This window comes from Bubalus kerabau, unplaced genomic scaffold (genome assembly GCF_029407905.1).
Source record: "Bubalus kerabau isolate K-KA32 ecotype Philippines breed swamp buffalo unplaced genomic scaffold, PCC_UOA_SB_1v2 scaffold_50, whole genome shotgun sequence".
Taxonomy (NCBI): Eukaryota; Metazoa; Chordata; class Mammalia; order Artiodactyla; family Bovidae; genus Bubalus; species Bubalus kerabau.
Genome location: NW_026577904.1, coordinates 1,560,008 through 1,628,534, shown reverse-complemented (window position 1 = coordinate 1,628,534; position 68,527 = coordinate 1,560,008). Strand labels below are relative to the sequence as shown.

Below are 68,527 nucleotides of genomic sequence, written 5' to 3'. Positions count from 1 at the left end.
CACGACTGAGTGACCAAGCATGCGCTCCCTTCAGCACGGCAGTGATGTCCCTATGTCAACAGCTGATTGGGTCAGTCTGCCTCAGGGCACTACCTTCCCAAGACTGGAGACCCTCATTTTTCTTTCCCCCAGCACTTAATGCATTGTTTCTTCCTTTAGAAACTCAGATTTCTTTCTCTGAGACGTAATACAGAGTGTGCTGAATTATGGCTCTTTCAAACTGGAGCTTGGTCTATGTTTTCTTCTTTAATTCCTGGGGAATAATTGGGGGAAAAAATTGTTTAATTCCTAATGTAATTTTCACCTCCATTTAATAGAATTGACATTTGAAATTTTTGCACTGAAAAAATTGTTATACAGTTATTTTAACTTGATTTCGAGAAGACTAGAATTCAGTTGGATTGAAAATTATGGGTAAAATTGTGGAATAAAGGATGTATTCATCAGGAATTAAATCCCTAACATAGTTTATTTTCGATACTATAGATTCTACAAGAGAAAAAAATCCTGCTTTACCTTCTACAGAAATGATGTATGGTGAGGGATCATTTTTGTGGCTCACAACTTTGGAGCCTGTGGAGCCAGAATGGAGAAATGAAGTGAACGTGCTTTGATGTCTAAATTCCATTGATAATTTAAGCAAAAATAACAGTAGAGTGAGCTGTGGAAATAGCAGTAGAAGAGAGTGGATGTTTCAAGAAAAATATTCACACAATTGTTTAACACTGAACTGGTCAAACAGAATTGTGAACCATTTTCTTCTAAGGAAAAAAAAAAAAGGATGTTTACGTTCTTGATTTTTCTTTTTATCTGAGTCCAACTATGGAGAATCTAAAGTAAGACTGGGTGGGCCTCCCAATAATTCTTCTTCAGAGAAGCCTTCAGTGAGAAATTACAAAAACCAATACCAGGGAAAGGAAGCTGTTTTAGTGAGAATGTGGATAGCTGGGGAGAAGGGGAGAAAAATATAAAACAATAAAGTCAAAAAGGGAAATCTCTCCAAAAATCTAACTTCTTTTTCTTTTGCTAGCTATTTGACTAGCATCAAATGACTCAACTCTAATAAATTTAAGGCAGTAGTTTTTAATCAGGAATAAGCATCAGAGTTACTCACAGAGCCGTTTCATAACACAGTTGTCACCCTAGGCTTTCTAGAACAGAAACCCTACAAGTAGGACCTGGGCAGAGGTCTTTTTTAAAAAGTCCCAAGTTACTCTGAGGGACACCTCAGCTTGGAAACTCCTTTTCTCATGTAGTCCACCTTTCCCCCAGGTCTCACCACTCTGTGCTTACAAACAGAGCCACAGTAACAACTCGCATCGTCCTCCGCATGCACTTGAGGGCTTCATCCACACATCTCCATAGTCCCCAAAAGCGTAGCGCAAGAGAGCACTCCTCCGAGATTTTTCTGCCTGTCATCCCCTGCTTCAGTCCTGGCTAGGAGAGCCACTTGAGAGGGGTACTTAACACTGGCTCCCTACTCGCTGTGCTGATTCCTGTTCTGGTACTCACAAAGTAAAACCCCTTAATCCCAAACGGTTTTGGTTCTCTCAGAACAAGGCTGTGTTATGCCTCGATGTGGTGAAAGGATGCTCCTTCACGGTGCAGAGGCACCATCTCCTAAAAGACGGAGACCTAATCACAAAACCAGAGAACTCGTCCCCTCCCCTGAAAGCTCACCACTATATTAATAAAGAACTATTTACAGCAGTTTCTTTTACAACTAAGTCATGTTCAGATATCAAGAAAAATTACACAGCATAGCAAATGGCAAAAAACCCCACAGTTTGAAGAGATAGGACAAGTATCAAAACCAAATATGGCAGGGATATTGGAATTATCAGACCAGAAACGTAAAACACCGATGAGTAATGTGTTAAGGGCTGTAATGAATAAAGTAGACAGCATTGAAGAACAGATGAGCAATCCTCAAAAAGCAAAACCAAGAAAAGGAAGACTGAACAAAACAGAACAGAGTATCCAAGGACTTAGGGACAACTACAAAAAGTGTAATGTATGCACTATAGGAAGGAGAGGAAAGAAAGGAACAGAAGACATATTTGGAATAATAATGACTAGACACTTGCCCAGGTTAATGTAAATGTGCCAAGACAGATTTAGGAAGCTCAGAGAAAAGCAGGACAAATACCAAAAACAAAAATGCTATACATTTGCAAGTTATGAAAAACCATAGATGAAGAAAAAATCCTGAAAAAAGCCGGGGGGAGCACCTCATTTATAGAGAAATAATGATAAGAATCACAGCTGACTTCTTAGAACCCATGCAAGAAAGAGAATGGAGCAGAATATTTAGTGCTGAGAGAAAATGATGTTATTCTCTCAGCTCCCTCCTGCTACATCACCATGGCCCCTAAGCCACATAGTAGGTGCCTCAGTGCCCGTGGGAACAGGTCCATCTTGCAGCCCATGTCTCCATCAGGGCTCCGACTAACTCCGTGTGAGCCTTTAATAGAAGAAACAGCCTTCTGTCCACTCACGTCCCTCTCCATTTCTCTCTTCAGACACCCTCCTCTCTGAAGACACTTTCCTTCTATGTGAACTACTGCACCAAAAACAGCCTCTTTGAACTTTCAGCTGCAACTTTTCGTCAGACACATACCAAAATTCCAAATCCCAGTTTAGGTTGAGATGAGATCCCCATTACACCAGTAATTCTTCTACAACAGTATCCTTTCTCTCAGGTTACCTAAAATCTAGCCAAGTCCAAGGCTAGATTTCTTGGTTATGCAAGTTGATGAATCTCTGCGGTTACCCAGAAAATGCAGTTAACATCTGCATTTTAAACCCAAGGGCCAAGTGCCTTTGGGATTGACCTACTGATAAGGGCAGGGGAAAAGACTGAGAGGACACTGGGTAGAAAATGTATTCTCAGATCTCCAGTCTTAAAAACTGTTTGAAAAAGTTTTTTAAAAAATAATACAAATGACCTTATTTACAAAACAGAAGTAGACTCACAGACATAGGAAACAAACTTATGATTACCAAAAGGGAAAGCCAGGCATAGATAAATTAGGATTTGGGATAAACAGATGCTACTATATATAAAAGAGATAAACAAATGTCTACTGTATGGCTCAGGGAACTATATTCAATATCTTGTTATAACCTATAATGAAACAGAATCTGAAAAAAGTCTGTATGTATTTTTGAATCACTTTGCTATATACCCAAAACAGTGTAAATCAACTACAATTAAGAAATAAATTATAGAAATGGAAAAATTTATTAAAAAAAAAAAAAAGAACAAAAGGTTCCCTGAATCAGTTCCTGATCTTCTGGCCTCCTGCATCCCTTCTCTGCTCCCTGCTTTACCTGCACTTCCCAAATCTTGCCTTTCATCTTTCCTGGTGTCTCCACTGTCCAGCCAGTTGCTCAAGCTGAAAACAAGGCACCAAATCTGGCTCTTCCTTCTCCTTTCTCTCACCTCCCATGACAAATCTGTCGTCAAGTCTCATTAGTTCTATACTCTGAATTTCTATTGATTCTGTTGTCTCTTTTTCTCCATCCCACCATCTCTAATCCAAACTTGACTTCATGAGACTAATGCAATAAACCCCAGCTGATGTTCCTCAAGTTTACTTCTGTACCCTGAAATGTTTTCTGTGGTACAAATGGAGTAATTTCTTTAAATGTCTGCTTCCCTCCCTATTACAAATCTTAATATCTCCCTAAATCCTTTGAATGTCAGATTCTTATATAGAGGACAATGATTTCTACCCTGATGATTATAATATGTTGAGACAATGTAAAGTATATGGATAGAGAACATGTATATAAAAAGCCTCATACGTTACTTGGCATGTGTCAGAGTTATTATTTTTGCTTTTTAATGTAGTCGAGGACTTTAGACTGAATAGAAAAACAGAAGTCATTTTTAGCCCTAAACATCTATGATTGTATGTTATTAAAAGGAGCTGGAATGTACCTAAATTTTAAATTTGATGGCATACTCTTGAGATTTTCTATTGGTAATAAAATACTGAACCTGATGGACACTGATATGACTCATACTAGGCCACGTCCAAGCTTATAAAAATCACTCTGTCTACAGATTACACTTCCCCAGCCCCAGCTCTGTCATCCTTTTTCTGCTAGGTCATAGGTTGCTGAAGGATTGCCTGGGCTAGGGAGTCAAAAGAAAAGAGTCAGAGCTTCAAATAAGTCAAGTCTTAAACCGAAATAAGAGACTTAATATAAGCACTACTCATCTTTGTCTCAAATGGGCAGGGGTTAGCGGGGACAAGTTTCCAAAAGTGAAAGTGAGGGGTCATATTTTTCAAGTTAACCCTGAAGAAGGGGACAGGAACAATCAGAGAGGGGCATAACAGATGGCCTTCTGAGAATAATTATACTTTATAACTTAATTGAACTAAGTTGAATTTAACCCCTGCCCTGGCTCCCTGGTTGTCCTCCACAGGAATCCAGACACTGGAGAATGAGAAACTTGTAGTATTTCCTCTTGTTCCTAGAACTATTTTATGTCTTCTGAACCTGTATGTATTAATATATGGTAGCTGGTGATGGGTTGGCTTGTACGTGTTGAGTAACTACTGGGCAAAGGAGATGGATAAAGAATACAGAATACAGAAGGAAAATGGTGTTTCTTAGCATATATATATATATATATATACACATACACACACACATATACACACACAGTATCTTCTTCCAAATGCATAAGTCTATATTCTACTGTTGCCCAGATTTTCTTTTACAGATTCTAAATTCCTGCTTCATCATCCCATTCTTGAAAGGGATCTCTTGGATCAGTGACCCATCATGTACTCAGTCATTTCAGGAATTTCCACAGATTTGGGAATCACAGCGTGTCCTTTTCAGTCTGTTATAGATACACATATATCTCTCAATGAATGAAGCATGAGTTTATTTGCTTAAGACAAATAAATAAATGAATAACTAAAGTTTGAGAACTCCCTACTAAGTTGGTTCTTACAGCTTGGATCTCAGAGGCTTCATCTGTAAGTTGTGGGTAGAATGCCTACCTTGTTGGCTGTTACAAGAAACTGAGAGTTATAAATGAAAAACCTTATACTCTGTTTGGCACAGAGTAGACAGTTATCTTTTCCCTTAATAAGGCTCCATGATATCCCAAATTTGGAAATTAAAATTGCACACAAATCCCAAGAATTAACATCATAAGAATTTTTCAAATAATTCATAGCTCATCATCACAGTATACATGTTTAAAAATGTCAAATAATTGATGACATCCATTAGACTCCCAAGGACATATTTGGCTTTCTGTTGGGAATTCCAATACTTGAAAACCTTGGGGGAAAGTCTTCTGTAATAGGGTATGTCAAATACAAGCTCTGTTTTTGCTTATTTATACTAAATAGCCTCTAACCTCCAGTCCACTATGCTGTACAAGATTTATTTACAAAGTCTTCAGCCAGGGCTAGAGTTCCATGAGTTCTGAGTATACATGAACTTCCCTCTTGCAAATTATTTTGGGTCATGCTTCTCTGATGTGACTCTGATTTCCGTATGTTTGTTCGCTTATGTTTAAAAACTACATAGTTATGGACAATTTTCGTCCAGTGAGAGCTATTTTTTCAAGAGTATACTATTTAGAACAAAAAATAAATTTATTGAATACATTCCCACTTGGGTTATAAATTAAATTCTGTAGACAGTGACAGGATCCTTACATCTTAAGCAAACAGGAAGTTATATCATTTTTAAAATGTTTAGTGAATTCTGTTGACCCATATTTTGAAAAGCATACAAATTTCGCTCTGTGGAATAGTATGAATCTGCCTGGAGAATCCCAGGGACAGCGGAGCCTGGTGGGCTGCCATCTATGGGGTCGCACAGAGTCAGACACGACTGAAGTGACTTAGCAGCAGCACCCAAACTCACACTTACCTAAATTTTTTAAATGTAGAAAAATTCAGATCCCTTTTGCTAAGTAAATTACATACTATTTTTCAAGATACTTGTCATATGACTGCTTTAGTTGGTTGACCTTGTGTTCTCACCAAGATACAATATTGTTTGAAAAGAAATTGTTTTTATATGAGGAATGGGGAAGGGAATTATAAAAATACAAAAATCCTCATCCACATCTTCAGTATTTAATCAGGATTTTTCAGCACATTAACAAAACTGAAAAGCAAGGTAAGCATATTTGAAAGTGACGTTCATTCTTATAACTCATTTTGATGCTATTCATTATAGAGTACTTATAAAATTCTTTCCTAAATGATATATTCATAAATGAAACTTCATGCAGTGAAAAAGCTACCTTCTACAGAAATCCAACTCAATTAGATTTAGTGATAAGCTGAGATACTGGCTTATCTGAAACTTAGGTGTGTGTAATGATAATATAATCATAAGCACCTGTAGAACACTCTGAAGTGCCTTTACATATATTATCATTTATCATTTCATCACAAATAGTTACAGAAAGATTGGGGGGGGGTGGTGGTCAAAATGTAGGAAAAAAAACTAAACCTAAACTTATATCTCAAACATCTTTTATTAGTATTTTACTGATAAGGAAATAGAGCATTTAACCAGAAGAAATAAATACAGGCTTTGAACAAATAGTTCAGAAAAATGGTTTTTCATTTAAATATAAAAATGCATATACCATGACTACTGTCAATCCTATAAAATTTACTCTTTTGAATATATAACTATTAATACATTATAACTTAAATGGGTTCAATAAGGGTACTGACCAGACACAGCAAAACTTAGGGACTAGAGCCTGACATGTTAAAGCTAGGTTAGGAGTTCAACAAAGAAGGAGCCAAAATCCAGAAAAGAAATAAATGGTGCAAATAGTCATTGTTCTTAAGAATTACAAAGGAGTTATAGTTGGGGAAACCAAATATGTATAATAGAACCACAGTCTAGCTGGTAACAAGAGGCTGATCCAAGGGGGCAGCAAACAGATCCAACTGCAATGGAAAGTCCTGGGATTACTGGATGTGGAGTTGTAGTGTGAACTGTATGCCCTCATGGGTCAGCTGGTCCTCAGGTACAGAAGGTGGGCCTTTCTTAAAGGTGTGTGTTCTAGTCTTGTTAGTCTTAACTGTGTGGTTATGAAACAGTAGGAATAGTGATGCAGTTGCTGATTTCTTATTGATTTGGAATATTATTCAAACCAAATATTTAGCATTCAGTTTCTATAATTAACATTTATAAGTTATTATAGAAATGAGAATGATTATTAAATATATACAAAATTCCTAATAAGATTACTTTTAGGTCATTTTGAAGAGGTTGACGCTTAAATCCTTCATCCTGATCAATAAGAGAAGAAAAGTATTTCATAAAAGCTTTAGGCCTAGCACTTTGACATGATAGACACCAAAAATTATTTGTTAATTGAGCATGAATTATTTCTAATTTGTTGAAATTTGAGGTGAGTCCTTTAATAGTCTTATCCTAGCCCTTTTAGGAAGTAAAAACCAATACTGCAATTCAATATGATTTTTTTGGTGTTGTTTTCCTTTTTACCTTTGTGATTATATAATTCCAGCAAACCCATTTGCAGGATTCTGAATTTTTATTTTAATTATATATATAGGGTCTTTTTTGACTGAAAACTGTACTTAATTGTCCCCCCCCCCTTTTGTTTTCACAGAGGATGTTTCTGCCTAATGTTAGTTTTGATCTCTAATACAAACATCGTTCTGGAAAATGTTCTGAGATATTTTTGTGTCTCATGAGGTTAAGGGAAGGAAGTCTATTAGAGGATGCTGCTTGATGCAGGAAAAGTAAGACAACAGCTCAAAGATAAGTTTCCAAAATGCATACCTCCACTGACTCAATGTAAAATTGATTCATAAAATCAAACTCTAAAACTGTTGGTAAGAAAAGAAACTAAAGAGCAGGCAAAGGAACAGAATTATGCCAAGGACTCAAGGGAAATTTCAGGAATAAAAAATAATATCTAGGAGCCTAAATAAAGGGTCAAAAGCTGTACTTTATCGCATTTTGTCATAATGTGTGCCTTGAATTAAATATTTGAAATAGCATTTTATTCAGAGACAAGAATATAAATTAAAGAGTGAAATTAAAATGTCTGCAACTAATACTAATGTAGAAAACTCATTTCTTCTCCTCTTCTCCTGATCCCTACTTTACAGTAGAAGGTTGATCTTCACTATTAATTAGTTCAAGGAGAGAAATCACATATCACCCCCAAAAGTTGACCTGACCAGGTCAGGGAACAGTTCTCCTGGGAATCATACAGCATTTTTAAGTCTCTTCATAACGGCATCAGTGGTGTCTTGGTTTGCTTCTTTCAGCTCCTGTTTTTCTATGCCCTCGAAACTAGTGCAAGCAGAGAGGGGTTTTTTGTTGTGTTTTTTTTGTTTGTTTTGTTTTGTTTTTTTTCCTCCCTAGTCCCAGTGTGGCCCTGGAATGGCTGCTATAGAAGGAAGAGACTGGGGGACACAGTGATGTTGATTCAGTTTAAGTCTGATAATCAAGGCTGGATTTATGAGAGGACTGGGGGAGATAGATTTCTGTACCTAGAACAATATGTTTTTGCACACTTAGATGCTGCACGGGAAATTTAATGGTAACTGTGTGTTTATTTGTATGTGACTAGGTATTTTCCAGTATCCTGAGAGACCTTGCTGAAAAACACACACACTCAGAGGGGAGGCAAAAAAGAACAACTGAGCTGTAATAAAGCTTAGCTTCATCTTCAAACTAGAGAAATGGCATCATCATCAGTTTAAAAAGAACTCTTCACAGTCACACTGCCAGAAACCTCACCCAGGCCAGAGGTCTTCATCATGGCAGCCTTGAAGATAACCAGGAAAAGCCTCTTAGAACTTTGGCTGCTTAGTCCCAAGTGTCAGCAGTGACAGTGATGTTAATCAATCGTTATCTGTTCCCCCTCTTTGCTTCACCTACACCTGCCACAACGCCCACATATACACCCACATGTATTCATGAATAGGAACTATTTCTCTACAATCCTTAACACCTTCTGTATTGAGGTGAGTGGTCCCATATTTGTCTTCCTTCTGCTCTTTCCTCAAACCAAAGTGTCAAAATATGAGCATTTATACACAGAAACACATGGCAGTTTCCTAAATATTCATTTGGCTGACAGTCCAGCAAATTCCAGTACTCTGAGGATTAACTAGTCACTTTATTTCTTTCGGAGAGCTCTGCTATAACCGAAGCCCAGCATTTTGTTTATCTTCCAGGGAACATGCTCAAATGCACTCATCATGACAAAGTACCTGCTGTGGAAATGCTTTTTAAAATTGTGAGACATGAAGGCGTTTTTGGAGGAAGAAGGGTCATTATCTAATTTTTAAGATTTTTGATACCTTGTAAGAATCTTAGAGAGTTTGAACAACTTACTAATAGCTTTAGTGTTTCCAGCCGATCTTTAATGTATAAAGTTAAGCGGATGCATCTTTATGTTAAATGAAATATTTGAAGCCTATAAATACAAACCAGTTTCATTTCATTGTTTTGACCACCTCCTCCTGCAGTAACATTTTCTGAAGCACTGCTGACAAAGAGTAAACAGAAAAATTTGCATTTCAGAGCCCTTTATTTCCCCAATCATGCGCTGGCTGGCGTGGATTCTAATGAATAATGCGAAAACTCAGTGGCAGGAAGCCAAAAAGAGAATAAAGAGAAGCAAAGATGGAGATAACAAACTATGCCACAAACTATCCTATTAATCCTAGAATGACTGGGAATTGATTATTAGCGAGCTCATTTTTTGTTTGTTTCGGCTCTTGACTAGAGAAGGCTGGCTTTGCAGAGCGTCATAAAGCATGACGAACAGAGGCTTTCTCAAAGGCTCAAGTCCCTATTTTTTCACTAAATGGATGTTAACACTAGGACTATACAAGTCATATATCATTAAGAAAAGAAATTAAGATTTTAGAGTCTTCTCTAAATATATTTTCATAAAAGTAAATTGGAAATAAAGAACACAGGGACTTTATCACTTATCTCAATAGCTAGATTTTTGGCATTTGTATTTAAACAAGTAACTCTAATATGATATAAATGCTATATTCAAAATATGTGCTATGGAAGACAATATATTACATCAATAACAATTAAGATATATATTCTTAGCCTTTTTTGACCCACATTTTATTCAGTTATCAGCATTCGACAAATATTTGTTGAACATGTATGCCAAATGTTTCCATTTAACAATGCCAACTGTTATCACCTATTCTCTTTTAAAACAAAGATTATTAAATGAATGGGGATTGATGGAGAGAGCTGATGATTTATTTGTCTCGGGAACATGAGAGGGAGAAGGAATTTAGAGACCTGGCTGGACCAGAGGTATGCTGGTAAATGTTTAACAACTGGCTCTCCAGGGTTTTAAAATCAAAGAGGCCCCATTTGTTTGTTCATTAACGTGGTGGTAAATAACACCTGGCTTCCCAGTAGTAAAGAACCTGCCTGACAGTGCAGGAGGCATAAGAGACATGGGTCTGATTCCTGGGTTGGGAAGATCCCCTGGAGAAGGGATCTCCTGGAGAAGGGAACCCACTCCAATATTCTTGCCTGGAGAATCCATGGACAGAGGAGCCTGGTGGGCTACAGTCCATGGGTCACAAAGAGCCGGACACGACTGAAGCAACTTAGCATGCACACAAAGAACACCATCGTGTCTGATCTCGGTCTACCAACCTGACATCATCGAATGTGGAATTGGGAAAAGACGAACACAATCCATTTTCCTGATCTGTGATGAGCCCACTCTAGTACATCATTGTTAATACTCAACAATGACTTTCTGGGGTCACCCTGAGAGCCTATCTGTGACTACATAACAGGCAAAACCGGGAGGTTAAATAGCTTTGCAGAGTGACTCATAAATGCCCATAGATATATTTATATATGCCTGCATTGTCTTTATATCTCTTCCTTTAGAGCATCTAATCTCTCATGCTGTCTTTCTTTAGCCCTCTGGTAAACTGAGCAACTGACCTCTGCTACCACAAAGAGAAAAACAGCATCTGCTATGGGAAGCTGGCAGTAACTTTAAGCTCCCTTTGCAATATGTTTCACGATTTTGTCACATAATATTAAAAATATGTGTCCCTGAGGATGAGATTTAATAAAATCAGTGATGTTTCTGCTTCATCAAGGAAATTCTTAAATAAAACTTGCAGTTTCCAATGAGAATATGTTAAGATAAAGAATTCAGTGACTCTAAGTCTTAATTAGAGCTAAATTTCCAGAAGTTTACCCACTATTGCTTTTGTACCATCATCGCAAATATCAAGCCAATTTAAAGGGTCAATAACATCTTAGTTTTGTTATGAAAATAATTTTTACCTTGCAGACCTCAAAAAAGCATCTCTGAGCCTCCTAGGGTTCCATGGACAACACTTTGAGAGCTACCACTCTAACCTAGAGTCACGAATGTCTCTTGGCTTGGTTGTCGCAGTAAGCTCCACATGTCCATTCTGGCTACCTTGTGATCCATTCAGCAACAAACAGTCAAAGTGGACTTGTAATAAAGCAAACCTAATCATGTCACTTCCTACTCAAAACCCTCTTAGGACTTCCCGTTACTCTTAGAATTGAATGAAAACCCTTTTTATGGCTGACAGAGCCCTCTGTTATTTTGTCCTTGTCTGCCTCTGCAGCCTCATCTCCCTCTGTCCTCCTCTTCAATCTGTTTACAGCAGCTACGCTAGCTTCTTTCTGTTCTTAACCACAGTAGATTCATTCTTGCTACCGGTCTTTGCATGTGCTCTTCTTTGTAATGTTTTCTCTGTATTCCACTGACCTGATTAACTGGACTCATTTTGTAGCTATCGACTTAAATCTCACCCTAAGGATTTCCTTATCAGTCTCCTGTTAGATTAGATCCCCTCTCATGTATTCTTACCTTCTTGTGATTGTATAATTACGGTTGTACTTGTTTTTGAGATCTGTCTTCTCTGAGAGACCATAACTGTTCTCATGGAAGAGACTATGTCTGTCATCATCTCCATAACAGATTAAGGGCTTTGAATGTTGTCTGACTTGATTGAAGATTGTCACCTAGTGTGAAAAAGAGGGAACTGGAAGATGATCTGCCTGTAAGTGTCAGTCTACACCTTTGACAGTGTATAACACCGATTCTTTGGACCTTAAATGAGGAGCAACAACCTTGAGAAGACTTTTATTATTTTTAAAAAATGCTAACTGGAGGTGCAGAGAGCATGGGCCCCATTCCCCCCAGGAATTAAATTGGAGCCAGACCAGCATGGTTGTATTCACAACTGAAACTCCACTAGTGAATATTTTGTTATAGGGATAATTTTGTCATACCTAAATTTCTCTCTTTTTTTAAGGATCTTTCCAAGGAGATTTCTACTTTCTTCATTCAAAGAGACTTCAAACAACCTATAGACATGTTCCAGCAAAGATCTGAACTCTGGCAATAAGCATAGTTCAAATGTGGCCTTCCGCTACACACTACCCAGTCATTTTATTATCTCATCCATCCCTCCATGTTAGTAAAAATATTGAAATATATACTAGCTCTGAATCAAGTGTATAACTTACTGACGTTCTGGAAAAATTATCATCCTCCCAAGCTCAACACCACAGTACCACTAGAAAATATTAAATATCTCCTTCTATTAAAGAAAATATGTATCAGAAATTAATTCCAGGAGGCTCAAAGTTCTTCTTTGAGGTATGCTCAGTGTGGCCTCACATGTCTTATGCCAGGTGTATGACCAGCAAGTGACTGTAAACAGCAGCCTAAGAAGGGAAAGTAAAAGTTATAATTTTTAATTATTTTTTTCTTGGTTCAAAATAAGCCACCAAAATAAGACTTGCCAAAATACTCTTGCGTATATTCTCCATTGATTATTCTCAAAATGAAATTGATGCATGTTGCACAATGCAATATATAGACAATTCATATTGTCAGAATTGCTTGGTGATGAAAAGTGAAAGTTTTGGTTAAATGGCTAAATATTTTATTTAAAATATCTCAGCTGCATTTAGAAGCATGTGAGACATTGTTTCCATTTTCTATTTCCTGCAGTATTCCTCCCAAAGCTAGAGTTTGTTTTAAAAAGATAAAGATTAAACACTGCAGTGAATTATGTCCCCACTCATGTGCAAACACCTTTTTCTTTTTGCTTGTCTTTGTGAATATTTTAAATCTAATATTTATTACATTTTGTTTGAAAAAGAGACAGGTTAAAATGCAGCTTGAAAAAGAAAAGATGGTAACTGTTAAGAGATCTAATTACAATGAACCTACATTAACTAGGTCAGCGAGAGGTTAGGAATGACTTTGTTTGTAATGGAAATAGGAACTTTTCTGGAACATTTAAATAGCTGATATTGTGTCATTGCCTTGGATGTAATTAGTCATTTTGTTAGACTCAGTTTGAGAACGGAATCCTAGGTTGAAAAGTTCAAAGTACAAGGGTAGTACCTAGAGAAGAGCTGGTAGTTGTACTGGGAAACCTAGACATCAAGAGACCCCTCAAAGGCTGATTGCTGAAAGGAAGAAAGCAGCAGGAATCCCCATCCTCTAAGTGTGGAAGCATCAAGGGAAAATTCCATCCTCTGCAGCAGTTGGATAACATTGCTACTAAATGGTTTGGGGTTTACCTATATCCTTTCATATTTGTTTTTCCTAATGCCTTTTTCTGTCTGCACTATTTGATTTTAGGTTGTTCACCCAACTGACAGGTCACATAATCCTCCATAGTTCTATTGTATCTCCTTCAAGGACATTTTTGCTCACAAAAGCTGTAAGACTAAATAACTATGGTGTATTATATACAAATTTCTTGATCTCAGAAAAGCTGATGGCAGAATTTATATGTTATCCTGCTTCTTGCCTTTAATTTCCTTCTTGCTTCCGTTAGGTATACTTTCGCCATGGTTAGTGCCTTCTCCAGCGCTAGAGCAAGAGGGAGGCAAGACTTCAGATTCATGCCAGTTAAGTCATTGGATAAACACTGAGAAGACAAGAGTTGGACACGACTTAGCAACTGAACAAAAACACAATAATTGACTCAGATTATACATTCTTTCTCTAGAATAGCAATGTCTGGGAGAACCTTCTGTGATGATGGAAATATCTGTACTGTTCGATGCAGTTACCACTGGTGCAACTAATGTTTTAATTTAATTCTTTTAAATTTAAATAGCCACATGTAGCGCATAGCCACTGTATTAGCACAGCTCTCAAATATGCTTTTCTAGTTATCATGCTCAGCTATACAATATCATTTTGTTAATTCCAAAATTACCAATTTAGGAACCATGATTTTTTTAGTTGAACTAACCTATCGCTGACTTTATGAGCTATAAAGAAAATGGCTGATAATCAGATTAACAATGTGAAAAATATTATAGATCAAACGTTTCACTTCTATAGGGACATAATGAATTAATATAGATAATAAATTTGTTAGATGATGAATCACTTTTATTATTCATTGATGTGAAACAGGTCTAAATGGACCTTCACTTGAAAACACTCTTGTGATGGTTAATTTTAGGTGTCGATTTGACTGGGCTCAGGGAATGCCAGGCAAAACTTATTTGGTGGTGTGGCTGTGTGGGTATTTCCAGAAGAGGTTACCAGTTGAATTAGTCGACTAAGAAGAGATCCACCCTCACCGGTGCAGGTGGGAATCTTCCAATCAGTTGAGGGCCAGAATGGAACAAAAAGCTAACGGTAAGGCACTTCTCTCTCTTCTGGAGCTGGGACATCCATTTCTCCTACCCTTGGAGGTCAGAGCTCCTGGTTCTTGGACCTTATGACTCTGGGACTTAACACCATCAACTCCCCTGGTTCTCAGACCTTTGGGCTCAAACAGTTATACAACCAGCTTTCCTGTCTCTCCATAACTGCATGAACTGATTCCTACAATAAATCTCCTCTTATATGTCTGTATGTATTCTGTTGGTCTTGTTTGTCTGGAGAACCCTGACTAATACAACTCTTTAATTGTTAGTTATTCCTTTATCTGAACTATACTAGACACTGGACTAGTGCTGGAGATTTTTTAAATGATTTGCCTTCAAGAAGCTTTCTGTCCTAGAAATTAAATATGTATCTTTGACATTATAGTTTAATATTACTATAAATATTATATATTTACCACTTTGAAGATATTTAAGAACATTAAATCACCTAAGGTCCTCCAAAAAAGTTCATTTTTAGAGATGTATTTTTAAAATGTATTTTTATCTCATGTATTTCATATGTTTCACATAAATCTGAGCTTTCCCCAGATTAGGACAAAGTCATGGTTTTTATATTTTATTTAATTGTATTTACATTGATTATTATTTATATGAGTCATGGTTTCTTTAGTATAATGTATTAGCATATAGTATAGTTTATGTGTAGGTATAATATATATATATATATCTCAATATTTAAGGTTTGGCTATATTTTTAGGTAATAATAAATTGAAAATTTTATAATATTTAAACCATGACTTAGTTTTATATATAGTATATAGCATTAATGTATTAGTGTAAGTACTACATTTCTCATAAGTACTATAAGTTTAGCTATAATTATATAAGAATAACCATAAGTATATATATATTAATATAAAGATAAGTACTAATAATTTCTTATTTTAATTTCTTGCATGATTATTTTAACACCTAATATGTCTATCATTAGTAAAAATGGTGAATCAGTTTGCACTTGATGAAAGGGGCTTAATATATTAGCTTTTCCAGGAATATTGAGTATGGGTTATAGAGCCAGACTGCCAAATTGTTCAGTTCCTTGCTCTCTCAACATACTAAATGTAACCTTGAACAAGTCATTAAATTTATCTGTGCTTCAACTTCCTCACTGGAAAATTAGAAAATAATATCTGCCTCTTCATAGAGTCATTGTGAGAATTACCTTAAAAGAGTCATTAAAAAAAAGTGCTTTACATAATCCCTGACACATGATAGTGTTCAGTAAAACTTTATTTTTATTATAAATTTTTTTTCTTACTACTACTCCTACTATTTGGAATATTGCAGGACATAGAGACTCTGTATCATATTTTTAGAGGAGATATTTGAGGAAGGGGAGCCTGTCACTGCTCATATATTATCATAGTATACCAGGTACTAAACCAGAGTTTAAATACTGGAAGATTTTTACCCTTGGTATCTACATTTGTAGACAAAAATCTTCAAGTATTTTTATTTCCTTATAGAATGTTAATTTACTTATATTTTTCCTCTCAGTCCAAGGTTAGAAAGTCCACACCATTTTGTAAGTTTGTACTTTAATTTAAAGAATATATATTTAACATGGAGTCATTGCAGAAGATTACCCTATGTTGGAAAAAACTTTATTTTTTTCTGAAGGACATGTGTATATGAAATTTGAAAATATAGGCTTTACACTGTATGCCTCTAGAGACAAGGAATGGATATATTAAAAATGGGAAAAAAAAAAACTTCTAAGGAAACTTTTAAAAATATATACTGCACTGCTGCTGCTAAGTCGCTTCAGTCGTGTCCGACTCTGTGCGACCCCATAGACGGCAGCCCACCAGGCCCCACCGTCCCTGGGATTCTCCAGGCAAGAACACTAGAGTGGGTTGCCATTTCCTCCTCCAATGCATGAAAGGGAAAAGTGAAAGTGAAGTCGCCCAGTCGCCACCGACTCTTAGCGACCCCATGGACTGCCGCCTACCAGGCTCCTCCAACCATGGGATTTTCCAGGCAAGAGTACTGGAGTGGGGTGCCATATACTGCACTAGTAAGGATATAATATTTGAGAAAGGCTATGATTCAAAAGCATGATCAGAAAATTTCAAATAGAGCATTGAATTAGATCTCTAAATACCACCATGCACTCAGTAAATAGATGGGGCTGGCAGTGCAAATCAAATTGGGAAAACTGAACATCTCAGTAATGCTGCCAGTTTCTCAAGCCTCAAAGGTTTACATCTTTGAATTCTTGCCTAAGTCAGTATTATAGTATATGGAATGTTCCGTGAGTTTAATTTAAGCTCTGCATTTAAAGGTATGTAATTGTAATTCCACTCCTCAACTATAAACTTATAGGGGATTTGAAGGAAATAACTGGCTACAAACGGGAGAGTTAAATAGGAAAATGTGGGCAGTAAGTATGTTTTGAACCCCTATTTCTCTCTTAGGATTAGATTTGAGGCCATTAGCTGCTATAACAAATAAACACACAAATGTGCACTAGCTCAACTACAGTAAAGATTTATTTCCCACTCAAGTTCAAAAATTGAAGTTCTTAGTTCGTGGATGGTCTGAGCAAACTTCAGAGACCCAGGCTTCTCCAGTTTTAGTTCAGTTCAGTTCAGTTCAGTCGCTCAGTCGTGTCCGACTCTTTGCGACCCTATTAATCGCAGCACGCCAGGCCTCCCCGTCCATCACCAACTCTGGAGTTCACTCAAACTCATGTCCATCAAGTCGGTGATGCCATCCACCCATTTCTCCAGTTTAGGATGTGTTCTTTTCAGCATGTTGTTTCCAGTATGGCAGACTAGGCCTCAGTCAATCAAAAGGGAAAGGAATAAATATCATCAGTGGAAAGGTTTCCTAGACAAGACCTGGAAATAGAACAGGTGACTAATAGTCATATTCCACTGGCTGGAACTCAGTTACATGGCCACATCTCACTTCAAAGGAAGCGGGAAAAGAGTCCAGGGTATGCCCAGGATGACAGGCCACAGCCACACTCCTCTGTGTAGACTCATCTCTGAGGACTGTAGTTTCCTCTCCTCAGTCTCTAGTGCTCTCCCAGCTGCCTCCATCACCTCTTCAACTGCTGGAGGAAAGCAGTCTATTTAATTCACAGTTATGTGTCAGCCCTGGGTGTGAATTTTAAAAGCAGAAGACTGAAGAATGATTACTCATTCCATAAGAAGACAAGTAGACAATTTTGTTGTTCTCTTGGTTGTGATTTTGTGGGTTGGGTTGGTTGGTTGGTTGGTAAAACAGGTTCAAAAAATACTTTGAGCAAGGTCCTTAATCCACACACACAAAAAGGCAAGTTCTAAAAACCAGTAAGATTTTTGGAAAATGGGAGAGAAAGTGCAAATTAAATAATAGTACAAATAGCATCTGTTTAATTCTGGCTTTTTCTTAATATCTTTAGCTATCCACAATGCAAAGTTTTGGCAGATTGGTGTCTGTACTGGTGTTAAGTAAAAGATGTATCTCATCAAGTCAGCAACAGAGACCATGTGTTAATTCCTATACTTAGTTTGCGTTTTTAAAATAGAAATCGTTAAGTACAAGGTGTTCCAAAACTGAAATCTTGACTCTTTCAGAAACTTGCTCCACCCACATACTGTCCCTTCTCTGTTGATGCAACTCTATCCTAAGAGTTGCACAAGACCAAAATTTAGAGTCATTTTTAACATCTTTCTCTCATACCTCTTATCCAAACTTCTCTCTTCTCTTATCCAAGAAATCCTATTGATTCCATGTTCAAAACACCCAGAATATGAACACTTCTCCTCATCTTCACTTATGGATTGAATCCCCATCCTCTTTCATCTTGATTACTGAAATAGCCTCTTAACTAATTTCAGTGTTTTTATTTTTGCCTACCCATCCCCACCTGTACCTCCATACCATACTATACACACACAGAGACTACTCTCAACCCATGGGGTTGGGGAAGAAGCAAAAGTTGAAACAGTGAAATTCGTCTGGGAGCTACCGTAGTAATCCAGGTAAGAGGCAGCGAATGTTCCTACCACTTTCTCCATCAGTCCGCTTCAGCCATAATGACCTTATTGCTATTTCTGAACAAGCTATCCTCTCACGTTTCCCTCTCATGTCACTTCTCAACCAGGCCTTTCCTGAGCGTCCTATGTCCATCCTCCTGCTCAGAATTTTCAAAGCCTCTTGAAATGAGTGTTCACTTTCTCTTTTCTTAATTGAGGTGTAATTGAAATAGGAAATTGTATTAGTTTCAGGTACACAACATAGTGATTTGTTATTTGTATATACTGCAAAATGATCACTGTAAGAAGTCTAGTTAACGTCCATTACTACACAGAGCTACCAAAACAATGCTTTTCTTGTGACGAGTGCTTTTGGGGAACACATGTATACCTGTGGCGGATTCATTTTGATTTATGGCAAAACCAATACAATATTGTAAAGTTAAAACATAAAATAAAATTTAAAAAAAGGACCTACTGTCATAGCAACTGTCAAATATGCAATACATGATTTTTTATTATAGTCACCATGCGGTACATTACATCCATGTGATTTATTTGTAACTGAAAATCTGTACTTGTGCCTTTTACCCCTTTACACATTTTGCTGAGCTCCACCCCCCACCTCTGGTAAACACAAATCTGTTCTCTGGATCTATGAGCTTGTTTTCTCTTTAAGATTCCACATGTAAAATCATATGGTATTCCTCTTTCTCTGTTAGACTTATTTCACTTAGCGTCATGCCCTCAAGGTCCATCCACGTAGTGGCAGTGGCAAATGGAAAGATTTCATTTTTTATGACCGAATAATATCGCATTGTATTTATTTATGATACCGTACTTTATTCATTTATCTGTCAGTTAGTTTTAAGTTGTTTCCATGACTTGGCTATTGTAAATAATGCTGCAATGAGCATGGGGATGCATGTATGTTTTTGAATTAGTGGTTTTTTTGTTTTTTCTTTAGGCAAGTACCTAGAAGTGGAATTGCTAGATCACATGGACTTCTGTTATTAAGACTGGAAGGCCTCCTCCCCCCCATACTGTTTTGCATAGTGGCTGCACTAACTTACATTCCCAGCAGTAGTCCATAAGGGTTCTTTTTCTCTGTATCCTCACCAACATGTGCTGTGTTCATGTCTGGTGGTTTCTTCATCTTTGTCACAAGCATTCTTGCCGCATAACTACTTAGCCACAAGGCAGTCTTGCCATAAAAGATAAGTAACAAAAAATAAAAGGACATCAAAAAGAATGTAAACAGGAAACATCAGAAAGGAATAGATTATTGCAAAATACAAAATACTTGAATACCTTTAAAATATGTGTAGACTCATGGCAATACTTCTCAAAACAAATTTATTGGCTTGTACCAAAACACTTGTCTTCCAGGTCTATTTTCGTAGTATTTTATATCTGGTTTTTTGGTTTTTGTTTTGTTTTGTTTTGTTTTTTGGCTTGTTGATCCTTCTCCTTGTTCAGAACCATACATTTTCTTTTTTCACTAAAATGTCTTCCTTCATTTAGATAGACTTTCCAAATATTAGGATGCCTATTTATAACTGAGCTTTGTACTGTGTTGTGTAAACCTTCCACACTATTGGTTTTTCTTGGAATATTATTGTCACATGTCCATTGAGCGGCATTCCAAAGTTCTGTGGGAAATGGGTATTTGGCCTCTTTCTCCTCCAATGTACTGTATTTCAAAAACAAAAAACAAAAACAACTTTTGGTGCAAAGTCATCATCATCTGTCACACGTTTTATACATCAAACCAAACTATCAACCGTTCATTTTATTTTTACAGAAAAATTGCCATATAGCCAATTAGTTTTGCTGCAAAAATGTGGCAAAATGCTTGTGGCAAAGATGCTTAGGGCAAAAGTACCTAGAAATGTTATTTTTTGACTTTTTAAATAATAGCCATTCTAATAGGTATAAGGTGATATCTCATTATGGTTTTGGTATGCTTTTCCCTGATGATTGATGGTCTGAATTTGGCAATAAGGAGTTCATGATCTGAGCCACAGTCAGCTCCCGGTCTTGTTTTTGCTGACTGTATAGAGCTTCTCCATCTTTGGCTGCAAAGAATATGATCAATCTGATTTCGGTGTTGACCATCTGGTGATGTCCATGTGTAGAGTCTTCTCTTGTGTTGTTGGAAGAGGGTGTTTGCTATGACCAGTGCGTTCTCTTGGCAAAACTCTATTAGCCTTTGCCCTGCTTCATTCTGTATTCCAAGGCCAAATTTGCCTGTTACTCCAGGTGTTTCTTGACTTCCTACTTTTGCCTTCCAGTCCCCTATAATGAAAAGGACATCTTTTTTGGGTGTTACTTCTAAAAGATCTTGTAGGTCTTCATAGAACCATTCAACTTCAGCTTCTTCAGTGTTACTGGTTGGGGCACAGACTTGGATTACTGTGATATTGAATGGTTTGCCTTGGAAATGAACAGAGATCATTCTGTCATTTTTGAGATTGCATCCAATTACTGAATTTCAGACTCCTTTGTTGACCATGATGGCTACTCCATTTTTTCTGAGGGATTCCTGCCCGCAGTAGTAGATATAATGGTCATCTGAGTTAAAATCACCCATTCCAGTTCATTTTAGTTCGCTGATTCCTAGAATGTCGACGTTCATTCTTGCCATCTCCTGTTTGACCACTTCCAATTTGCCTTGATTCATGGACCTGACATTCCGGGTTTCTACGCAATATTGCTCATTACAGCATCGGACCTTGCTTCTATCACTAGCCACATCCACAACTGGGTATTGTTTTTGCTTTGGCTCCATCCCTTCATTCTTTCTGGAGTTATGTCTCCACTGATCTCCAGTAGCATACTGGGCACCTACCGACCTGGGGAGTTCCTCTTTCAGCATCCTATCATTTTGCCTTTTCATACGGTTCATGGGGTTCTCAAGGCAAGAATACTGAAGTGGTTTGCCATTCCCTTCTCCAGTGGACCACATTCTGTCAGACCTCTCCACCATGACCCGCCTGACTCTAAATAGAAGTTTCATTTTCAGGATAATGTCTAGAGAGAGGGTTACTCTAGGAATCTCTCTCACTGTGATGGTAAGTCTTTCTCAGAGGCCCCTTGCGAACCTCTTTTCAGTTAGCTGGGTCACATGTCATCTCTAGCACCCATCACTTGGTCTAGAGGGGCAATTAGCTTTAGGTGCACTAGACCCGCCCGCCAGAGCAACCTGGAGTGATGAGGTCAAGTTCTCCTGAGACCTACAAGAGGTATGGGGAAGAGACGATACCTTGAATAAAGTCTAGGTATTGTTGGAAGGAAGGGAGAAACCAATGCTTGTACGCAGCAGAAATGTCTGTTTCAAATGGTGATTGTTGTTCATATATAAAATACAGCTCTCCAAAAATCAAAAGCAAGTGAAAAATTTGAGGGAGCACTCTTCTATATATACAGAATTGTTGTTCTGTAGCTTCATAATCTTTCAGTCAGGAGATTTTTGCAGTCCTGTCTTTCAGTTTCATGGTGTGCTTTCAACCTTTTTTCAAAAAGGACTTATATACCAACTTGGTCATTTTGTGGCTGCTGTTTTTTAAACTGGGCTTCCCAGGAGGCTCAGTGGTAAAGAATAAGGCTGTAACTTTGGAATGGTAGCAAACATTTTATTTGCCTTCTGTATTTGTTACTGTGCATTTCAGATTATGTTTTTTTCTAACGTTTTATTCAACCAAACTTTAACGAGCACTATCCTTACCTGGGCTTCCCCAGTGGCACAGTGGCAAGGAATCTACCTGCAAGTCTGGAGCCGCAGGAAACATGGGTTTGATCCCTGGGTCAGGAGGATCCCCTGGAGGAAGGCATGGCAACCACTCCAGTATTCTTGCCTGGAGAATCCCATGGACAGAGGAGCCTGGTGGGCTACAGTCCATGGGGTCAAAAATAGTTGGACATGACTGAAGTGACTTAGCACACACACACTCATCCTTACTCAAGGTACTTTTTACACATCTTTCATACATTACTGACATATATATATAGTTCAGGGATTTGGTGGTGAGAGAGTTTAAGGAGGATATGCTGGGGTATTGGATAATAGGGTTTGCTTGGAGTGAGGGATTAATTAGAACAAAATAGGACCTATGCGAACTCTCATTACATCTTACAATTATATAACATCTTGGCTGTGCTCCTAGATTAGCTGCATTCAAGCATCCAGCAATACTCTTGCTTCACTTGCCACTTGATTTAAATGTGACCGTAATTGATGCTTATAAACCAATAATATGGCTAGAGACCCGTCTCTTATAACCAGCTAGAAAAAATTCCTGAGCCTTATCACTTCATCTATAAAATAGAAAGACAATCTGCCTTACTGAAGGAGGGAAGATTTAAATGCAATGAACTATGTAAGATCATGAGACAATGCCTGACATAAAATAGGCCCAGGAGTCTCAGTGCAGGAGACCCGGGTTCCATCCCTGAGTTGGGAAGATTCCCTGGAGTAGGAAATGGCAACCCACTCCAGTATTCCTGCCTGGAGAATTCCATGGACAGAGGAGCCTGATGGGCTACAGTCCATGGGGTCACAAAGAGTTGAACACGACTGAGCGATTGAGCATGCGTGCACACAGACCATAAGGGTTTAGCGACTTCTAGAAAATGCCCATTGACGGAGTCTCCTAATTAAAGAAGTTAACCATCAAAGGGATTGAAACATGTAGGTACAAATCCTTTTATTGTATAGTATTATAAGATTATTTGTTTGTTTTAGTGAAGAGCAAAGAATAAAGAATGTAGTAATTGGTACAGTTTAGTTTCTTCACCCCCAACCCTCCCCTCCCTGCTAAGTTGCTGCTAAGTCGCTTCAGTCATGTCCGATTCTGTGCGACCCCATAGACGGCAGCCCACCAGGCTCCCCCGTCCCTGGGATTCTTCAGGCAAGAACACTGGAGTGGGTTGCCTTTGGTATAGTTTAGTTTCTTCATTCCCAGCCCTCCCCTCCCTATCCCACCATCAATTTACCAAGAACCCCAGGGACCAGACAATTCCATTCTGGTGGGTCCTTGCCAACAATGGAGTAGAGGTTGGAGCCATGTGGACATGAGCCAAGGAATTCTAGCAGCTTCTAAAAGTTGGAAGAGGCAAGAAATGGATTCTCTTCCAAAATGAACCAATCCTGCAGACACATCAGTTTTAGTCCCACTGATTTTAGCCCTGTGAGACTTAATTCAGCCCTCTGACTTCCAGAAGTATAAAAGAATAGATTTGTGTTAAGCCACTCACCACAGCCATAGGGAACTAATAAAAGTGATTTTCCTAGTTACATGAATATAGTGAGGGGGCACCTAGGAGGATAGATTCCTTTTGACACTCACTCCTTACTGTTGCTGCTTAAAAACCCATACGAGAAATGTGCATGAAGAACCTTGGAGCCTTAGAGAGATTGGGACCAGGACAGAAATCTGGAGTTAGAGTGACCTGTCAGGATAGACTAGGGTGGTTCTGACCAAGACATGGTAACAGAGAAGAGCAATGACTCATCCCTGAACAACCAAAAAAGAAAAAAATGTTTCATGTAGTCCAATTAGAATACCCATTCTGTTTAACAACCCTAACTGACAAGTGAGAAGCAACATATTTAGTCATCTGGTATGAGTCGTTTATCTATTAGCAACTCTATGGGAAAATACACAGACTATTAGGTTGAACTATATGAAATTGACAATTTTTCCAGGTATTTTACCTATAAAAATGGTAATGTCATATGGTACAACATAAAGTCTGTAAATGGTTGCATTTCGAGCCCCAGCCACACTCATCTAGAGCTCGACATGGAACACCTGGTAATTCTCCAAAACACCCTTCTCGCCTTACACCACCCTAACCTGACCCTCGGTAAGATTTTGGTGTGTTGGCTATCTTCTATTTGCTTGTCCAGACCCATCCTCCACCATTCTCACCAGCACCCTGCTCTGTAGTCTTGGAAGGCTGACCTACGTGGACTGCCCTGGCCACTTGGCTTCAGGTGGGTTAGATAAGCAGAAGATCGAAGGGCATGGGACAATGAGATGAGAGTGTGTATTCACCCTCCTTCTCCTCCACTGGGTCATCTTTGGCTATCTGCAGCTCTCCCTAAATGCTACCAACTTTTGTCAGATACCCTGTACAAACAGCTCCGTTGATGTCTGGTAACTTCTCCCTTTCCTTCAGTCCAGGGAAAGGTAATGGCTCTCTACTGTTACTAGTTTGGAAGTTCTATACAATCCTTATTTTTGTTTTCTTTAAACACTCCCACACTTTTACAAATAATCCTGACAAGACCTCACAGTATAACACAGTGGCAAAGAGTGCATACCCTCTAGCTGCACTGTGTGGCTTCAGTCACTAGCTCTGCCACTTACTGTGAGCCCTTTGCCCATTAATATAATCTCTGCATGCCCCAGTGTCTTCATCTGTAAAATGGCGATGATAGCAGCTCACGGCTGATAGGGTTATTAGGAGGATTGAGTGAATTATTATTTGTATATTATTCCAGAGTGCCTGGAATATAGAAAGTGCGACATAAAACTGTTAAATAAAATAACACAGTACCAGAAAATGACCAATTTCCACAGAAAGCAAAAGAATGAGTAAGACTCAATGAATCCAGAAAACCTTAAGGACAGTCTTAAACACCTAGTCTCTTCTAAAGTATTCTAAAACATTTCATTAAGGGTAACATGCTAATTACCTGATATAAGTATGTACATGTGCTGTTTTGTTAATTTGTGGCTTTCTAAAGCATAATTTTGAACCTCCTTACATAGACTGTAGCTTTCTCCTCTGCTCTTTAATAAATCTTGAGATGTGTATATATATATATCAAGTCTGGTTTATAAGCCAAGATCCTGACAAGAAACAGATAACACTCTCAAACTAGGTGATTCAGGAGAATTTAGTTAGGGGACTTTACTTTGAAAGGTGGACAAGATTTTCAAAAGCCCATAACAAAAGATAGTACAGTGCATGATGGCGGGGAGTCATTCCCTCCTGCAGGCTGTAAAGCGAGAGTGGTTCTATGGAGAGGCTGTCTTGAAGAGTCTTTGGCAGAGGGACAGAGTCTATCAGGGCTCACCCAGCTAGGAGGTTACCAGGTGTTTGGTTGTTTATTGCTGTGAAACGATAATCACATACTGTGCTCACAGTTTTGTGGGTCACTAGTTCTGGCAGGGCACAGCAGGGATGTAAGATTATTCTTGCTTCACAAAATCCTGGAGCCTCGGCTGGGGTGATTGGAGCAGCTGGAGCTGTCTGAGCCAGCACAACAGGGGTCATATATATCTGGGGCCTCAGTAAAGCCGTTGGCTGGCTCCTTTGGTTCTTCTTCACGAGATATCTGCTGGGACTGCCATGTCCTCCAAGACCTTGTCCTCACTCACATATCTGCCTCAGAGGGCTGGAACGGCTAGCGGGTGGCCAGCATCACTCTCTCCATGCTCTCTCCCTGTGGGTCCTTCCAGCAGGGAAGTCTCAGTGTAATTGACCTCTTACTTACAAGACAGCTCAGAACTCCAAGAGTGAGTTCTCCAAGAGACTGAAGCAGCGGGGTCTGTAAGTCTGCTTGTGATGATCTAGCCTCAGAAGCCTCAAAATGTCACTTCTACTGCATTCAGTTGTTCAAGCAAGTTACTTAGGCCAGTCCTGATTACAGGGGAGATAGGAATTAGACTTCACCCTTCAACAGCAAAAAGAAAAAAAAAAAAAAAAATGGCATCATGTTTAGTTTACCATAGCAGGTTTCTTAAAGATTCTGAGCTCATTTTCCTCCTGGCCTGCCATCTCTTGCTGATCCTCCCTATTAACCAAGACAACCAAAGGCCAGAGGGCAAAGGAACTTGTTATTTTTAATCCTGCTAAAATTTAATAAAATGAGAAACTTTACAAATCTATATTATTATACTTTTATAATCACATATTATATATTATATTGGTTAATATGTTTTTATATTCATATTTTTAAATTGAACAATAGTTGATTTACAATGTATTCATTTCAGGTGTACAGTAAAAAGTGATTCAGTTCATATATATACACATATATATTCTTTTTCAGATTCTTTTGCCTTATAGGTTATTACAAAATATTGAATATAGTTCCCTGTGCCATACAGTAGGACCTTGTTGGTTATTTATGCTATATACAGCAGTGTATCTGTACTAATCCCAAACTCTTAATTTATCTCTCCCTCCCCATTTCCCCTTTGGAAACTATGAATTTGTTTTCTATGTCTGTCAGTCTCTCTTTTGTAAATAAGTTCAGTTTTATCACTTTTTTAGACTCCAGATATATATGACATCATATGATATTTGTCTTTCTCTGTCTGACTGACTTCACTTAGTATGAAAATCTCTAGGTCCATCCATGTTGCTGCCAATTTCATTCTTTTTATGGCTGAGTAGTATTCCATTGTATAAGTATACCACATCTTCTTTATCCATTCCAATGTCAATGGATATTTGGGTTGCTTCCATGTATTGGCTATTGTAAGGAGTGCTGCAGTGAACATTGGAGTGTATGCATCTTTTTGAATTATAGTTTTCTCTGGATTTATGTCCAGGAGTGGAATTGCAGGATCATATGATCAGCCCTGGGATTTCTTTGGAAGGAATGATGCTCAAGCTGAAACTCCAGTACTTTGGCCACCTCGTGCAAAGAGTTGACTCATTGGAAAAGGCTCTGCTGCTGGAAGGGATTGGGGGCAGGAGGAGAAGGGGACAACAGAGGATGAGATGGCTGGATGGCATCACTGACTCGATGGACGTGAGTCTGAGTGAACTCCGGGAGTTGGTGATGGACAGGGAGGCCTGGCGTGCTGCGATTCATGGGGTTGTGAAGAGTCGGACACGACTGAGCGACTGAACTGAACTGAATTGATGGTAACTTTATTTTTAGTTTTTTCAGGAAATTCCATACTGTCCTTCATACTGGCTGCACCAATTTACATTCCTACCAACAGTGTAGGAGGGTTCCTTTTTCTCCACACTGTCTCCAGTATTTATTATTTGTAGACTTTTTGATGACGGTCATTCTGACCAGTGTGAGGTAATATACCTCATTGTAGGTCTGATTTGCGTTTCTCTAACAATTAGCAATGTTGAGCATATTTTCATGTGCCTGTTGCCCATCTGTATGTCTTATTTGGAGAAATGTCTATATAGATCTTCTGCCCATTTTTTATTGTGTTGTCCTTTTTTTTATATATTGAGCCATTTATATATGTTTGATATTAATCCTTTATTGATTATATTGTTTGCAAATATTTTCTCCCATTCTTTAGGTTATCTTTTCATTTTGTTCATGGTTTCATTTACTGTGCAAAAGCTTTTAAGTTAAATTAGGTCCCATTTGTTTATTTTTGTTTTTATTTCCATTCCTCTAGGAGATGGTTCCCAAAAGGTATTGTTGAAATTTATGTCAGTGTCCTGCCTGAGTTTTCCGGAGTTTTATAGTATCCGGTCTTATATTTAGATCTTTGATCCACTTTGAATTTAACTTTGTACATGGTGTTAGAGAATGTTCTGATTTCGTTCTTTGACACGTAGCTGTCCAGTTTTCCCAGCATCACTTATTGAAGAGCTGTCTTTTCTCCACTGTATATATTCTTGCCTCCAAAGGAACTTGTTTATACAGTCCTTATAAGCCAGCCCTCTGGGGAACAGAAGAGCCAGAGGAACAAACAGAAGATACCCAGTGCCTCTCCTAATCTTCAAATATTTATTTTAGGACTTCCAAACACTGTGCTATGGTTATACAGGAGAACATAGGAATCACCAAGAGGAGGGAACCATATAAGCCCTTCATTACCTACATCTGTATTTCCTATTGTTGTACCTTTCATTCTTAATCTGCATTCATACCCAACAGTGTTCTTTGGTTTGGGCTAGAATTTCATCACCTACACATCCTCAATTTCTGGTAGTCTATTTCCCACCTACAGGAAAAAATAGACTTACTTCCATTTGGAATCCCACCATTGGGATATCTTGACAGATTATCCTTACACAGGGCCACTGGCCACATGTTAGTCTGTTGTGCTTGCATACTGAAACTCGGGGTACAGCGCACTTGCACCCCCAGGAGTCCAGCAACGTCAGGCACCATGTCCTCTGCCACCATGAAGCTCTGTTTAAAAAAATGATGGAGGGTAGGGAATGGTAGAGTATCAGGTGAAGGCCCTGGAAACCATACCCTACATCCTTTTCTTTTTGGTTTGTCTCCAGAATCAAATAGTTAATACCTTTTTCAGCAAAGGCTAGTAAAGTAGCATTTTCCTTCTATACCTTCCAGAATTTTTTGCTGTCCAGTAATTTTAAAACATCTCACAGTTTCATTTTAAACTGTTTCTTCACAGTTTTCCTGATTCTCCAAATCGGAGTCTTTTTACTCTAGAATTATCCACCTAATTCTAGTGACAGGTGACATAGGCACATTCATATCTTGACAGGATGTCTGACCTTTCTTGTCCTCGGATTAGGTGATTCTGAAGAATGGGTGGTAGGGATATTCTTATAAGTCATTCCTACATCAGGGCAGCTAGCAAAAACTCAACAATAAAAAGGAAAGGACAGAAAAAGAAAAACAAACATAATATCGATTATATGTAGAATCTAGAAAGATGATACAGAAGAACTTATTCGCAAAGCAGAAATAGAGACACAGATGTAGAGAACAAATGTATGGACACCAGGCTTGGGGGGTGAGAGGGTGGGATGAGCTGGGATCGCCATATCACACTACTATGTATAAAACAGATAAATAATGAATGAGGACCTACTGTATAGCACAGGGAACTCGACTCAGTACTCGGTGGTGACCTAGATGGGAAGGAAATCCCCAAAAGAGGGGATATATGTATACAAATAGCTGACTCACTCTGCCGTACAGCAGAGACTAACACAATATTGTAAAGCAGCTCTTTGTTGCTGTTGTTTAGTTGCTCAGTCATGTCCAACTCCTTGCGACCCTGCCGTGGGCTGCAGCACGCCAGACTTCCCTGTCCTTCACTATTTCCCAGAGTTTGCTCAACTAACTATACTCCAATACAAATTAATTGTTTAAAAAATGAACTGACTTTGAACCACATAAAGATATCCCCCTTAAACCAGACTAAATGTATTCCTAACTCAACTTCCTCTTAGCTGAATCCCCCAAATGCCTTCAGTCACTCCAGTGATCTTACTGAAGAGTCTGAGGAGGAAATGTTGGGTGGAAACAGTCATTCGCTCAATGTCAGCAGTTAAGTAGTTGCAACAATGTGACCACATTGCTAGGACTCACTCAGACTCAGAAGGTGTCCTGTAAGTGAACGATGCGGTATGCTTCCGTAACTTTGAGGTGAAACCACCTCTGCCCTTTCGGCAGATGAATTTTCCTCAGGAGGAGCCCAGTGCTCTTCTCTGCCTCTGTACCTAGATCAGGGACATCCTGACTCAGCTTGCCACAGTCTCCACCAACCCCCGCCACCCCTGGCTGCCTCCCAGGGCTAAATCTCAGGTGATTCAGATATACATTTTAGTTCATCTCTTTCAGAAGTTCCAAGTTCCTTATGCAAATTAATCTAACTCCATCCTAGGAATCTTTCTTTGCTCAAGGGGTCCCAGGTTCCCCCTTTAGGGGAAACCTTCCTATACCACTTGTACATAACTACAGGCAATACTCCATGCGATTTTTAGCAGATCTGATTCAAAGAAACTGTCTGCCCTCTTTCTCACAGGTTGGAAGTGCTCACTTAATTTTTAATTTTCCCCCTCAAAGGATACCTACAGGTACTGTCTGCCTCAAGAGGCACCCTGTTATTTTTTATCATCAACTACAATAAAAAAATACATGAACATATATCTAACAATCACATACTATATGACATTTTAGGTTATGATGTGGAACATACACAATTTACTGTTCTCAAGGATCTTGTAATCTGGTATTCAATACTTTACTTAAAATTAAAGACCCAGTATGTGCCAGATAGTATTGTGGGACCTGATGACCCAGTGGTGAATGAAGCAAACTCAACCTTATGAAGCTTACAGACATCAGGAATAAAAAAAAAAAAAAAAAGTAGTAAATATAGAATATAATGTCCAGAGTAGACAAACGCCTCAAGAAAGTCACAGCTCTGTTTGGCAGCTCTGATTGTGTGTCTTATTTGCTTACTCAGAAGACCCTTCTGAGATGATCCTTTAAGAAGATCCTTAAAGATCCACATTAAGTGAGAGGTTGAGGTAGATTCAGTGCAACTATTTGGATTTTTCCAAGGCAGAGAGGGCAGGTGTGAGAGCAAACATTTGAAAGTTTTTTATAAAATCTTAATAGCAATAAAAATTGTTAATGAGTCACAAGAACAGTAAATAAGACGTCAGAAACATTATTCATTCATTCGTTCATTCTATAAATGATTACTGAGCCCTATTATGTTCCCTGGAGGAGGAAATGGCAACCCACTCCAGTGTTCTTCCAGGATAATCCCATGGACAGAGGAGCCTGGCTACAGTTCATGGGGTCACAAAGAGTCAGACACAACTGAACAACTGAGCACATGATGTTCCTAGGGATACAAATATGAACACAGGGTCCTGGAGGGTGTAACTAAGATTGGTATAACTAAGACACAGTACCTGTAAATAAATTTCAAATAAAGGGTAAAAATACAGTGCAATGGCTGAGCAGGTGTTATGAGATTACTTATGAGGTATACATAAATAAACCTTGTGTGGGAAGTGGGGCCCTTAGAGGGCCTGAGAGTGTTGAGCTTCCTGGAGCACTAAATGTCTAAAATAAATCCAGAGGAAATAGTAGGAATTAGCCAGAAGCAAAAGAGAACAAATTTCAGCCTCATGCAAAATCCTAGGAACATGAGAATATGCTACATTTAAAGAAATGAGGCATTGAGTTTCTGCAGTAAACCAACTTCAGATCACAAATAGCTTTCTATGTCCTACTGAGAAGATTATCCTCTACCAGAGGATAATGGGGAGACACTGACATGTTTTAAGAGGGAAGTGACTCCATCAGGCTAACACTTCAGAAAGATCACTCTGCCTGTAGCATGGAGAAGGCATGGCTTCAAGGATTGAAGACAGGAAGTGGGTTGGAGAAAAAGATTTAAGAGTCATGATGAAAGATCAGTCTTGAGGACTCCATGATTGCTTGGAAAAAGAGAAAATTACAAATGAATTATTTACACAAAAAAGGTGACTTCAGAGAATGGATTTGGAGTCAGTTTTGAAGGATGTGCTGGATCTGAATTGATGGGTTGAGAGTTTAATAGAAAGGAGAGGTCTAGAAATCCCTTCATGGAGTTATTCTCTAGGTGAGAACTGTTTAACTGTGTGCTGGGCACTCTGACTACTATGGTGTATTTATTATATCACTTAATAGAACAAGTCTATGTGAACCATTGTTACTCTTGTTACAAATAAAGGAACTGAGGTGTTGGGCAGTCACATAGCTGACAAACAGGATAATCAGATCAGATCAGTTGCTCAGTTGTGTCCTACTCTTTGCGACCCCATGAATTGCAGCACGCCAGACCTCCCTGTCTGTCCATCACCAACTCCCGGAGTTCACGGAGACTCACATCCATTGAGTCAGTGATGCCATCCAGCCATCTCATCCTCTGTCGTCCCCTTCTCCTCTTGCCCCCAATCCCTCCCAGCATCAGAGTCTTTTCCAATGAGTCAACTCTTTGCATGAGGTGGCCAAAGTACTGGAGTTTCAGCTTGAGCATCATTCCTTCCAAAGAAATCCCAGGGCTGATCTCCTTCAGATGGCCTGGTTGGATCTCCTTGCAGTCCAAGGGACTCTCAAGAGTCTTCTCCAACACTTCTAATCTAGACTATAAAAATCAGTCTCATAACCTTGTAACCATTTTACAAAAAAAAAAAAAAAAAAACCCTCATATTTCCCAACGGACCATAGGTGAAGTAACTTTGGGCTCTTTAAAATATACCCAAAAAAATAAAAAAATCACTCTCAGCATGAAATCTACAAACCAAAATATTGTCACTACTGAAGAGATGCAAAAAGTCAAATGCAGACTCTGAAAGCAATTCAAAGAGAAATTTCCCAAAATGTTTCAAGCAATGGCAACACAGTTTATAAAAACATAAGGCTTTCCAAGGTAACTATGGCAAAGAGACAATAACTTACATTGATCAATTCTAGAGTTTTAAGACATTATAGAAATGTTTTTTCACGTTCTCAGACTAGTATTGCACAATACTTCCAATATATGCACCACCTCAGTGATTCCACTGACGGAGAAGAATGAAAACAAATGAACTGAAGGAATCAGGCAGGGCCTGTTCCATAGAGCAGTTCCTTCTTTCAACTGATTTATTGATTACTGTTCTTGGAAGTGCCATTATTTAAAGACAACGTTTTATGTAAGCATAGCTGGAATTTTATCCTGGAACTTCCAGACTAGAATGTTGTACATTACCTACTTTCAACATATTGTTCATTTCCCTATAAGAAGTGAATGGGAAAATTGAGTCACTGTGAAAAGAATGAACTTCTGGCTTCATCTCCATACAGCCTTTGTTTATTTAAAACATGTATTATTTTCAAGGCATGTAGCAAAATTGAATGAAGAATTTTGCATAAGTGTCCCTAATACTTTGGGTCTTTTTTGAGTTTTAGTTGATTTTATTAAATTATAAAATGTTGACTTTTGTTTTCAGAGTTGAGTCAAACAAGTTATCCAAAAGCTACTCTTAAGAGATGAAAATTATCTCTGGTCATGAGGTTCTTTTTTTTTTTTTTTTTTTCTGTGGCATTATAATTATATCACACTTTCCTTACGTATTTGGAAAAGGGCAGGCTTCATAATTGGAGAAGGAAATGGCAACCCACTCCAGTGTTCTTGCCTGGAGAATGCCAGGGACGGGGGAGCCTGGTGGGCTGCCGTCTATGGGGTCGCACAGAGTCGGACACGACCGAAGTGACTTAGCAGCAGCAGCAGCAGGTTTCATAATGATGTCTATGCAGTCATCTGAGATGTTTTAAATGAGACTGAGCATCACCTAAAACAAATTTTAGTCTGTAACTTACAAAGAAAAGACAAATGATTCTCTAGGCTGGAATCAAGATCAACAAAACTATATCTCTTGATTTACATTTAAACATACACATTTTTGTTCCTTTAACCTTTAAAGAGTCTATTTTTAAATGACCTACTTTTAAACTGGTTTTTAGTTAAGTGTGTCACACCCAGATGCAGTTGACTTTTAAAAGTGTTTCACTCCTTGCTATTTCTTTCTAAACTAATTATTTTATTTTTAGCCATTCTGACTAGCACAAGATATTTTCTCTAGAGAATGAAATCTTTTCTTTAACAGGAAAGTGGATGAAAGGAGCATAGGTTTGTTCTGGGTATAGGTGTTTTAGGTTATTTCATGTTTCTGTGAATGGTGCCTATTATACTGATCAATTAAAACACCACCGTTCTTCTGTTTAATATCTTCTGCAGATGCAGGTGAAAGGGTAGTGAGAAGCCTCAGGAGTTCCTGAGGTTGATCTGCCCTGAGACAGGACTTCAAAGCGTTACCAACAGATGGTTGTCCACCTCATTTGTAAAAGTTGCTAGGGGGAAATTCCACAGTTGTTTTTCATCCTGAATCCATCTGTGCTGCATCCCTTTGTCAGGAACGTGTGTCTAGTATCTGTCCAGAATCTCTCCTGTTTGAATGTAAGTCCATTTCCTTTCATTGTGACCTTCCTTGATGGGAAGAACAGCTGCTCGCCATGCACTGTGTAATGTCTCTTCACACAGATCAGCCTTTATATATCAAATAGAATTCTTGGCTGCTTCAAGAGACTTAGGTAAAAAACCCTATGTTTGATTTGGAGGGAAAATGCTGTGTACTGATTGAAATCATTGCACTGCACCATAACACGGTCTTATTATTCATAGGTTGGTTCTGTCTTTGAAATTCATAATTATGGTTTGATTTAAATTTATGCAGTTAAAATATTAAGCTGATCCCTACCATGTGACACCTTGAAATATGTACTCCAATGCTCTCTGTAGAGAACTGCTAGATCACATGAGCCTAGTGCTGCTAAAAATAAAGGATGATCTTGTGACGAGTGATAAGACTTCCACAGACCACTAAAAGAAATAAACCTTTCCCAAAGATCAGTTGCTGACATATTTACATATATCCAATAAGCAAAAGTACTGCCATAGGCAGTATCAAAGTTGAGTGAAAATTTAAAGCTATTTAAAATTTTAAATCTTCCCAATTCTGGGTTGGGAAGATCCTCTGGAGAAGGAAATGGCAACACACTCCAGTACTCTTGCCTGGAAACTCCCATGGACGGAGGAGCATGGTAGGCTACGGTCCATGGGGTCGCCAAGTGTCGGACATGACTGAGAGACTTCACTTCACTTCAAAATTCTAAAAGATGATGCTGTTAAGTGTGGCATTCAATATCTCAACAAATTTGAAGACTCAGCAGTGGCCACAGGACTGGAAAAAATAAGTTTTCATTCCAATCCCAATGGAACGCCTCTCCATTCCAAAAGAAGGGCAATGCCAAAGAATGTTCAAACTACCATATAATTACACTCATCTCACATGCTAGCAAGCTTATACTCAAAATCCTTCAAGCTAGGCTTCAGCAGTACATGAATCGAGAATCTCAAAATGTACAAGATGGATTTAGAAAAGGCCGAGGAACCAGAGATAAAATTCTCAACATTCATTGCATCATGGAGAAACCAAGGGAATTCCAGGAAAAACATGTATTTCTGCTTCATTGACTACACCAAAGCCTTTGACTGTGTGGATCACAGAAAACTGTGGAAAATTCCTAAAGAGATGGGAATACCAGACCACCTTACCTGCCTCCTGAGAAACTTGTATGCAGGTGAAGAAGCAACAGTTGGAACCAGACATGGACTGGTTCAAAATTAGGAAACGAGTATGACAAGACTGTATATTGTCACCCTGCTTATTTAACTTATATGCAGTTAAATAAGCATCATCCAACTGCCAGGCTTGATGAATCACAAGCTGGAATCAAGATGGCTGGGAGAAGTATCAACAGCTTCAGATATGCAGATGATACCACCCTTATGACAGAAAGTGAAGAGGAACTAAAGAGCCTCTTGACAATGGTGAAAGAGGAGAGTGAAAAAGCTGCCTTAAAACTCAACATTCAAAAAACTAAGACCATGGAATCCAGTTCCATCACTTCATAAAAGGGGGAAACAAAAGGGGAAAAGTGGAAGCAATGACAGATTTTATTTTATTGGGCTCCAAAATCAATGTGGATAGTGACTGCAGCCGTGAAATTAAAAGACACTTGCTCCTTGGAAGGAAAGCTATGACAAACCTAGACAACATTTTACAAAGCAGAGACATCACTTTGCTGACAAAGGTCCGTATAGTCAAAACTGTTTTTTCCAGTAGTCATGCACAGATGTGAGAGTTGGACCATAAAGAAGGCTGAGTGCCAAAGAATTGATGCATTGGAATTGTGGTGCTGGAGAAGACTCTTGAGAGTCCTATGGACTGCAAGGAAATCAAACCAATCAAACCAAGGAAATCAATCCTAAAGGAAATCAGTCCTGAATCTTCAATGGAAGTACTGACGCTGAAGCTGAAGCTCCAATACTTTGGCAACCTGATGCAAAAAGCTGACTCCTTGGAAAAGACCCTGATGCTGGGAAAGACTGAAGGCAAAAGGAGAAGGGGGCAGCAGAGGATGAGATGATTAGATAGCATCACTGACGCAATGGACAGGAATTTGAACAAAGTCTGGGAGAGAGTGGAGGACAGAAGAGCCTGGTGTGCTGCAGTCCACAGTCACAAAGACTTAATGACTGAACAAAAACAACTGCCAAATACTCTTTAAAAAGCCCACATTTCTGTTTAAATTGACCCAACAAATAGCTACTGAACACATGTTATGTCCCAATCACTATACCTTATTCTACAATATTATTCTAGGTGGATTCTTGAGGTAGCCTCCATGATCCCTTCATCCTCTATTTACACCCTGGTATGGTCAAGGGCAAAACCTTAATTTGTTTCTTTCTACTAAAAAAAAAAAAGTACAACCTAAAAGTTGAGAATTATATTTTATTCATTGGCCTTACTAAGGACTATAGCTAGGATGAAAAGTGAAAATGTTAGTCACTCAGTTGTCCCCAACTCTTTATGACCCCATGGACTGTAGTCCACCAGGCTCCTCTGTTCCTGGAATTCTCCAGGCAAGAATGCTGGAGTGGGTTGTCATTCCCTTCTCCAAGGGATCTTCCTGACCCAAGGATCGAACCTGTCTTCTGCTTTGCAGGCAGATTCTTTACCATCAGAGCCACTACAGAAGCCCGTAGCCTAGGACGCATCCTCTCAAATAGCTCTGAGGGACTATTCCAAGGAGATAAGGGAGGAGCCAGAGCATGAAAGAGTCTTTGCTGAAAAACAAAACAAAAACCATGTTGTCAAACATCAAAATATTACTGCTAATCATACACACACACAGCCATCTGAAATGAATGATTTTAGTGCTTTTCTGTGTATGGGAAGATGCTAGAGTCTGGGGTCATAGAAATTAGTCCTTTTAGATATGCATCTTAACTATCTAGACTAGTATCCTGTGTGTCTCCGTCCTATATTCCCCTCTGGGCACACGGTTGGGACAGCTGCAGTGGCTGAAGGCTTGATGGCAGGCAACATTCGCTGTTTACTGAAACGGCAGGCAACGTGTTCTTTTGCCCACACTTCCAACAAACAATATGGCAAAGGTATGCATGTGATGATGCGTCTGTGACAGTTTGGATGACATTATTAAAAAACTGCCCTTCTTGTTGGAGGCTGTCTCCCTTGCTGGTTCTGAGGAAACAAGTGGCCACGTTGGAAAGCTCCACGTGGCAAGGCACTGAAAGTGGCTTTGAGAACCAGAGAGGGGCCTTCAGCCAGTGACCTGTAAAAGTTTCAGCCAGCATCCAGCAAGAGAAAGAATTTCTCAGTTCTGTAATCCCAAGAAAGTTAATTCTGCCAACAGTCTGAGTAATCTTAGAAGAGGATCCTTCTCCAGTTGAGCCTCAGATGAGACTGTAGATCTGGCCAGCACCTTGATTCCCTTGTGAGACACCCCTGAGCAGAGTGCCCAGCTCAACCAACCTAGACTCCTAATTCACAGAAACAGAGATAATGAATGTGTGTTGCTTTAAGCCACTAATATTGTGGTAATATCATTCCATAGCAATGGATAACTACAGCTCAGTCTTTACCTTTCTTGACCTTAAAATCTTTGAAGCATGCAGGCGAGTTATTTTGCAGAATGTCCCTCAATCTAGGTATGTTTGTATGGAAATCAATCAATCTCATCCTCATGATTAGATTCACAATTTTGACAGTAATGACATAAATATAATGTTGTATCCTCCTCAGTATGTTCTATTAAATGTGTATACTATTGGTTTGTCCCAATAAAAGCAGAGACATTACTTTGCCAACAAAGGTCCGTCTAGTCAAGGCTATGGTTTTTCCTGTGGTCATGTACGGATGTGAGAGTTGGACTATGAAGAAGGCTGAGTGCCGAAGAATTGATGCTTTTGAACTGTGGTGTTGGAGAAGACTCTTGAGAGTCCCTTGGACTGCAAGGAGACCCAACCAAGCCATTCTGAAGGAGATCAGCCCTGGGATTTCTTTGGAAGGAATGATGCTCAAGCTGAAACTCCAGTACTTTGGCCACCTCATGCAAAGAGTTGACTCATTGGAAAAGACTCTGATGCTGGGAGGGATTGGGGACAGGAGGAGAAGGGGACGACAGAGGATGAGATGGCTGGATGGCATCACTGACTCGATGGACGTGAGTCTGGGTGAACTCCAGGAGTTGGTGAGGGACAGGGAGGCCTGGCGTGATGCGATTCATGGGGTCGCAAAGAGTCGGACACGACTGAGCGACTGATCTGATCTGATCTGATCTGAAGTGATAATGAATCACTTGGTTAGAGTCTCTCTGTTGTAAAGATACTATTTGCCCATGGTAACTAATAAGAAACCTGCCAGGTGATACTTCAAGCTATGTAAATATCCCACCCATCATCACACTCTCATCAGTTAATTCTAATGACCATTAGTGATTTTTCTGGGCTTCCCTAGTGGCTCAGACAGTAAAAGAATCCGTCTGCTATACAGAAAACCCAGGTTCAACGCCTAGGTCAAGAAGATCGCCTGGAGAAGGGAATGGCTACCCACTCCAGTATTCTTGCCTGGAGAATTCTATGGACAGAGGAGCCTGGTGGGCTCTAGTCCATGGGGTCGCAAAGAGTCGGAGGTGGCTGAGTGACTAACAACTTATTTTCAATGATTTTGTAATTACATGATTCCTTTTATATTCATTTTGTTGACATTCTATTGTAAGGAACATTCCTTTCTCTTCTGTTTATTTGCTTATCTAGTTATTTATTTATATCAGTATGGAATCACAGTTTCTTATTTTAGTCAATGGTTTAAAATTTGTTACTATCAGTATATGTCAATATATATCAATACGTATTTTGATATTCTAATTGTTTCAGACTTGTATTAGACTTTGGAAGTCCTCTGTTCTGATATGCTGGCATTATGTTTAAGTCTTTCTTACATTCTGTCAAAACAATATTTTCCAGGTATATTTTGCGCTTTCCCTGTCACAGACCTGGAATCTTCTACAGAGACTCTTGGTTTCTTTTAAAGTGAAGAAACATATTTTTAAGCCAAAATCTAGGACTAAGTGTACTCTGACACATGAATATCATTGCTTCTAGTATTTCTCAGTGACAGTGGGATATATATTGAAATAAGTTTAACAAAATACATGTAAGACATGTACACTAAAAACTTCAAGACACTGCTGGGAGAAATTTTAAAAGATTGAAGTAAATGGATAAATACATACATTAATAGATATAGGACTCAGTGTTATTAAGATGTTGGTTATGAAGATGTCTACTGCTTAGCATCTCATAAGGGTGCAATCAGTTTATTGGCTGGAATTGTGGTTGTGGTCTCATTTGAGGCGTGACTGGGGAAATATCTGCTTTTGAGCTCACTTTAGTTCTTAATCTTACAGTTATAATACCAAAAAATTAATTTTCTTGGTGGCTGGAGCTCCTTGTAGGCTATCAGCTGCAGGCTGCCCACAGCTCTTAAAAGCTGCCTGCATTTCCTTGTCATGTGGGATTTCCCCACATCACACACACACACACACACACACACACACACACACACATTTAATTTTTAACCTCCAATTCCATTTCAACATCACAATGTACCTTCTAGGCTTCCCCTTCAACAATGAGGGACCTAGATCCTATTATATGTGCTAATATATTGACTCAATTTTCTCAAGCTTAGAATATATGTTTGCTGTAAGAAAAAAGAAGATACTATGTAGTATTTGAAAAAAAAAAAAAAAACAAGGCAGGAAAGATGTCATGACTTTCATAATCTGTGTTCTCTTTTGGAAAAGGAATTTGATCATCCACGGTTTTATTTGTTTTTTCTAGTTGTATGAACAAAACCTTTAGCAACAGAAATGAGTAAAAGTCATACAGAACCTTGTAAGCCATGTTAGAGATTTGAGTTTTTTCCTAGTACAATGAGAATATAACAGGTTGGAGGGCTTGTCTGTTAGGTCATTGCATTTTTTGTTGTTGTTGTTTTAAGTAGCATTTACCTCACCTTCCAAGTTATTTCCTCGTAATGTTTATTATTACTCATCCTTCAACTTATTCTAAAACAAGATTTGATATGCTTAGAGCAATCCATACCAATAAGTTAGAAAGAATGTATGTTAAAAAAAAAAAAAAATGGAGGAAACTGGGATAAAGAATAAAAGAAGCCAGAGAACAAGATGCCAGGGTGAGGCCAATTCAAAATATTCTTAACTTTAAGTACTTTAAAGTTACAAGAGGTACTGTTCTGAGTTTTCTAGAGACTAGAACAGTTTGAAATGCCTCATCCCATCCCTTCACAGTAACCCCCACCCAACATCTATACCACACAGAATTGAGACTCACTGATGGGAGAGTCCAGGGATTGTTTTTCTTGCACAATTTTTTTTAGACGCCTTCCTGGTTTCTGATAATTTAACCCTTTCAGGTTGGGAGAGAAAAGGGACATTTGGATAATGCCTGTTTATTTAATCATGGTAGCCAACCAAAGCAAGCATTTTAAGCCAAAAATTCACTCCATCCTTAGTTGGAAGTAGAATTTTAAAATATAATTGCCCTCCTGAGAGGAGAAATGCATGACCTTCCACAGAGAAAAATTGAGCACTGAGGAGATGGTCTTTAGGTCATGAGCGCTATAATCACTATCATAGTAAGAAATTAGAAGATCATCCTCATTTTAAAATCTGATATAACTTATCATGTATTAGTTCATACTCCTTTGCTTGCTTTTTACTGGTTTGTGGCTACTGGCATACAGCAGTGAAGTTTCAAAGAAACGGAAATGACAAAAGGACAATCATTTAATGAAGGAAGTATAAACCATTGCACTGGGGGACTGGAAGACATTTCTTAAAGTTCTCATATTATCTGTTTAATTACGTGTTTCTATGTAGTGAGTAATGTCTTACATTCTTGCCAAGAATATTTGGAAAGGAGTTTGTTAAAAGTATGTCAGCTAAATCACTTTTGGTATATCACTGCTAATGGTGTCGTTCACACGTTGTGAAACACACAGCTCCAGTTTAATTCTGCCAAAAAAATTAGGTCATTGCAAAATACCATATTAAAACCGCAGGGAGATGGGGATGAGAATAAAGCAAGGGAAGACTCCCAATTCTTTTTTGTGAAGCATGATAGAAGTGAAGTGAAAGTCGCTCAGTCCTGTCTGACTCTTTGCAGCCCCGTAGACTATACAGCGGAGAAGGCAAAGGCAACCCGCTCCAGTACTCTTGCCTGGAAAAATCCCATGGGCGGAGGAGCCTGGTAGACTGCAGTCCATGGGGTCGCGAAGAGTGGGACACGACTGAGCGACTTCACGTTCACTTTTCACTTGCATGCATTGGAGAAGGAAATGGCGACCCACTCCAGCGTTCTTGCCTAGAGAATCCCAGGAACGGCGGAGCCGTCTCTGGGGTCGCACAGAGTCGGACACGACTGAAGCGACTTAGCAGCAGCAGCAGACTATACAGTCCAGGGAATTCTCCAGGCCAGAACACTGGAGTGGGTAGCCTCTCCCTTCTCCGGGGGAACACCCCAACCCAGGGATCGAACCCAGCCGCAGTTACAGGCAGTTTTTTTTTTTGTTTTTTTGTTTTTTGTTTTTTTTTTTTTTTTTACCAGCTGAGCCACAAGGGAAGCCCTATCAAAGCATGATGAGGATAACGACAAAACAGGGTAGGAATGCTGAGTCCTTTTAAACGGATACATTTTTCGTGGTATGTGTACTTTAACTCCAGTTCAATATAAATGAAGAATTAAAAACTGGGCTAACTGGCTGCTCTGCACGGTACCTGGGGACTGCCCCGTAGATCAAGTTAACCTACTTGTATGGAGATTTGTGATTTCATACACAAACCATGGTGATTATTGTATCTCAATTTACCTTTATCTTTTTCCAGTTAGGAAAGGGGGCTTAATGCAAATTAAGCCTTTCTTGTGAAGGCAGTTAATTTATACTTACTATGGTTATTAACGTTAATCACAGGAATGGCTCTGTTAGAAGTTACCCACCAGGACTGTTAAATCTATTTTGGTGACTCACGTCCCAGATCTCGTCACCCCAGATGTGGTCCCTTGGCTGGGGCGCCCTGAGCCGTTGCGCCGTCAGGGCTTCGTGGGAGGTGGGTCCCAGCTCCTCCCAGACCCACGCGCTGATCTGGCGGAAAGTGAGGCAGGACAGTCATTGTTCTCCCAGGCCCGGGGAAAAGAGCGCGGGCTACCAGCACCTCTCATTTTCGGGCGAAAATTTCCCCAGCTACAGCTCTCTGGGTTTGGGCTGGGTCTCCACAGCGTGACCTTTCCTTGCCTAGAGAGGGACGCTCAGCGAACACATCCACCGTCACCTTTGCGCGCTCCTCCGGAGCCGGCTTGGCATGCAGCGCACCCCAGCGGCCGCACGGCCTCCTTTCTAGTCCTGGCCACTAGGCTTCCGGAGAGCTCGCCAGTCGCCGCCCTGGCCGCCCCGGAATCTAGAGACTAGAGAGACTTCCAGAGCCAGTCTCAGACACACCCCGGGGAAGGCGCGGGGCTGCGGCACCCCCCCCCCACCCCCCCCCCCCGCCCTCCGCACCTGGAAACGGTGAGGACCTGGAGAGGCGGGGCGCGGCAGGAGGCTGGCCCGGCGACTGAGCAGCTCCGCCGAAAGCCTGCCCGACTGAAGCAGGGCGAAGGGGGGAGGGTCTCGAGGCGAGTTCTGCTCCTCCGAGGGAGGGACCCCAGCTGGAGTGGAAAACCAGCACCAGCTGACCACAGAGACACGCCGCGCTGATCATGGAGAGGGCCGGCCCCGGCTCCGCGCGGCCGCAACGGCAATGGGACCAGGACTCGGTCGAAGCGTGGCTGGACGATCACTGGGGACTTTACCTTCTCTTACTTTGTTAGGAAAGGCACCAGGTAAGAAGAGGAGCCGCGGAAGCCCCGGCCGGGGCATGGAGCGTGACCTGGGGTTTCTCTCTCTCCTCTATTGAATGCTCCCCTTCTTTAAGCATTAAGCAGTCTCCACTCTCAGGCCCTTTGCTTTTGAAGTTGGGCCATGATCTTACGGTGTAGAGACCTCGACTTTTAAGGCGAGTGCAGTCGAAAAACCCAAGCGTCGGATCCGATCCAACTTGCTCACAAAAGTTCAAATACAAAAATGTATGTGCCGAACCCCCACCCCCACCCCCTCCACACGCCGGCAGCCCTGGTAGTCCCTGGGAGCAAGATTATTTCCATATATTTGTTCTCACGGGCCTTTCTCTAGCCTCCTGGTTCCCCTAACTCTCCTTAGCGAAACCAAAACAGTGCTTGACCCCCTTCCCTGCAGCTCCGGAAGCACCATTTCCAACGCGGTCCCCGTGGCTCCGCTCCTCCCCCGTCCCCCTTTGCCCCGGCCCTGGCGGGGCGGAGAAGCCGGGGTAGGGGCGAGACCGAGAAGCACCCAAAGGCAGCACCATGCCGGAACCTTCCCAGAGTGAGTGCTGTCGTCTTTTGCCCCCCTCCCAGTCCCCTGGTTGTCCCGCGCTCTTCCTTTCCTTCGCGTTTGCGCGCAAGGCGGCGGCGTGGAAGGCGCTCCGTGGAGGGGCTGGCGGCTCGCACACAAAGGACGGCGGAGAGCTGACCCCGGGGGGGTGGCAGGTCCCGCGCGGCCCGAGGCGACCCCGGAGGCCAGTCTTCCTGGTCCGGAGCCAAGCGCCGGGGCGGCTGCTGCGGAGGGTGGGGAGAAGGGAGCCTGTGCTTGGGGAGGAGGCTGCGCAGCGGACAGTCGAGGCGCGCGTGGGAAGCGCCCGCGGGAGAATTGGAGAGGCATCCAGGCTGAAGCCGAGGGGCTAGGAGGGTGGAACGAAGAGTGGGAGGCGGGAGGGTGCCCGGAAGCCGGAGAGTTGATGCGAAGCCGCAGCGAGGGCGAGGCTGCTGCGCGCGGACGGGTGCTGACTCCCAGGCGCACTCCTTTGGAGAAGGGGGCCGGACTTCGCCGTCGCCGGCTCGGGGCAGCGGCCTTCGGGCAGCCGGCGCTGGCCGCCTCGGGCGGGAGGGAGGCGCGCTCGGGGCGGTGATGGTGGAGGAGCCGGCCGGGGCTGGCCGCCGGACTCCCACCCTCCGGCGCACCGCCGCGGTCCGGCCTGGCGCTCCCCGCCAGGGGGCGGCGCGGTGCGGCGCGGCGCGGGGCGAGCGGGCGGCGGCGCGACGGCGGCGGCGCGACGGCGGGGACCGTAGGGAAGCCGGCTTCGAGCGACCCGCCTCACCTGGGCGAGTCGTCGCCCCCGACGCCTCCTGCAGTCCAGGGTCCGCCGAGGCCGCCTGGTGTGCACCTCCAACTCCCCTCGTTTGCTATGTTGCCTTTTGGAGACAAAACAAGGTACTTCCTTCAGCACTGCCCCAGTCTTTCCCAGTTTTCCCGGGGGGCGCGGTGGGGCCGGGTGCTGTGCTGGGTGGTGGCACCCGGGTCACACTGGCTGGGAGATGCTTTATTGAAAATGCGTTCTTTGACATTTTTGTCTTCCTTTACATTCCTGCAGATGTAATATTTTTGAAATCTTAGTTAACTGAGTCTTTTTAACTCCCGTTTCTCCCAGCGAACGTTCAGGGTTGCTATCGGTTTGATGACTTTGGGGGTTTTTAACAGAGGCGAAGGTTTCGGGACAAACCTTATCTCTTCTGTTTAATTACTCCGCCTTCCTTTTAAAATCCTCTTCTCCGTCGCTTTCGTCTTCTATCACAGTATTTAATCTGGAGTGACCAGAGGATAAACCCTGAATAAAAGTGGTTTCTTTCCGAAGGGCACTTTTCTGCGCGTTTGGGGTGAGCACCAAGACCTTCTAGGCCTGGAATGATCCATTGCTGGAGGCCGACAGTTTCTAGAGGTCGCCTCCTCCGAGGCTGTCTGTCCCCGGATTCCTTGCACCGTTTGCACACTTCCACCCTTAATGAATTACAGCGCAGAAGAGACTGGACAGGAGAACTGGGCTGATCTTTTAAGTGTGTGGGGGGATGTTCTTTAGAGATGTGCCTTAGGCATATTATTAAGAACGAACGAAAGTATTTATTTAAAAATCAGCGTTGATGTCCTTTTCTTTGTTTTCTCTCCTCTCCCTTTAAAAACACAAACTTGGGCGTGTTTGGCGGTAGCTTTTAACTCATACGTAAGAACACTTCACTTTGGGAACCTGCCAAAACTTGAAGAGTAATATTTTTTTCCTAATAAATGAATTAAGTTACATTTCTTTTCACATTTTTTTTTTTCCTCCGAAGTAGCATAGGATTAAAATCTCAATTCTCAAAATTACACTACTTAGTGTAAAATTTAGATCATCTGGAGTTTTTATATTACAATTGATGTTGAGAGTAGGTTGAACACATTCTGTGATGTGTGTGTGTGTATATCTAATCTTGAGAGAAGAGTTTATGTTGAGTAGAAGTTGGAAAACGAAAGTGAAGATATTCAAGAATAGTGCAGGCCCTCAGCTTTAGGAATTATAAAGTGCTGAAAGTTGTCAGTGTGAAGAATATAATCTGAGTCTTGTGTGTAGCCATAATTTTTTCTAGAAACAATATTCCAGTTTGGGCTTATATTTGATAGCGTTAACTGGAGACTTAAAATTTTAAGAATGAGAGGTTGGACATAAAAATGCCAACCTGCTAAACACCGTGTGATTCACACGGTTGTGGTAAACTCTTATTGCCGACACTAACTTTACAGCTAAGTTGTGTGTGTGTGTGTGTGTGTGTGTGTGTTTAACAAGAAGCTCGTGTTCTAGATTCCCTGGAGAAGGGAAAGGCTACCCACCCCAGTATTCTGGCCTGGGGAATTCCATGGACTGTGTAGTCGATGGGGTCGCAAAGAGTCGGACAGGACTGAGCGACTTCACTAACACACTGACAGCTGTGAGGCTACTGAAAGTTCACAGGATTTCCTCAGTGGCTCAGTGCTAAAGAACCCACCTGCCAATGCCGGAGACGTGGGTTCGATCCCTGGGTGGGGAAGATCCGCTGGTGAAGGAAATGGCAACCCACTCTAGTATTCTTGCTTGGGAAATCCCATGGACAGAGGAGCCTGGAGGGCTACAGCCCGTGGGGCTGCAAGAGTTGGACACAACTTAGCAACAACTCAACAACCTAAGGTTACTGAACATGCTTAGTCTAAAAGCAGTTAATATTTTAAAAACAAGCATCTTCCAGAGTATCTTCAAATACTTTTAAAAGAAACTAAATCAGGAACCCTAGATTCTATTACTCAAGTTTCTACTAAACAGATACTGGGTTAATAGACAGGAAGCCTAGCATGATGCAGTCCATGGCGTTGCAAAGAGTCAGACACAACTGAGAGGCTGAACCACAAAAACCAGATACTGAACAGACTATATAATTACTCTGGACCTCATTTTCTTCATCTCTAAGCTTGTCCCGCTAAGTTATTGTCACTTTCTCTCTAAAATTCCATTTGACTCTAGCTTTAGAAATTTGCATAAGTATTTCTGATTTTAGCATCCTAATATGGAATACAGGCCTGTTTATGACATATATTTTCATATTTATCTTTTATTAATTCTAATTGCTAGGTTATGCAGTCTGCTTGAATTTTCTTCAGAAATAAATCTTAATTTATACTTCTCCCTGTCCAAAAAACCTTCAAAACACATTAGAAAGATGTCACCAAATTGTGAATAAAAGTCAACTCAAGTAACTGAAAACAAGTTTTTAAAAAACTTTTTGTAAGGATAAGAGTGTATGCTTTAGATAAGATGGAGTCAACATCAAACCAAGCACCCAAAAGTTAATGTGAAAGGAGTTCCACCAGAGCTTCTAGAATCACGTGGTATCGTGATAAACAAGAAACAGAACAGGCCCAGAGTTAAGCAGCTTTGACCAATACCAGAATATACTACATGCTTGCCACCTTGGATTCTGTACTACCATTTCATTCTTCCTCCACATCAGTCATCAAAACTCAATTCTTTTTTCAAAACATCTTGCTCTGATGTACATCTTCTTATTTAAGCTCTGGCATCCACTTTGTCCAAGAATTCAAGCTCCTAGGCTGGCATTACTAAAATCACCATCACAGTTTACTGCTTTTCAAAGAGTGATTTAAGAACTTGCATCAGAATCATTTGGGATTCTGGTTAAAACAAGTTATCTCTTAGATTCCATAAAAAAGACCAGCACTATCCAGTATACATAGAATACAAGTTACATACGTTATTGTAAAATGTTCTGATAGGTTAAAAGCCTAAAAAGAAAAAAAAAAGTGAAATTATTTTAATGTTTTATTTAACCCAATGCACATATAGTATCATTGCAATAAGTAATCAATTAAAGACATATCAATATACTTTACAGGGCTTCCCTGGTGGCTCAGAAGGTAAATAGCCAGCCTGCAATGTGGGAGACCCAGATAGGATCCCTGGGTCGGGAAGATTGCCTGGAGAAAGAAATGGTAACTCACTCTAGTATTCTTGCCTGGAAAATCCCATGGACTGAGGAGTCTGGTGGGCTACAGTCCATGGGCCCCAAAGAGTTGGACACGACTGAACACCTAACTAAATATATATATATATATATATATACACACACACACACACACACACACACACACATATACATTTGTTACATATATATATATATATATATATATATATATATATATTTGTTTCTCATACTAAGACTTCAAAATCTGGTACCTTATTCTTGTAGCATATCTCAATTCAAACCAGCATATTTCAAGTTCTTAAGTCACATGAACTTAAGTTCTTAAGAACACAAAGAAAGTACTAACAAATACTTCCTCTATAGATGGAAACCTCATATATTTCACCAGCCTTCTAGAATTCCCAAATTATATTGATACTAATGATTACTTGTATCTTCAAAAAATTTACAAACTATAGTATTGTGAAACTGAAGGATGTCTTTCCTGAAGTGCTAAGCTGTAAGCTCCTTAGAAAGAGAGACAATTTCTACACGGAGAAAGGTGGGCATCACGCTCTACCAGCATGGCTCTAACCCAAAATCCTGGTGGCAGAAATGAAAAGGAGGTGATTTAAAGACACACAAACACACTTGTACCACAGAGACTAAAAGATGTAAGGAAAGTATTACTGGATCAAGTCAGCTTATTACCTATATACCTGTTTCACTCTTCAAACTGATTCAATTCTGATATATAACACTGCGTATAGGCAGAGTTCTAAGATGGCCCCCCAAATTTGTGGTCTCTAGGGAACATATCCTATATAATCCCTCCCCTTGAGTGTGGCCAGACATGTATTTATGAGGCAAAATCATTTTGAAGATTCAGTTCAGTTCAGTCCCTCAGTCGTGTCCAACTCTTTGCGACCCCATGAATCGCAGCACGCCAGGCCTCCCTGTCCATCACCAACTCCCGGAGTTCACTCAAACTCATGTCCATCGAGTCGGTGATGCCATCCAGCCATCTCATCCTCTGTCGTCCCCTTCTCCTCCTCCCGCTAATCCCTCCCAGCATCAGAGTCTTTTCCAATGAGTCAACTCTTCGCATGAGGTGGCCAAAGTACTGGAGTTTCAGCTTTAGCATCATTCCTTCCAAAGAAATCCCAGGGCTGATCTCCTTGCAGTCCAAGGGACTCTCAAGAGTCTTCTCCAACACCCTAGTTCAAAAGCATCAATTCTTCAGCGCTCAGCTTTCTTCACAGTCCAACTCTCACATCCATACATGACTACTGGAAAAACCATAGCCTTGACTAGATGAACCTTTGTTAGCAAAGTAATGTCTCTGCTTTTCAACATGCTATCTAGGTTGGTCATAACTTTCCTTCCAAGGAGTAAACGTCTTTTAATTTCATGGCTGCACTCACCATCTTCGGTGATTTTGGAGCCCCCCCAAAATAAAGTCTGACACTGTTTTCACTGTTTCCCCGTCTATTTCCCATGAAGTGATGGGACCAGATGCCATGATCTTCGTTTTCTGAATGTTGAGCTTTAAGCCAACTTTTTCACTCTCCTCTTTCACTTTCATCAAGAGGCTTTTTAGATCCTCTTCACTTTCTGCCTTAAGGGTGGTGTCATCTGCATATCTGAGGTTATTGATATTTCTCCCGGCAATCTTGATTCCAGCTTGTGCTTCTTCCAGCCCAGCGTTTCTCATGATGTACTCTGCATGTAAGTTAAATAAGCAGGGTGACAATATACAGCCTTGATGTACTCCTTTTCCTATTTGGAACCAGTCTGTTGTTCCACGTCCAGTTCTAACTGTTGCTTCCTGACCTGTATACAGGTTTTGCAAGAGGCAGGTCAGGTGGTCTGGGATTCCCATCTCTTGAAGAATTTTCCACAGTTTATTGTGAGCCACACAGTCAAAGGCTTTGGCATAGTCAATAAAGCAGAAATAGATGTTTTTCTGGAACTCGCTTGCTTTTTCCGTGATCCAGCGGATGTTGGCAATTTGATCTCTGGTTCCTCTGCCTGTTCTAAACCCAACTTGAACATCTGGAAGTTCATGGTTCATGTATTGCTGAAGCCTGGCTTGGAGGATTTTGAGCATTACTTTATTAGCGTGTGAGATGAGTGCAATTTTGTGGTAGTTTGAAGATTAGGTTTAACAAAGAGGAAATCACCTGCCTGCGTCTGACTTAATCATATGAGCTGTTAAAAAGGACCTCCTTGGAAAGAGAGAGAGTGGAAGTGTGACAAGGGCTCAAGACTGGCCTCTGGCCAACAGCTAGCAACCCAATGAGGACCTCAATTTAAGAACAAAGAAGTTCAGGTGAGATCTCTCGTGCAGCCAGGTGCCTTTACTTCAAACTTACCAGGCTACATAGAGCACCCAGCCATGCCATGCCCAGACTCTCGATCTAAGGACTGAGATAATAAATGGGTGTTGCTGTTTTTGTTTTTAAATCACTAATGTGTCACACACTAATTTGTTACACATCAATAGAAAACTAATACACTCAGGCACTTTCTCATATAATTAAATAACTACATCTGGGCAGGTTTCTCAGACTTCATTTCACAAATAATTTCTCCACCTGCTGTAGGAATACAATTGCTTCACAACTGACATGACAGTAGTAGTGCACTATCTGCTTAATTGGGTTTCCCTGGTGGCTCAGTGGTCAAGAATCCGCCTGCCAATGCAGGAGAAGCCGGTTGGATTCCTGGGTGGGGGAAGACCCCCTGGAGGAGGAAATGGAAACCTACTCCAGCATTATTGCGGGGAGAGCCCCATGGACACAAGAGCCTGGCAGGCTACAAGTCCATGAGGTCGCAAAAGAGGCAGACACCACTTAGCGACTAAACAACATCTGCTTAATACTTCTCATAGAAACATTCAAAGCCACTGGATTTGAGTCAAAATTCCCTGAGAAGCTCTTCAGTGTTGACGAGCCTTTTTGGTAAGAGAACTTTATTCCCTGACCATCTGTCTAGGGGTGGTGGGGTACACAGAGTAGAGGCTGGACTATCAGACGCAGATTTTTGCTGCCCCCAGGCTCCGCCTAGCAGCGGGGTCGGGGGTAGACTCGAGCTGAGCCAGGACGAGGGAAAGAAAAAGGGATTCCGTTCGTCCCTTTCATCCCTAGCCCAATTTCTCAGGAAAACACCACGCCGGCACAGTAATATCTCTAAAACCTTGTCTGCGGCACGCAGCTGCTTTGAAACTGAAAGTGTTAGGCGCTCAGTCGCGTCCGACTCTGTGACCCCATCGGCTGCAGCCTGCCAGGCTCCTCTGCCCATGAAATTCCCCGGGGAAGAATCCTGAAGTGCTTTGCCATTCCCTTCTCCAGGGAATCCTCCCAACCTAGGGATCGTGCATTGCAGGTCTCCGGCATTGCAGAGTCCTCACCGTCTGAGCCACTGGGGAAGCAAACTCCCAGAGCACCTAGCAAATTCCGACCGCTGACTAAGGATCACTGGGGCCACTCAGGGTGGCGGACAGTTCATAAAACTTTCAAAGAATCTCCCAAACTCGGGAATTGTGCTCCTAGGTCGCTCTGTCCGCAGACCCAGAGAGCGGCCACTAAAACCTGGACCTACCGTCTTCCCCTCTAGCCGCCAGCCCGCCAGCCAGCCCACAACTACAGCAGGAACCCGGCCAGGTGTCACCGCCCGGGAACGGCGCCGCCACGCCTCCCCACTGTGCCTGCGCGAACCGCCGCTTCCGGCAGGGGCCTAGAGAACCGGCCGGACACCGCCGCGCAGGGCGGGGGGGGTCTAGAGGCATTTCGCGCCTGCGCAAAGGGCGCGACAGGCGGGGTCTAGAGGCTCTTCGCGCCTGCGCAAAGGGCACGACGGGAGGGGGCGGGGGGCTAGACGCGCTCCGCGCCTGCGCAAAGGGCGCGAGGGCGTCCCGCGTCGTTCCTTTTGAAACGAGTGGCGGGGAACTGCTCCCGAAGCCCCTGGCGTCGCTGTCTGCTGGGTGGAAACGCGTACCGTCATCCGTGGGCCTGGCCATGGCGCTGCAACTCTCCCGGGAGCAAGGCATCACCTTGCGCGGGAGCGCCGAGATCGTGGCCGAGTTCTGCTGTAAGTCCTCCTCGCGCGGGGCGGAGGGCGGGGAGAGCCGAGCGCAGGCCACCCGCAGGCCCGCGGCTCGGCCGGAGCGGCCCCGAATCCCGGCCCTTGTACCGCGGCCTCCGGTGCCCGCAGGAGGGCTCAGGAAGTGGGGCGGCGGGCGCCGCCTCCGCTCGTGTTGCTGCCGGCGGAGGAGGCGGCCCGGGCGCTGCAGGGGCCCGCCTTGCGGGGAGCCCCTTTGCGGGAGCGTTTCTTTCCAATGCAGAGCTCCTCCCACACCCCCCGCCCCCAACGGCGAGGGGCCTCGGGGGTGGACCGTGACGGGCTAGACCTCGGGAAGAGCTGTTCTGAGCTCGGCCAGGTGTACCTGCTGACAGAACCTGGCAAGACTGGTGAGGATAAGAGGAGGAAAGAGAGACGGGGAGAGGCCTGCCCGGGCTTGGTACCCGTCTGTCAGTTGCCTGTTTTGACACCCTCGAATCATAAAAGAGGCATCTGGACTTGTTTTACAATGACATGAAATTTGGCACTGGTAGATTAGTGCAGTTTGGCATTTTTCTTCTGTTGCCACATAAATGCAGCTATCACTTAGACGCAAGATTTTAAGGATTTTTTTTAATGCCACTTTGTACCCACTCGGCTTTCAGCAAAACACAAACACGTGTTTAGACATTTATAACTTGACAGTATTAATGAAACCATAGCCCCATCTACATATGCTTTATTTCCCCTGAACTTACAACGTGACGATGACTTTAATATTTCTTATGTTTTCAGCATTTGGCATCAACAGTATTTTGTATCAGCGTGGCATATATCCATCGGAAACCTTTACTCGGGTGCAGAGATATGGACTCACCTTGCTTGTAACTACTGATCCTGAGCTCATAAAATACCTAAATAATGTGGTGGATCAACTAAAAGATATTTTATGGTTGGACACAGTTTTGAGTTTTGCAGGCCTTAATGTTAATAAGATCCTCGGGGCTTCCCAGGTGACTCAGTGGTAAAGAATCCACCTGCCAATGGAGGAGACACAGAAAACCCAGGTTCCATCCTGAGTCTGGAAGATCCCCTTGAAGAGGAAATGCCAACTGACTCCAGTATTCTTGTCGGGATAATCCCATGGACAGAGGAGCCGGGTGGGTTACAGTCCATTGGGTTGTAAAGAGTTGGATACCAGCACACCTACGATCCACATTTTCTAGCTTCTTGGCCGTCATTTTTCAGCTCTGTACAGGGTAGTGTAAACCGCACTACCATCTCCGATACAGTTTGGGAGGGAAGCAAATAACATACAAATTGAAAGAATTCCCACCCTTCCTCCGTTTTTGAGTAGGCTGAATATTTGAAGGTTCGGAATCTGATATGGCTTAACAAAACAATCTCCATCAACTCCTTCAGGGATGATAGAACACATTGGAATTTTATGTAATTATGATGGCATTCATTATCTGAGAAAAATCCACTGCATTTATTTTTGGTAGCTGCTTGGAGTCTAAAGCCATCATTATATATATTAAGATGAAGGAACTAAAATCAGATTCAACTTAGGGAACTAAACTTGAAAAAGAAGGAACTACTAAATAACAGCACTCATTGGCATTTTCTTATTTTTCACCTGTTTCCATTTGTCTTTTTTTTTTTAATCATGCCTGTGAGTCAGTAAGCCTTTTCTGTCTGCACACTCATTTTCTTCTTTTAGCTCAAGAAGTTGCAGTATTGTTGGATTAGTATGCTCCATCTATTCCTTTTATTTCTAGAATTTCTACTTGTTTCTTTTTCCTATTTCTCTCCACTTAGGATTCTCATTTCTAATTTCTCTGTGTTGTAAATTGTTTCTCCCTTTCTGCTCATTAGATCTTCCAAAATACTAGTTCTAAAAATACTACAGCCGCATTTTTTTTTTTTTTCACTTTAAAATTCATGAATCACTTTTGTTGTTTCAACTAGCTTCATTTTCAGATTACATCATTGCGTTTTCATTAACTTCAGAGCTAAGCCACCCATAGTCATTCCTACGGCTGTACTCAGATTGTTTGCTATGGAACCTCTAGGCAACTATGGATGTATGTCTTCATCTTAATCTGAAGAAGTAGCAAGCCAGCCTTGCCTAAGTTACTGGGTTTTGGTTTGTGTCCTTTGAGACCAATAACATTTCTTGTCAGATGTATCTACACTTTCCTACTTAATTTCTCCCTTGTAGTTAAAAGGGAGGAAATGCTTTACAGGCAAATTATTCAGTCTTTTAAATTCCACTTCTCTAGCCTTAGGAACTTTACCCTATTTCCTCTCTCTTATGTTGTCAATTTCTTTGTTTCCTTTTGGATTATTCCCATTGGTTTCATTTCCATTTTTAAGAGAGAGAAAAATCACCAACTTCCCCATATCTTCAAATGACCACTCAATCTCTTTCTCACAGGTAAGCTGGTAAAAGTTGTTCATATATGCCAGGAGTGAGCGAGGCCAACAGGCCAGATCCCGCAAGTGGCTGATTTTGTACTGCTTGCAAGCTAAGAATATTACATTTTAAAGAAGACTATGCTACGTAGGTGACCCATAGGCCTTCAATATTTCTAAAATATTTTCTATCTCTTAAAAAAAAAAAAAAAAACAACCTGCCGATTCCTGAATAAAGTATTCTCAGTTTCTAAGATTGAGGGCTCAGTCTGAGGCCCTCTTAACAGTAATCTCTCTCTAGTTGACCTCCTAACATGTACATACATAATTCTAGTAACAACTTTGTATCTGACTCATGAACCAATATCTAACCAAAGCCTCTCCTAACTCTTGGCTCATATATTGAGTGACTCCCTTAATGTCTTTATGCAGCTATATACTAGACCACTTCACACTCGGTGTATTAAAAACTGAATTTAGGATCATCTCCATTTCAGTTCTCTTTCCTCTTGGTGACTGGATCAACCATCCGATTACTGATATAAATCAGAAACTTGGGAGCTATCCCTGATTCATTCCTCTTCCTTACCCTGAAGTAATCCAATAAATCTTAACAGTTTTAACCATGAAATGTCCTGAATCTGTCTACTGCTCCATCTCTACCAGTATATCTTTCTCTAAGTCTTGATTCGCTCTTGCTTGAGTTATTCATGAATTAGTGCCCTAGATCCCCTGTTTACTTCCAGTTTACTTTCTACATCACATCCAGAAGGATAGTTTTCAAATACAACTTGAGTCACATCATACTCTGCTTCAAACACAGTAATGACCTCCTTAGTTCTTAGAGTGTAACATCTTTAATTTGGCGCTCATGACCTTGTGTGGTGTGGCCCATTATTCTTGTCAGACCAGCCTTGTTCATCCTCCCTTTCTTAAATTGCAGTTGTATTGGCCTCCTTTCAGTCCTCTGATCCAGTGATCTGTTTTGAGTCCAAGACCTATAGCTTTAGCAGGGAGAGCCCACGTGCCTCAACTAAGACCTCACACCACCAACATAAACCCATCATTTCGTGTTTTAAAACCTATACCCTCTTCCCTGTTTTGCATATGTATATTGTTGTCTCTTAGAACAAAACTCAAACCCCCTCAGTCAGAATTTCCTATTCTGTGCTTTAATTGTAGTATGTGTTGCACCATCATAGGTAACCGCTATTATGTCCTAGGAAACTGCACCATCACAGCAGTTACAGCAGTTACAATTGCACATTTATTGTTGCTGTTAGAGTAATGACATCTCCTTCACCCTTCCCTTGGATTAGGATGGAAGTACCTCATGTTCACTGTCTTAGCACCCAGTGCTATACCTGGCACAAATACTGAGAGTTTGAAATTGGGAGCTAGGCCATTGATGGGGCAAATTTTCTGCACAATTTGGAGGAGAACCAAAATAGCAGTGGGAGAAATTTGCTGAGGATAGGAAGTTGGTCGTGAGAGGAGAGTTGCTTTGTAATGCAGTAAACTAAAAGAGATGCCTTGTTTTGTGTGTTGCAGAATGGTTATACAAGTGTTCAGTTCAGAAACTGGTGGTAGTCATCTCAAATGTTGAAGGTGGAGAGGTCCTTGAAAGATGGCAGTTTGATATTGAGTTCAAAAGATGCAAAAGATGACAGGTAAGTAGGAACTACTTCCATTTTCGTATGTTTTAAAATTTATCTTCTTTACCAAATGAGTTCTAATTCTATTGAACAAGTTTCATATAAAGTACGATTTTTTTCTAGGATGTTTATTTTTTTTAATATAAATTTATTTATTTTAATTGGAGGCTAATTACTTTACAATATTGTATTGGTTTTGCCATACATCAACATGAATCCGCCATGGGTGCACACATGTTCCCCATCCTGAACCCCCCTCCCACCGCCCTCCCCGTACCATCCCTCTGGGTCATCCCAGTGCACCAGCCCCAAGCATCCTGTATCCTGCATCGAACCTGGACTGGCGATTCGTTTCTTATATGATATTATACATGTTTCAATGCCATTCTCCCAAATCATCCCACCCTCTCCCTCTCCCGCAGAGTCCAAAAGACTGTTCTATACACCTGTGTCTCTCTTGCTGTCTCGCATACAGGGTAATCGTTACCATCTTCCTAATTCCATATATATGCGTTAGTATGCTGTATTGGTGTTTTTCTGGCTTACTTCACTCTGTATAATAGGCTCCAGTTTCATCCACCTCGTTAGAACTGATTCAAATGTATTCTTTTTAATGGCTGCTGCTGCTGCTGCTGCTGCTGCGGCGTCGCGTCAGTCGTGTCCGACTCTGTGCGACCCCATAGACGGCAGCCCAACAGGCTCCCCCGTCCCCGGGATTCTCCAGGCAAGAACACTGGAGTGGGTTGCCATTTCCTTCTCCAATGCATGAAAGGGAAAAGTGAAAGTGAAGTCGCTCAGTCGTGTCCGACTCTTAGTGACCCCATGGACTGTAGCCTACCAGGCTCCTCCATCCATGGGATTTCCCAGGCAAGAGTACTGGAGTGGGGTGCCATTGCTAGGACGTTTAATTTGATCCTTAGTCTCCTGTGGCAAAGGATAGTTCACTGTCTTATATAAGACAGTGAACTTTTAACATAATTGCCTATAGAGTAAATTGGTGAATTTCACCCTTCAGTGTTTATGGTAGTATGTACCTGGTGGCCCGTTTAGTGAATTGTTTAAAGGTACTTTTAACCATCGGGGTTATCCTAGATTCCCCAAGCCTAAGATTCAGCTCTATTGTATTTCATTGAATGCCCCAAATTTTCTAAGACACTTCATAAAAAAGTTTCCAGCCCACCTGAATGGGAAATGCTTATATGATCATGTCTAGCATAGTCCTAGGCTTGCTTACTGGTAAATTCAGAATCATTTTTCGTAATGAAATGTAGTTTGCTTCTGAAGGCTTTGGTTTATTTTAGGAAATGTTTAGCTTATAAAAATAATTTGGTATTTAATGTAATATCTTATTTGAGGCAGTAGGGAATTAAGCATTACGAAAAATGCACCAACAAAATATTTTAGATATTATTTTCATTTTTTGAAAGGTGCTGTAGTTTTCCTAACTTGAAGCACTTGGCCAGTTTTCTGATTATCTGATACCAAATAACCTGATTTTAAGACCACCTCTAGAAAATGACTGGAATGATAAATGAAATAATAAAAATGCATATGCCTCTTGTGAGATATAGGCCCTAATGATATACTTATAACTTACAAAAAAAAAAAAATCCATGTTAATGTATTAATTATTTGATCTTGGAAACATTTAATCAGTCTTAACAGTGTTTTAAATAATTTGTTAACACTTAAATTGATTTGGTTTCTTCAATAGTGCACCCAGAGAAAAGTCTCAGAAAGCTATCCAAGATGAAATCCGTTCAGTGATCAGACAGATCACAGCTACAGTAACATTTCTGCCACTGTTGGAAGTTTCTTGTAAGTATTCTACAACGTCACATTGACTTAAAATTTGTCAGAGAAAAGACTAAGCTACTATTTTAAGAATAAGCCCTTTATTAAATTTTTTCTTAATTATTAATATTACATAATAAAAATGAAAAACCCATTATAAAGCAGAAGTAGTGTTATATGCATTCTAGAAATTTGGAAATTCTGAAAAGGAAAGGAATGAAAGTATTCCATAGTATTCATTCTTGAATGTCTTAATGTAATCCCGTTCATTATCTTAATTTTTTATGTATATTTTTAAGGCTAGCCATAACTGTCTTGCTTTTCGACCTTATCCGATATTTCCTGAATGCCTACTGTATGCGAGACACTGCTCTAGGCCCCAGGCTACATCAGTCACAGAGCCCAGATGTTAGCTTTCCTTCAGGTTGCCTTTATGCTGTCCTGTGTGATGGACTCCATACTTTCTGCAGATAACGGTTTTCTCTTTTAAAAAAAAGAAAACTTGAAGTTTAGCAAAAGGAGTACAATATTTTCTGTAATACAGTAAATGTCTATGGAGGAAAAGCAATTGACTAGTCATTACAGACCATGCTAAACTCTCTTTTCTAATACTCTGGGTGGTTCAAAATGTGAGAGAGACAAGGAGGGTTCTTCTATTTTGGAAAAAAATAATGTACTTTAATGATTTTATCTCCAATTTAGGTTCATTTGATCTCCTCATTTATACAGACAAAGATCTGGTTGTACCTGAAAAATGGGAAGAGTCGGGACCACAGTTCATTACCAATCCTGAGGAAGTTCGTCTTCGTTCATTTACTACTACAATTCACAAAGTAAATAGCATGGTAGCCTACAAAATTCCTGTCAATGACTGAGGATGAGATATGGACAATAACGTACTTGTAACTCTCAAATGTGGTTTTCCTACCAGGTCAACTGTAGTTGGTATGTTTTACTTCATTGGTTAATTTTTAGATGAGGAAAACTTAACATGATACCTAACTGAATCTGTGCAAAATTGTTCCGTTTTTGGTACCTATCTGACTTTCCATAGGGTTGACATTAAAGTAAAGTAACTGCGCAGATTGCATCAGTACTGCAGTGTTACTTTCTTTGGAGGTAGTAACCATAGGTGGAAAAACTTTTGCTAAATGCCTTCCTAAATCAGACTTTTGGTCAAGTAGCTTGACTCAGAATGTAGAGAAATATTTAAATATGAAATAGAACAAAAGAAATATGAATATTCAGAATCTTCATTTACATCCTGAAAGTAACTAATGATAGTCCATAAGTAGTGACATATTTCTCCTATTGCATCCTCTTGTCATTTATTTCATTTGTATAGTTTCTGTATTGAAAAAATGTCCAATTATTTGAGTTTAATTTATGTAACTTGAGCCTATAAAGCTGTGGATATTCCCACTTTTCAAATTGTTGTGATACAGCACTCTTAAGAATGTCTTTGATGTTTTATAAAATCAGGCTTTAAATGGCAATGATGAAATAAAGTTACATGTGTATGTTTTACATTTGTATTAAATTTTTTATATTGGTGTATTGATACAGTTACGTAGTTATTATGGATTCAGTACGGCATATTATTTCCTGTGCCTACTATATTGTAGGGAGGGCCTAAGGACACAAAGTAGAGTAAGTCTTGAGGTACTTTCAGCTTATTGGACAAACTTTTATTAAACCTCCTTCACCCTCTAACAGTAGATTTAAAATAAACATTGTTCTTTATGTAAAATGATAAATGTCACTTGGAATTAATTGAGTTTAGCAAATGTTAGATTGTATACAACCTTTCTATGCTCTTAGGTTTATTATCAGTGACCCTTGAACAACATGGGGGTTGGAACACTGACCCTCGAAGCAATTGAAAATCCCAGTAAAACTTATAGCCAGCCCTTCATATCTGTGGGCACCCCAAACCCATGGATTCCACCAACCATGGGTCATGTGGTACTATAGTATTTACTATTGAAAAATAGCCAAATATAAGTGGACCTGCACAGTTCAAACTGTTGTTCAAAGGTCAGCTGTATACTTAAACATCACGTTTATTCCTCTGCCTGTGCCTGCATTAATACTCTCATCAAGTATGTTCTTTCAGTTCCCACCTATTTTTCCAGAGTCAGTTTAAGGCAAACTTATAAAAATTGCTTTCTAATCTCTATACTAAATCTTAGCTCATTTTGTAAGAATTCATTTTTTTAGGTATGTAGTAGCAGACACTGTTTTAAGATCTTTATATGTATTCATTCAACCTTCACTATTAAGTAAATATACATAATCTGTATCCATTCATTCAAAAATTACATAATGAGCATCTATTAATGTGCAGAAAAAGAATACTGCATGCCAGGTATTACGAAGAATGAAACAAAGTCCTGGCCTTTCTAAAGCTTGAGATCTTATGAAGGAGAGGAAAGTATACGACAGAGGACCATCAAGTAACCAAAGAGGTTTATTTCATTGTGTGTTTGTGTTATTTCACTTGGAATAATCTTTCTCTGATCCAGCTGGGTGCTTGTTGAGAATAAAGGGCGATGTCTCACATTCTTTCATCTCTTGGTGCTGCTGGACAAATAGGTACCAGGTTTTGATGATGGGTATCATGTATACTGCTGTAAAAGCCATCCCCAGAGAGGAGCTGGAAGTATCTAACTTAGGCCCACCCGTGTCTTTTTTTTCCTGAATAAGAAAAGCAGTTAAGTAGAAGTGGAAATTGTGTTGATTTAGGGATGGTCAAAACTCAATATTCAAAAAACAAAGATCATGGCATCTGGTCCCATCACTTTACAGCAAATAGGGAAAAGGTGGAAGCAGCGACAGATTTTATCGGGCTCCAGAATTGCTGTGGATGGTGACTGCAACCATGAAATTAAATGGCACTTGCTCCTTGGAAGAAAAGATGTGACTCTTGATGAAAGTGAAAAAGGAGAGTGAAAAAGTTGGCTTTAAAGCTCAACATTCAGAAATTAAGATGATGGCATCCAGTCCCATCACTTCATGGCAAATAGATGTGGAAACAGTGGCTGACTTTATTTTCTGGGGCTCCAAAATCACTGCAGATGGTGATTGCAGCCATGAAATTAAAAGACGCTTACTCCTTGGAAGCAAAGTTATGACCAACCTAGACAGCATATTCAAAAGCAGAGACATTACTTGGACAACAAAGGTCCGTCTAGTTGAGGCTATGGTTTTTCCAGTGGTCATGGATGGATATGCGAGTTGGACTGTGAAGAAGGCTGAGCGCCGAAGAATTGATGTTTTGAACTGTGGTGCTGGAGAAGACCTGAGATTCCCTTGGACTGGAAGCAGGTCAAGCCAGTCAATCCTAAAGGAAATCAACCCTGAATATTCATTAGAAGGTCTGACGCTGAAGCTGAAGCTCCAATACTTTGGCCACCTGATGCGAAGAGCTGACACATTGGAAAAGACCCTGATGCTGGGAAATACTGAAGGCAGAAAGAGAAGAGGGCGGCAGAGGACGAGATGGTTAGGTAACATCACTGAATCAATGAACATGAATATGGGCAAACTCCAGGACACAGTGGAGGATAGGACCCTGGGGTTCTGCAAAGAGTCAGACAACTTGGCAACAGAACAACAGAGTCTCTGTTTCCAAACAGTGTGAGGTGCGTTATAGCGGTCACTATTAAAAGACAGTCGAATTCTTGGGCTGTTGACGTTTGAGGGATTGAGAAGGAAAGCAGAAGTAGAACTTGAGTAAAAATATGAAGAGAGTTGAAAATTATGGTCCTGTTTTGAGGAAATACGTTTGAAAATCTTTATAGAAAGCAATGACTGCTTCTGGAAACACTGCCTCTTTGCTAATAGGAATAATAAATGTGGTTCTTTCCCCTAAAAGCACACCAGTAGCAACATTACGGATTACTGCTAACACTTAAATGTCTGTCATTTATGCATTTAGTATTAGTGATCTTAATACTGATTTATTATGACTCATACTCTCTTTTCAAGAGTTACGTCCAGAAATTCATGCTCTGGATTTGAATGTTAGTCTCAGTAGGAGCTTCTGCCATAGTCTGTTGCCTAGAAGTTACTCTGTAGTACCAATTCTGCATTAGCTAGGCTCTTAAAAAAAACAGCAAAAATTGGCTTTAAAAAAATTAATGAAAGAACATTAACTACATAAAGAATCAAAGGGAAGGCTGAAAACTAGAGAACTAGGGCAGCCCCAAGGACTCTCAAGTCACAAATTTGTGAACTCTAATAAATGGGTCACTGGTGTTACCCAGTGACATCTCCAAAGGAGTCAAACTGATGGTTTCAAAAAGAGTAATATGGATAGTTTAAAAAAAAAAAAAAAAAAAAAAAGGGACAATGAGGAGCCTTAGCATTCTAACAAGCTGAGATATAAGACTAAGAATTCTGGGAAATTGCATTTTTAAATATTTTGATCACTTTGATGCAGCCAGCATTGTTAAGATGGTTAAATTAGATTGCATATTACTATTGCGAGTTTTCTGAGGAGCTAGTCATGATCTTTTTTACCTCTTACAGATTATATATCAATTCAGAAATATACTTACTGGAGTTGAGTAGGAAGAAGCCAAGCTGTGAGCTTTATTGAGAAAGCTTGACTGAAAAACTTCGGCCTACGATTCCCATTGAACTTGTCCCACTCTTTCTATACCTTGAGGCTCACCTTGGAAGGGAAATATTTAATCTAACAGGAAAGAATTGTGACTGACATCCCCACCGTGTTAAAGAAGTTGATGCCAAGAGAGTCTGGTAAGCCTCCAGACTCTGCACTCTGACTCAGTTCTGCTTACTATAGGTAGAGGAATGAACACATGTTCCAGCTGAGCCCATCAAAGTCTGAACTAGAGCCCCAGAAGGGACTGAACCCCACCTAGTCTTCAGGGTCCTTCTCCCCATAGCGTTAGCTGGACAGAGAAGTCAGTCTTCTGGTACTTTGACGCAGAAGTAGAACAATCTCCAGAGAAGGGCAATGGCACCCCACTCCAGTACTCCTGCCTGGAAAATCTCATGGATGGAGGAGCCTGGTCGGCTGCAGTCCATGGGGTCGCTGAGGGTCAAACAAGACTGAGCGACTTCACTTTCACTTTTCCCTTTCATGCATTGGAGAAGGAAATGGCAACCCACTCCAAGGTTCTTGCCTGGAGGATCCCATGGACAGAGGGGCCTGGTGGGCTACAGTCTATGGGGTTGCAAAGAGTCAGACACGACTAAGTAACTAACAGGCAGACAAGCACAAACAGTGACAACAATCATTTGTTTCTCCTTCAAGCCTGCAGGTCAGCAGATGGCCTCATTCTCGCTTTACTGCTGAAGAGGCACAGAACTCGGAGGCTTCACTTCAAACTTGTACACTGATGCTTTTCCACATTCCACTGACCAAGGCAAGTCTTATGGTTCAGCCAAACTTGAGTGGGAAAGGGAAATACACTCCTCCCCAGGAGATGGTGGGGAGAGGTGTGAAAATCGAATGCAAGGCTCTAATAGACCAGGGATTGGCAAACTTTTTCTGTAAAGGGTCAGTTGAGGCTCTGCAGCCAATATGGTCTCTTGCACCTACTCAAGTGAGTCAGTTGTTATGAAAGCTCCTCAGACAGTAAGTAAACGAATGAGCATGGCTGTGTTCCAGTAACAAAAAGCTGATGTGCTGTATTTGGTCCATGGGTTACAGTTTGCTGACCCTGTAATAGATACTTTTGCTCTTTTGTTCGCAAATGTTCAAACCTGTCCCTGGCTCAAAGCAACTGATTCTCTGATACTTAAGGCTCACATTTAAAACATCATTATTTATTGAATCTATCCACAGTACCTCAAATGGGATGGCCCTCTATTTCATCTCAATCCCGTATTGAAACAACTGGCTATTTCTTTGAGGTACTCCTCAGGACACCCTACCATGAATTTGTATCTGAAAACTTGGGAAGGGAGCCTCTTTGGCATATGGCGCCTATGAAGAGGTTGAGAACAGCGAAAACGCTACATGCTTCTATTTTTAATCACTGTAGAAACATGGATGCTGAATACATTTTTATTACCAGTATGCATTCAGTTTCTTAGGTTCCTAACCTCCTGTATGTTTTGTAATTATGGACTGAAAAATTACTAGCATAATAAAGTAGGTATCCACACACATATTTAATTTTTTCTTTACCTTCTGTTTCATGTAATTGTAAGATTCATCTTAATTTTATTAAGTGTGAAAATTCAGGATAGCTGAAATAATGCTACATTGTAATACCTAAGTTTTCCACCAGGCGTCACTAATACTGTGAATTTCTTTTGACTCTAAAGACTAATATTCCACTTTTCTTATTGAAAGTTAACATTGGGACTTCTGGCTACAAAAAGACGTCGGGAGAGAAAACACAGCATCTGTCCTTTGCGAGGCATTTTACATGAACTGTCTCATTTAACTCTTATGCTTTAGTGCACAAAAAGCATTGCAGGGTCAGTGGGCATGCAGACAGCACTGTTTTAAAGTTTAGATGGTCTCCTTTGTCCGCGGCCATGGAAGTTCATTTGACTCCATACCAAGCACATCGAAAGGAGTGTTTCCTCACCATTTTCTTGGTGGCTGTTAACCGTCTACATCCTGTTAGCAACTGAGTGTCCAGAATAAGTCAAGTTTTCCTTTACTGGGCTTTAAGTTTCATTGGTGAGTTTGTATTTCCACCTCAGATGACTGACCAATGATGGGCAGCAACCAAAACACAGAGGACATTTTCCTATACCTTATCTATAGTGGTTATGGAAAAAAATCAAGTATGAATTTTCAAGCATTTGTGAACCAGTTTTCCAACTTGCCAGGAGAATTGTTCATTACTCCTTGGGGCATTAATTCTTGGCTCAACTTGTAAATAATTTCTCATTTTTAAAAATTCCGTGTATGAAACTGTATTTCAGTTACTTATTCATTGTAACCATGATCAAAGTTTGTGTTGGAATAACAATGGAATAAAACCTATTAAACTTCAAATTTTATTAGTTATATTTTCTAAAAACAGATCTTTAGTAATCTTTCCATTCTTCATGATTATGGCTTTGAAAGTCAGCAGAATTAACCTATGCTTATTAAAAAAAAAAAAAAAAATCTAGCTGGGAGAGCTACTTAATCTCCATTAGAGCGGACAATCCGGTTCCAATCTGGCAAAAACATTGTAGCCCTAGCGACAAAACTATTAGAAAAGGCCTAGAGAGAAAAATGTCAGAGCTGACCCTTTGATTACACAAGTCAGTTTATGTTACCTCTTCACCTATTTTTGTCCTCTTACCACTTAATCTATGTTTATACTAGAGAAACATAATACAGTTTCATTTATTTGTCTAGGTCCATTTTCATCTACATTTATCTGCATCATTTTGCTATGCAAGCTGGTTTGCACAAAGGAACTTAACATCAGATCAGAATCTTTATTGTCTTGGAATTTCATCTGTGCTGGAAAAGGCCTCTGAGCATAAGCAGGCTAACCACACTCTGCTTCCATGCAAGGGAAAGATCTCAAACATCTTTAAAAACTAGTTAGATACAGATATATCAAGTAGATGCCTAGACATGGATATGATTTCTATCTGAAGGGCAGTCTCCTTGTCTATGTGCAGAAGTTAGTGGTTTTAAAGATTGAGTCAGTAATACCAAAATAGTTCATGTCTAAAATACCATTCTTGGATTGCTGTACTCAACCATAATAATCAATACAGCTCTGTGGAAACCAACTCAAGGTTTCCAGATCTAAGAAAGGAAATTTGTAGGCAATGATTATCTACCATGTGCCAAGCACCAATGAATGCTTTACATCTGTTCAGCCTCATTCCTTCTAGGAGACCGGAGGGTGGGGCTCGTGAAGAAGTGAGAGACTTGGGCTGCACCCTGTGGCCTTGGGAACTGGTGAGGGGACACGGGGAGGGCCACGGAGCAAAGAAAAGGATGAGGTCTGAGTCTCAGTGACAAGTCCTCCGCAGTAAGGAACGGCTCCAAAGCCTCAGTTCAGGACTGCGAGGAGAGAAGAGTGTGGAAAGAGAAGGACTGGATCCAAAAGGAAGGTTTCATAACTCCTGATGCCTAGAGGGTAACCGTGAAGGAACACTGAGTAGGTAGGAAGAGCCCTTCATAGAGTATCTTTAGCTCAAGTTGTAGGCAGGAATGGGCTCTGGCATCAAGTGAGTACATTATATGCATTGTCTGTGGAGTAGGAAATGGCAACCCACTCCAGCAGTCTTGCCTGGAAAATCCCATGGACAGAGGAGCCTGGCAGGCTATGGTATATGGGGTCGCAAAGAGTCAGACACGACTGAGTACACACACACATTATCTCAATCCTTAGAACAAACTATCTTCATTTTACACCTGTAAAAAGTGAGATTCAGGTAGGTTAAGTAATTTGCCCAACTTCAAACATCCTGAATACATTCCCAGACCTGACTTCAAAACCAATATTCTTTCTACTGTACCTCACTGCCTCTCAGAGACTAGGGAACAAGGAAGAGCTCCCCTGCTCCAGTGCCCATCTCAGCCAAGGAGACTTACCACTGAATCTAACCCCAGGCTGCAGAAGAGAAAACTCACAGCCACAATATTTGACTGTCGAGGTGTAACTTTTTTAAAAGACTCTTTTTCATAATAAGCTATCACTAAATGTTTATAAACACAGAGCATTTTGCTGTGTAACAGGAGCATTTTCTTCTATCAACATTTTCTTCTCTCATTCTTTCACTTGTTTTTGCACCAAGTGCTGTGTTAGAATTTGGGTTTCTACTTTATGGACTTTAACCCATTTGAGAAACAGACACAGAAAATAGGAAGAGATTGAAATGTACTTATTACTACCTAAACTATGGGGTTGCTATTAATGCTGGGTAGGAGGAAGCAGAAACAGGCTTGCTCCTCCTCCTCCTCCATGGATGAACTGTGAACACTCAGAACACTTCCATCCTGCTCACTCAACCCCAGCACCAGCATGGGAGTAGAAGACCTGCATCCTGAATTCCAAGGGTAGAACTAGAAAGCACCTGACCTGAGCTCCTGTCAGTCTCAGAAAGTGTTCCTCTTCGTTGCTGGGATGGTGTGAGAGAAAGTGGAGAGAGGAGCCGCAAACATTTCTCCAGTGCCAGCTCCCATCAGCAGTATCAGAGCAGCAACCTGGAGGCAGGAGTAGTGTGCACCCCCCCCCCCAGTGTTTGCTGGGTCTTTGACCTTCTGTCGTACCCCACTGTGTTCTGCTCGCACCATGCCAGTTACTTTGGTGCCCAATACTTCCAGGCATCTGTGTGAAAGAAATATTCATGGTGATGGCGATAAGGATTTTTTTTTTTTTACTTTGCTAATTATGTATTTTAATATGTATTCAGAAAAATACATAACACATTTTAACATACGAGCTAAAGATTTTTAAGTACACATAACATTTTTTTTTTTTTTTGAAGTATTAGTGTGGGTGCTAGGCAAACAAAAATCACGAAGGCAGCGTGGATATGAAGGGAGGCTGGCGGCGATGTCATGAGCCATGGCCTCAGGAGGTCAGACGTAAGCCAGGGTGGCCGTCCCTAAGCGGGGCAGGCTGCGTGCTCACAGTGCTGCGTGCTCTCGCCATCCGGCACTCTGCTCCTTGCTGCACAGACCTCCCCGTTGGAGCCACTGACGGGCATTTCACTCTGCCCACAAAAGACTCTAGCAGCATATGAGTCAGACAGGAGTCCATGCAGCACCATAAACTCAAAATTCAGTCCCTATTCTATTCTTATCACTAATTATGTCCTAGCATGCTGTCCAAAATACATCGCCAGACTTTATGAAATGAACACAAAGACTGGATCAACAACGTAAAAACGCTCCAAATTCAAACAATAGGCAGCTCTTATTATTTGACTTCCTCAAAACTAACTCCCCCTGCAAATAAAAGACCATAGAAATTAAAGCCCAAATGCCTTCACTCCCAATGTTATGGGCTCAGTCTCAGCCAGAGGGTCTTACACAGTTGTCTGGCTTCCTATATCTGCAGCTGCGTCCTGGGCTGTCTTTCATAAGAATGTAGCTTCTCTAAACCTAATCTCTAGTTGTGTAGTGTGGGTCAACGCTGCTATTCTCAGCCAAAGAACATGACAGACGACTCGGCGGGACCTGTGTTGGAAACAGTGAGGCCTTGAGAAGAGCGGGTCTCAGTCCCACGGCAGGCCAGCCAGCTGCGCCAGAGTCTAGTCCACGGTCTCGGAATCTGCACTCACTGACCGGAAACTGCCCAACAGCTGTGCTTGTCCATGTTTAATATATGTGTGTATTTCTTCTTTGTGCTTTTTCTTGTTTTGTTTGGGTGGTGCTCATGCGATCTCCCCGTATATGCTGCCTACTTTGTCTCAGAGGGACATGTGAGACATTATTGCCTTCTTAGAAAATTTAGATATTCTAGTTTCTTGTCTCATGGAAGATTGTGGCCTAGAGAAAACCTCTACTCCCAAATTCTTCCAACCACATTCTTTCTAGGAGTGAAGTACACTTCTCCATGAAAATATAAGGGATTGGGTAGAGACCATCACCCTACTTCCTTAGCACTATGTTTTTTAACTTAATAATATACGCTGCTTTATTTAGTCTGATGATTATGATTGTCATCACTCTTCCATAAACTTTTTCTTCCTACCTAGGTAGGTTGAGTTGGACCTAGATAGGCAGTAGGTGACCAGAGTCAAAATTAAAACAAAAAAATTAAAACACCAGGATCTCAGTAAGACCAGAGGGTCAGGATTACTCTTGTAGTGTTGGTGGGAATGTAAACTGCTTCCACCACTGTGAAAAACAGTTTGAAGGTTTCTTTA

General features: G+C 40.7%; 2 protein-coding genes and 2 long non-coding RNA genes across 4 annotated transcripts; 1 reads left to right on the top strand and 3 right to left on the bottom strand.

The window, feature by feature from the left end:
• Positions 1 to 17,264: 17,264 nt before the first annotated feature.
• Positions 17,265 to 20,126, bottom strand: LOC129640882 (uncharacterized). Its single transcript, XR_008709020.1, has 3 exons — positions 20,020 to 20,126; positions 19,782 to 19,912; positions 17,265 to 17,798 (listed from the first exon to the last, which is right to left on the bottom strand). It is a non-coding gene; the product is annotated as an uncharacterized LOC129640882 (long non-coding RNA).
• Positions 20,127 to 25,597: 5,471 nt separating this feature from the next.
• Positions 25,598 to 44,803, bottom strand: LOC129640853 (atherin-like; the record flags this gene model as incomplete). The annotated part of the gene is made up of 3 exons (XM_055565839.1): positions 25,598 to 26,395; positions 42,964 to 44,326; positions 44,365 to 44,803. Coding segments are annotated over 2 exons (1,107 nt in total), but the record flags the coding sequence as incomplete, so codon positions are not given.
• A 1,239-nt stretch (positions 44,804 to 46,042) lies between these two features.
• Positions 46,043 to 51,516, bottom strand: LOC129640889 (uncharacterized). Its single transcript, XR_008709022.1, has 3 exons — positions 51,384 to 51,516; positions 47,570 to 47,601; positions 46,043 to 46,448 (listed from the first exon to the last, which is right to left on the bottom strand). It is a non-coding gene; the product is annotated as an uncharacterized LOC129640889 (long non-coding RNA).
• Positions 51,517 to 51,528: 12 nt separating this feature from the next.
• On the top strand, positions 51,529 to 58,650 carry LOC129640888 (mitotic spindle assembly checkpoint protein MAD2A-like). Its single transcript, XM_055565859.1, has 4 exons — positions 51,529 to 51,872; positions 52,856 to 53,002; positions 55,812 to 55,930; positions 58,412 to 58,650. The coding sequence occupies exons 1-3, from the start codon at positions 51,800 to 51,802 to the stop codon at positions 55,925 to 55,927; spliced, it is 336 nt and encodes a 111-aa protein (XP_055421834.1). The 5' UTR covers positions 51,529 to 51,799; the 3' UTR covers positions 55,928 to 55,930; positions 58,412 to 58,650.
• The last annotated feature ends 9,877 nt before the right edge of the window (positions 58,651 to 68,527 follow it).

Excerpts from the sequence above, each read along its gene's own strand:
- LOC129640888 (XM_055565859.1), top strand. The coding sequence starts at position 51,800 with ATGGCGCTGCAACTCTCCCGGGAGCAAGGCATCACCTTGCGCGGGAGC. Across the intron at positions 51,873-52,855 it reads GATCGTGGCCGAGTTCTGCT|GTGACTCAGTGGTAAAGAAT; the intron begins GTAAGTCCTCCT and ends GGGGCTTCCCAG. Across the intron at positions 53,003-55,811 it reads CCCATGGACAGAGGAGCCGG|AATGGTTATACAAGTGTTCA; the intron begins GTGGGTTACAGT and ends TGTGTGTTGCAG.